Genomic DNA, 72089 nt, shown 5'->3' on the forward strand with positions numbered 1-72089 from the left:
AGAGGAAGGTGCGTGTGCATGCAACACACACAAATGGAGCTGTTCATGTGTGCCTGCCACTCACATGCCCCCCCCGTACCAGGCTGGGCTGCCAAGCTGGAAAGGTTGGGGACCGCTGCCCTATACCATTTCAGACAAATGACTGTCCAGTCTATTCTTAAAAGCAGTTTGTTGGTTTGCTTTTGCGTAGAGGTTTATAGAAGATGAATAGAGTGTTTTGTCCTATTCTTGCCTGGCAGAATTGGCATGAGTGTCTTTATAACCAGACTGCTGTCATGGCTAAATGAAATAAGGAAGTGCTGGGGAAGAGAAAAGAATGAAACTTGATTTCCACATTATGTGGGTTGGGAGTAGTAATGGATTAGGAGAGCATGGTTGCAATTTTGTTTGGCCTGGGAATATATATATATATAGCAGGAAGCACCATCTTCTGGAGGCAAGTTGTTCCACTGATTAATTGGTTTAACTGTCAGGAAATTACTCCTTAATTCCAGGTTGCTTCTCTCTTTGGTCAGTTTCCATCCATTGCTTCTTGTCCTGCTCTCAGGTGCTTTGGAGAATAGCTTGACTCCCTCTTCTTTGTGGCAATCCTTGAGACATTGGAACACTGCTATCATGTCACCCCTAGTCCTTCTTTTCATTAAACTAGACATACCCAATTCCAGCAGCCGTTCCTTATATGTTTTAGCCTCAGTCCCCTGATCATCTTTGTTGCTCTTCTCTGCAGTCTTTCTAGAGTCTCAACATCTTTTTTTACATTGTGGTGACCAAAACTGGATGCAATATTCCAAGTGTGGCCTTACCAAGGCTTTATAAAGTGGTATTAACACTTTAAGTGATCTTGATTCTATCCCTCTGTTAATGCAGCCTAGCACTGTGTTGGCTTTTTTGGCTGCTGAAGCACACTGCTGGCTCATATTTAAGTGATTGTGCACTAGGACTCCGAGATCCCTCTCACAGTAACTACTATTGAGCAAGGTACCACCTATACTATACCTGTGCATTTGGTTTTTCCTGCCTAAATGTAGAACCTTACTTTTTTCACAATTGAATTTCATTTTGTTAGATAGCGCCCAGTTTTCAAGTCTGTGAAGATCCTTCTGTATCTTAAGCCTATTTTCTGGAGTCTATCTTCATAAGCCTATATGCTGGACTTTATTTTTACCTCTGAACATGAAAAAGTATTACCATCTGCAATTCATCATATTCAGATTTCTCAGCCAGATATAATCAATTGCCACCTAATGCTCTGCATGGCCTGACACAATTGAATGGCTTGGTCTGGTTTCTTGTGGACAATGCGGTTGATGGCCTGGTTTAGCATTCACAAGAAGTGATATCTCAGGTCCTTGATGAAATCACCTTCAGCAACTTCTCTCTGCTGCCCAGTCCAGATAAATCCTTGATTTTCTGAGAACCTGCAAGAGATGAATTGGTAGAAATGACACCTTGAGCATAAGTGGAGAACCATTAAGGCTGAGGTTGACTAAGCACAAGTGGATACCGAAGTTCAGGCCAATTCCATAGCAATAAGAGGGTCAAAGCACATTGAATATTTCTCTCTTATTTCATTGTCATCCAACAATCCTCTCCCAGATGGCCAATTGTGTTTGGGTAGGAGCCACCTATTGATTTACCACCTGGCTGCTATGACCAGTTTGCTTGACACTTTGCCAGTAAATTTATTCCAAGTTTCTGTAATCTGGACTCCACTTGGGTGCTGACTTGTATGGGGATATCTTGTGACCAAGTTACCTGCTGGACTTATCCCTGGTCACTTTGATCATACCAAGAGAAACAGCTGGTTATCCCTTGTTTTCAGAAAGTTAAAAGGTCCAAAGTTCAGAAGTGAAGTACCAATCTGATAAATAAATAAGGGGTGGGTAACAGATGCTCATTAGAGTCAGTGGGTCTGCAGATATCTTACTTTATTTTGCTTCAATTTGGGGGGAAACTTTCGTTTTTAAAAAATAATCAGAAGCTGTAAAGTAGGCCACCAATTTCTGAAGTCTGGTTTATTTACTCTAAAACAGGGGTGTTAGACCCAATTTCATTGAGGGCCGCATCAGCATTGCGGTTGCCCTCAGGGGGCCGGGTGGGTGTGGCCTAGGTGGGGCCTGCTGGGTGGGCGTGGCTAGAGTGCATATGGCCTACTGGGTGGGCGTGGCCAGCTCTACATCGTTCACATCAAGGGTGCCTATGGGGGCCTGGGCAGGAGTGGGACAGAACTGGGGGTCTCTGGCAGAAGGAGATGGGACCGGGGCAAGTGCCAAGGCAGTGGGGGCCGTTCCCTCCCTGTTTCCAGGATGGCTTCACGGGCCGCATGAAACCACTTCGCAGGCCGGATCCGGGCCCCGGGCCTTGTGTTTGACATGTCTGCTCTAAAACTACCTAAGTATTATTTGAATTTTAAAATGTGCAAATGGTTGCAGCCCAGAGTTTGTCTCTTTAGTGGTCCTACGTTAATTGCCCTCTAGAAAGAACGTGGGAAACATCATTGTCAAAACTGAAGAACAGCTGGTTTCAGTGTGGAAGACAAGCCACTTAAAGTTCCAGTGGCCTGGAACAGCCCTATGTCTTACAAAATTGAAGACTCTGGATACTTGTAACAATAAATAAAGGTGCCTGAGAAAGGATATGACAGCAATTTTCAAGAATTTGAAGGAGTATCACATGATCAAGATAGGCTGAGATTGCAAGACATAAAATAGTGTTAATATCCAGGAAGACAGATACAAGCTGAGTGTTTGGAAAATCTTTATCCTATTATCCATTAACATTTATTCGTATCCCAGTTAGGAAACTTTTTACCCTAACAAAAATCATCACTGAAAAGAGAAATAGTGGGCAACGTTTCACTGAATGTGTTTAAGAAGGGGCAGAACAACTATCTGTTGGGAATGTTTTAATTTGGGTTTTTGTACTGTGTAGAGGATTTATAAAAAGCTTCTTTACTTATATAACAAGGCCTTCCTTCCTTCCTTCCTTCCTTCCTTCCTTCCTTCCTTCCTTCCTTCCTTCCTTCCTTCTTTCCTTCCTTCCCTTAATTATTTCCCCACTAGATGGCATCAGATTTCTAAAGAAGGATTATGTTTGCATTGGCCTGAACTGGAAAATTATTTCAGCTGCTCTAAAATCTTTGCCAAGAACTAGTACTTTTCCAAGTTTGTACTTAGGGAGCTGCAAATTAAATGTTTGCCAATTGTATCAGCTGAAATCACATAATGCTTCTTTTATTTCCTTTAATAATATGCTGTGCACTGATATCTCATAGTTTAAGACTGCTTTCCAAAACATACACAAATGTGGCCTTTTGTGAGTAAACATGTATTAGTTATATAGTTAAGCATATGACAATGTCACAGAAAAAACATATCTCACCATGCACTAACACATTAAAGGTAAAGGTAAAGGTTCCCCCGCACATGTGTGCTAGTCGTTTCCAACTCTAGGGGCCGGTGCTCATCTCCGTTTCAAAGCCGAAGAGCCAGCGCTTGTCCGAGGACGTCTCCGTGGTCATGTGGCCGGCATGACTAGATGCCAAAGGCGCACGGAACGCTGTTACCTTCCCACCACAGTGGTCCCTATGTTTCTACTTGCATTTTTACATGCTTTCGAACAAATGCATATGACTCACCTAAAGTGGACAAACGAGAGTTTGTTAAACTGTTTATTTAGTGACCAGTTTTTCTAATTGCTTTTAAATGTAAAACCTACATGAATTTCTTTTGAAGAATTGAAGAAAGAAAACACCCACTTAAATATCTCTGCATTTAATCTTCCTGGTGAAAAGTAAGCCTATTTATACTCTTCCCAAAACAGAACATTTATTTTAAGTTATCGACTTCTGTATTTCAATGAAGGATCCAAGAACGAAAAGCCAAGTGCTTCCTTAAAGATCTATATTTTTTAAATGTACAATCAGAATATACACACATCCCTACTTTCCCACATGAAAGTTCATACAAATTGTGGAACAAAGCATGCCACAAAAGAGTGGAGGATGAATGTTCTGAATTATGGACTACATTTAAAGATATAAATCTTTGGAGGAACTGCCTCTCGTGTCCTGAAATCCCCTCTGAAGCAGAATGATGCAGAACAGGACATGTGCAGCACAAATGGGGACTTGTTTATGCCTGTAAGGATCTGCCCCAGCTGAACCTCTCAGGAAAGCACGACTCTTGGCCCCATGGGAGTAATCAAAAGAATTTAAACTGAGAGAAAGTGGTTGCAGTAAAGACAGGCAGAATCTAACTGGACACAAAGCCATTCTTCCCACTTTGAAACCCAACCCCACCCCCCAACCAGTCCACTGGAAGCCAATACAGTGCCGCAAGGTTGTTTTGAGAGCACTGAGGTACAAGTTTGATAACGGGCCGTCCTTACTTGCCATTTGCCAACGTCACTTTTGGGGCAGAGGTCCCATCATTGTCTATTGAAAGCTTGATTTTTGTTTGCACTCAGGTGGTTACTTGGGCTGCCAGTTGATAGGATGGGAGCACTGAATTGATTACCTTTGCTTTGGAGCAACTGTATTGTGGCATGCATGACAGTGCATCAGCCAGAAGGTTCTTGTCCCCTGGGATATAACGCAGGGTGAAACCAAAATGGTTAAAATACTGCGCCCACCACACTTGTTTAGGAGAGAGCTTGTGAGGGGTTTTCAGGGTCTCCAGGTTCTGGCGATCAGTCCACACTTTGAAAGGTATTTTACTCCCTCCTAAGAAGTGCCTCCAGGAAAGGAGTGCCCATACCATCCATTGCTGTCTCAGACAGTTTCTTGGAGGTCTAAGCGGAATGTTGCAGCTGCCCACTTTCATTTTCCTGTAGTAACACAACTCCCACAGCCACATCGCTTGCATCAGCTAGTATAACAAATGGCTTTGTTGGGTCAGGGTGCTTTAGAACTGATTCAGCTGCAGAAAAACACTTAAGCTTTTTGAATACGGCTTGACATTCCATTGACCAGTTTTAATGGCTGACTGTGTTTAGGTTTGTCCACTCACCTTAGTTTTTAATAAGTTCGTAATGGAGATGGCTGTTTGAAGGAATGAACTGCCTGTAAAAATTGGTGAACCCTAGGAAGCTTTGTAGTTGCTTCCTAGTGTGGGGTGGCACCCATTCCAGCACTGCTCTGACTTTTTCAGGGTCCATTTCAGTCCCCCCCATGCAAGACACGGTAACCCAGTAAGTCTATATTGCTCTGGTGGGGTTCACATTTTGAGAGTTGGGCATACAATTTGGTGGCACGTAATTTCTGGAGGATTGCCCACACGAGCTTCACGTGTTCCGCCTCGGTCTCAGGATAGATCAAAATTTCATTCAAATACACCAGTACTCCTTTGTACAGGGGCTCATGCAGGATCTCATTAATGAATTAAAGACTGCAGGTGCTCCCTGTAATCCAAAAGGGAGCACTTTGAATTGGAAGCAACCCAGTGGGCAATTAAATGTGGTTTTCCCTTCCCTGATCCTCACATGGAAATAGGCTCCCCACAAGTCCAGTATGGTAAAAGTTTTGCCCTTAGCCAGGTGGGCTAGCATGTCCTTCATCAGGGGTAGAAGATACACATTCTCTACACACACCGCATTTAATCTATAGCCAAAGAGGGTTAGACAAAGAGTCCTGTTCTTCTTCTCCATGAACAGAACTGGGGCTGCCACCCAAGGTTATGCCAGTTGAATGAAGCCTCAGGCTAAATTCTTATCAATGAACAATCGCAATTCTTCAGAATGTGCCCCCATCTGCATCCCTATGGGTTCGGTGGTGAAAGTTGCTAGGATGCTCCCTGCAACAGACCCGTTTAATTGGCAGAATGTGACTGGGACTTTTCGCCTCCTCAGACAAATCCCCAGTTTATCCACCAGTGCTGGGTTCACCAAGAACCTGGTGCAGCCTAAGTCTAATAGGGCTCTTAGGTTGGCTTTGAACCCTGACCCAGGGAAGTTCAGTTCCATGGTAACAGCCACAGCATAACTGGGCCACTTACCAGGGGGTCATTGTTGGAGTCAGTGTCCGTCAACCCCTGGTTATTGTCTGCTGGGTTGGAGTTCCCTCAGCCTTCTTGGGCATTGGGGTGAACTCAACAACCTCTCGCCTTTCAGCACCATTTCTCTGGCCTCTGGTTGCATCTTGGTGGTTTTCCCTGTAGGGGTAGAGCTCACTTTCTTGGCTGGATGGCCAGTCTTACATTCTGCAGCTTGGTGTCTCTCTTGGCCACAGTTAAAAAAGGTGGTGGATCAGGCTTGAGATGCCTGGGGCTTAGTCACTTCCTTCTTCTCCAACGGCAACCTTTTCCATGACTTTGCTGTGTAGTACTTGTTCCAGGCTTGGTCTATTTCCACTTCCTCAGCCAGCACACACCAGTCATGGCGGGTTGCGGCAGGCCCCCTCACAACACAGGCATTGAACAGATCATCATTCAGCCCATCTTTAAAACAGCTCACAAGGATGTCCTCTGGCCAGTCAAGTTGGCATGCCAGATCGCAAAGCTCCTCAGTGTATTCTGCCATGGCTCTGTGGCCCTGTTGTATGGTCCTGATGTAGTCACTTGCTTTTCAGTCAGGTAGAGGGTCCTCAAACTGCTGACATAGTGCTGATAGTTTCTCAGTTCAGGCACGTTCATGTTGTGGAGTGTCACCATCCAACAACCTGCCACTCCCTCCATCCATAGCGTGACACACCTCATCTTGGTGCCCTCAGTGGGTATCTCCAGCCAATATTCCTGCATGTAGGTTAGGACATGGACCAGAAAGAATCCCAGTTGTTGGGGGTCCCCATCAAACTTCGCGCCCAGTGGTGGGGCTTTTCATCTTCATGGGGCCACACAGTACTCATACACCCTGAGATGCTGGCCCTAGTGGGCCCCCTCTGCACTGCTCCTGTGGCCACGGTGGCACGTGGCAGCAAGCTGGAGTTGCTGAAATTCCCACAGTACTACGTCCGGTTTAATTTAAAAAAATAAGATAAATTGATTTTAATTACGGTAATTTAAGAGTCCAGCAAAAGTCATCTGGAGAATCCAATATTAAATGAATCTGCAAGTGTCACATGACTGTTCTCTGGCTTATGAGATATTTCAAAAAAAATGTTGATCTATCATCCAAAGATTGGGAACTGGTTTTAGAGAACATTTGGTTTCCTGCTGCCACAATCATGAGCTAATATAACAGGAAAAGATTAAACATACTTACCCAGGAAACAGCTTAGGCAGAGCACATATCTAGAAATAACTTTATAGTGTGAATCAGGCATAACTACATTTTTCTGCGGAAGTACAGTTGCTGTGGATAGGAAATGTGTATCCCTAGCAATTGTATGTCAGTTCTAAGATATTATTCTCCATTTTTTGTGTTCTATAATTTAGTTTGGTGAAATAAAAATAGAAATTCTTTCAAATGAAAAACATAGTAAACTAGCTTTTATTTAGTGATGAGGCATCCTGTGGGCTTGTCTCTCATTGTATAATCATCTCTCCGATGATTTACAGCCTCCCTAGCTTCCTAAATTTTAAATAGAAATTATTGGAGAATTTCCCCTTCTCTTAAAGAAACTTGAACATCCATTAAATCTTTTCCCCATGAACTTGGTGGAGAATTGCAAAAGGCCATTTGTATTTAGCTTCATCTTTTTTCATTGTTATCACTTCCTCACCCAGCCTTTCCAATCTGACACTATTGAGATGTGTAAGGTCTCCTTCCAGAAATCTCAGTATTTGACAAGCTGATTAAGAATTCCAGAAAATATAGGCTCCTGTTCATGAATGTCAGCTGATAATCACATCAATATTACTAATATTGTAATGACTGCTATTGGTTGTTTTAGATTATATTCACCTTATGATTATTCATATTAGTAGCTGTAATAATGCTCCTATTGATAAACTACATTACTAAAGATCCTGTGCATAATTATGTGCTATTCAACAACTTCTCAGAATCTATAGAGAGTTGACAGATCTTTTGTGAGAAATTATTAATTTTTTGTTCTATGTCTCAAGGTTGGAAAGTGTGTCAAATGCTTCAATCAGATCCAGGCATCTTGAAAAGAAGATTAATGTCTTCTGTCCTATTTATTTGGAGATAAATCTCCGCTTTGCTTAGTAATAGCTTGCAGATGAGAATTCATCTGTAGCAAAGACTTGACCCAGATGTTCCTTCAGAGAAATACTGACAGGTTCCAGCAAGGTCCCAAAGTGGGAAAAATTGCATCATTAACTGCCTAATGGATATTTAATACTACGTTGTAATTTCTCAAGTGGTTTCTTCCTCTGTGAAAGAAGCTTCTGTCTTAACAAACTACAGTATGTAAGCTTTGTGAGGATGTTTGTTTTACATTTCTTTTTAATATTCTGATATTGTTTATAAATTTATTTTATGTTGCAAATAGTCACTATGAGTGTTCATCTTTTTGAATCTTTGCACAGCCCTGGTTAGAAGGTGGCAGAAAATGCTTGTGCGTGTTATTTTTTTTTTTAATGTCACACACTTCTCAATTGCATTACAGCCTTGTTTACTGCTTTGGAACTGGAGATGTATTCTAGAAACATCCAACCCCTTCCCAGGGCATGACTCAGACTATCTTACACAAGGGGTTGCCCAACTTTTCTCTGAACACCTCCAGTACCCCAGCTCCAGGATGCAGTTTATTCCACAGGTCCTTGAGTTTGTAACTCTTTATGTAACTTTTCCACCGGTTAGTTCTTGTTCTACTCTTGGGCACTATAGCAAATAAATCCATATTGTTTTCTCTGTGACAGGGCTTCAGATATTGGAATATTGCTATTAACCTTCTTTGGCCTTTTCTTCTTTAGGCTAAACATATCCAGTTCTTTTAACTGTTCTTCATAGTATTTAGCCTCCTATTTCTTCACTGTCTTACTTGGTCTTCTCTGTACCCTTCCGTTCCTTATATCGTGGCAAATGAAAGTTCTCTCCTTTGGTCATGCTCCAGGAAGAAGAAAAGATTCCTTTCTTTTCGTAACTAATTACAGGCATTGCATTTCCCATTACAGCATGTGACTTTATTAATAGATCTTACTTGTCAATTTGGACTTAACGATCTATCTTTAGATACTTTTAATAGTTTGGTTCAATTGCAGATAAATTCTGAGCTCACTGAATGAGTTGGACTCCAAGTCGAATTTCCTCAAAACATTTTCACAAGAGACATTTAATACAATCTAATTTTTGTCTGCTTAAAAGAGTCTAAAAAGTCAGGCATGTATTGCCACAGATCTACTCCTCATATAAGTGGTTTAAATAATAGTTAGATTATTTTCTCATGATACTCATGGTATTTCCTTTGTTAATCAGAGTTGATAAAGACTTTAGCTCAATCATATACTGTAAGGGTAGCATATTGTTCTAACATGTTAAAAAACGTTTTAGCAAATTAGGAGGGAGAAAGTTACTTGTGTGCTTTTCAAATGAAGTAATACATGATAGAATTCAGTCTGGTGATTTCTTAATTAACAGATATCTTTTCCATAATGCTAGAGAATTTAAAAGAAAAATGACATTCTGGGATATGGGAAGGCAGATGACTATATCAACTGATTAAACCTTTGAAATTCATATCTTGAAACCCAGTATATTTTCCAGAGAAGTAATTGACAACTTCACAGTCTCCAACTTCCACCCTTTTGTATTTCCTTTTTTAGTTATGCTTCCAACAATTAATCTCTTCCCCCATCTTCCCACTGGCATCTTAGCTTTGTGCATGCAGGGAGATTTAAAACACTCCTGCTTTGGAACAGGCAAACTCCTGTATTATGTTTGAAATGATCCAGGCTATATTAAATGCTCTGTTGATTCTCTGAATTATCAGTTTAAGAAATATATGGGTTGAAAGAGAACAAACAAATGTGCCTACCTAATAATTCATATCCTATTTCTAACTATAAATACTAGGTTAATTAGCAATTACTACAGATAAAACTAAAACTGACAACTACCTTCAGTTCAATTTTAAAAGGCCTAAGGGAAATAAGAAGATATTTACTTGATCCTGAAAACATATAAGACTTGCAACCAGGCATACTTTATAGAGACCATTTCATAGCTATGGGTCACTCTATATTTTGTTCACCATGAAATTTAGTTCCAAGGTTTATAAAGGAAGATTTATATCAAGGCTAAATAATGTTTTAAATAATTTATCTGTAATTTCTTTCCTTGAAAAGGCAAACAATGTAGTCAAGTGACAATGGGAAAAAGTGACAATGATAAAGATCTCCATTGTCAGGACCACTTTGGGTAGGACATAGATAGCAACATAATGGTACCAATATTTCCGGCAAGGGGATGCAGCTAGGGAGATAAGTTTTTTTTCCCATTTCCTTAACTGTCATACAGGAACTATATTTTATTTTGTTGCACAAAAACAATCCATGTCTGTTGCCATCGTAGACCTTGCTGGCTCAGAATTGTGGAGTGAAATTTCAAGTCTATTAAGGAGAAGAGAATGTGGTACTACAGCAATAGAAATAATTATTGGATATTTTATAGATAACAACAAGGATCAAGCAAACGAAAGAATCTTTTTAGGAAAAATCTGTATTATCTATTACCCACTCAATTTCTCTCTTCCACAAGGTTTTGTTTTTTTTTACAGCACTGTTTGCTTTTCAAAGAGCCTTGGTGGAGCAGTGGGCTAATGCCTCCTTAAGTAACACCAGCTGCCTGCAATTATTGCAGGTTCGCATCCCACCAGGCTCAAGGTTGACTCAGCCTTCCATCCTTCCGAGGTAGGTAAAATGAGGACCCAGATTGTTGGGGGCAATTAAGCTGACTTTGTAATAATGCCGCTTGGGGGGGGAAGCCCTAATAAGCAGGCATATACATAGAATGAAGGCTATTGCTAAGCACATTGATTTGTGCTTAGATTGTAAGCCGCCCTGAGTCTTCGGAGAAGGGTGGGATATAAATGGGATTAAAATAAAAATAAAAAATAAAAAAATACATTGATCTGTCCATGCATGATGAACCGATGTCCCCCCTCCCCTGAAACAAAACCTCAAGATACACTGGACCTAGATGAGATGTAGGAATATAAACTGAATAAACCCCTGGGTTTTTTTAAGTATTGACATAGTGTAAATTGGGACTTGGAAGGTACTCTGATTATAAAAAAAAGACCTACAATAATATAACTCTTTGTTTACCTCAAAACACAAATCAAACTAAATTATGCAAGAATGTTGAAGTGGAAAATTCTTTTTTTTCCTCCAATATGAAGCACATTCCAAGTAAGGAGACAGGCTGGCAGTTACAATGGCAGGCAGTGGGAAAACAGGACATGCGATGAAATGCATCTACCCTCCCTTCCTTTGCCTGTCTCTTTCTCTGAATGTCTTTCTTTTTCTGGATAAACCACTTCTTTTTAGTCCACTTATTTCTTATTTCTATTAATCCATAAAATATGGTCCATATAATTTCCTCTTTTTAATGGACTAACACTTCAGTGGTGTTTATGTGAGTTGAACCAAGCCCTTTTTTAGGCAGAAGATCAGCAAGCTTCCTATCTTTTTACCATATTATTTTTAAATTTTTGATCGATAGAAATCCTACAGTATTTAACAAAGTGTAGGTCTTTAGATTTTATCCACCCCTTCAGAAATATGGGTCAATACACATGCAAAGACCCAAAGTACTCAGTTATGGGAGTTATTAATTCATTTATCTTAGTCTCTTCTCAGATTTATGAATCCTTGTTACATATAACAGATGTCTCCAGCTATGCAAGACAAAATTAGATCTGATGAATTATGGCCGAACAAGCATTCTTTATGGGGAATGTTATAAAGAAAATAGTGTTGTAGAATAAGGAATGTGGTCTCTGTGTGAAAATGGATTGCATTTTTTATAAATACACTTCTGTGCATGGAATTATTTTATACGCCTAATCCTAAAGAAGAAAGAAGAGACAGCCTTCAAATGCCTGACACAAACAAATTAATAAAAAAACAGCTGTCATACATACACACACAGAGACACACACACACAAACACACCACGATGGCTCAGCAGTTAAAGACACTGAGCTTGTCAGCTGGAGACCTGACAGCCCAGGTTCAAGACCTGAGCTCTGTGCAAAAGGGTGAGCTCTCAGTGGAATCACTTGCCTTCAGAAATTGTGGGTGCCCCATCACTGGATGCTGTCAAAAAGAGACTGGACAGCCATTTGTATGAAGTGGTACAGACTCTCTTGATCGACCAAGAGGTTGGAAGGTCCCTTCCAACTCTATTATTCCATGTTCTATGTTCTACTTGCCCCACCTCCTGCCCACCTAGCAGTTCAAAAGCATGCAAACGCAAGTATGTTAATAGGGACCACTTCAGTGGGAAGGTAACAGTGTTCTGTTCACCTTTGCTGTATAGCCATGCTGGCCACATGACCCCAGAAATTGCCTTCGGACTACACTGGCTCCCTCGGCCAAGAAACAGATAAGCACTGTGCCCTAGAGGCAGACATGATTGACAGGAAAACCTTTACCTTCTTACACACAGAGACACATGCATACACGGAGCATACATATTTATACACACAGAGAGAGAGAAAGAGAGAGAGTGTGTATATGCACATGTGTGTGTATTGCTTTGGTGCAATAGTTAAAGCAGTAGGCTAGAAACTGGGAGTCTGTGAGTTCTAGTGCCACCTAAGGATACAGCCATATGGTTGACCTTGGGCTAGCTACTCTCTCTCAATGCTAGGAAACAGGCAATGGCAAACCACTTGTGAACTCTTGCCAAGAAAACTGCAGGAAGTCCAGGCAGTCACCAAGAGTCAACAATGACTCAGAATCACACATTGCACTTTTTATTGCTTATCTATTTGATTCAATGACAGGTTTGTGTCAGCTGATGTTTTCACAAAATGTGGGTGAAAAGCATCATTGTACCATTTACAAAATATATGCAACTGTATCGAGGAAAACTGTATCACAGAAAATGAGAAACAAAATCAACTGAGATATTTTGTTAGATAAATTTATTATATTGTAAAATATTTTTATTATATTTTATTATTATATTTATTATATTTTATTATTATTATTTATTATATTGTAAAATATTTACATATATACTGTATATCACTGGGTTTTTTTTTCTTTACTGTATTTCTTTGTGAGCTTTCCACAGATCTGAGAGTCAGGTGCATACAAATTAAATGGCAGCTTAAGCTAATATGTAATGCAATACTCCAGAACATGGTTTTGTTCTGTTTTGTTTTGTTTTGTTTTGTTTGCTTAATTGCTTGCTTGCTTGCTTGCAATGGCTTATAATAAGACATTTAGCCACTTTGAGCTTTGAGTTGAATAGAAAGTAGAATACAAACTGAATGAATGAAAAATGAACATTAGTAAGAGAATTATTATTTTGGTAAACACAAGGCACAGCTTTTTTTATCAAAGCTATTAGTCATACAATTAGATTAGCTAAACGCATTTTGTATTTCTGCAGAAATCTTGATATCATCTCTTTGCATGAATTGATACCTTTCCTTTGCATGAATAGTCCCATTTTGGACATATAAACAATGGTATTCATCACCCAAACATCAGAAATAAAACAAATAGTATATTCATTAAAAGGCCCAAAAACCACTGTGAATATCACTGCAGGTTATTTGCTTTAGAAAAAAAATTATTTCATAGCAATACTATTGACAAGGAAGCCCTAGCATTTTAATTCTCTCTACCACTATTACCATCAAATGCTATTATTAGTAAGTATAAGTACAGGGTGAAAAAAAGTAAGTAGTCATTATGACTAAAAAAAACCAGAACAAATTTGTTCCATTATTCCATTTGCCAACAATATCCAGATTTTCCTTCCTGCCTTGTTTTGCACATATTTTTCTGGTATGCTGTTAGGTTCTTCATAAATTATTTCCATCAACATATTTCAAATAAGGCAGTCTAGTTTGTTCTGTGCTGTGTTAATAAGAGTAGAGATTGCTCAATTCCCCCATAGACCTGAGGTGTAGCCATTGGTAACCTCATGGAATGTTATAATACAGGTACTGGGTAAGTTAAAAGAAATTCAATCACAAGTACTTGTATACATTATAAGAAGACCAAGTTTATAAGGTCTTCTAAATGAGCAAGGAATGGGAGTCCTAGCAATGACTATGTCAACACTGCTAACATCGAATGTTATTGCTTGACAAGAGATGAAGGAGTAGCTATTTCATATGTTAATCTTGTGTATTGCTTTAAGATTTGTGTATTGTTTTAGTTTAAAATTGGTGGGAGGGAAGAGTGGGAATGCACTTTGAAGGCCATTTGTCTCTCTAAAGAAGATAAGACTTTGGCGGTTTTTCTAACTGAAGGGAAACTGATTCTTTAAATTAATTAGAGAATATGATTAATGACAAAATTAGAAAGGTGGAGAATTGTGTTTAATTATATTGTTCAAGGGGTTTACTTCTTCAGCAATAAACAGAAAACTTTGTAGCTGTTCAGAATATAAAATATGTTCTGCTAGAAATTTCAGAAACATAAAACACCAGTAATGTAAAAAGCGTACTGATCCTTTAGGACTCCTAGGAAATGAAATTAAGATGGGCATAGTGTATCTTATCAGGTTGTGTCTTGATTTTAATTCCAAGACAGCATATTCCTTCAAAGCTGCTCCTTCTGCTAGGCCATCAGACACTAGGAGGTAGGAATGATAGTATCTACTCTAAATGTTATCCTAGACTTTTTTATATTTAGTTTTATTTTTGTCCATAGCCCAGTAACAGCAATAATGACTTGGTGTAACCTTTTTCTAACTCAATGTCTTGCATAATTACTTTTTCTGCACACATCACAGACAGCACTATTGGACTGCTTACTGAGGAAGATACAACAGGCAAGTTGACTAAGCAGCAGGCAGCCCAGCTGTAATTTGAATAGGCATCATGTGCCCTTGTGTGGTTTTTGTCTTATGACACTATATGCCATTTGGAGCCAATGACTAAGTTGCCACAAAACACTGAAAAATAGAGTTGTTCCAACCAAGAAACCCTTTTGTAACTTTTGAAACTTTCTAGGTCACTTAATGTAAGGAAAAGATTTTCTCATTCCTTACGCTGTAGCTTAATCCTATTCATGAGCTGGTGAATGCCAGCACAGAAGTATAAAATATGGACCAGGGCCCAGATTTAGAGAATATGCATCATTGTCTGTTTCACATATAAATAAATGACGCCACATTAATATAAAGTACTTGTTCCATATTAGCAACTGAAATGTTTATAATAAGGTATTTGCAATCTCCTTCTGAAAACCTTTTGTATCCCTTGTTTCAGCATTTGCTTCTCACTCAGGAGAACAACTAGAAGTAATTGCTTTCTTACTGAAATTAGTTAGGCTCATTCCATGCTGAGCTATTTGTTCCCTTGCAGTTCAATATCAGGAAATAACCAGCAGTAGTTTTGCAAGGACAAAAATAGCTGATTGGGAATAACGTATGTACAACATGTATGGGAAATTCAAGAGACACATAGTGGAAAATTAATGTAAGAAATAAGAAGTAGAACTATGGAGTTCTCAAAATGAGGATTCATCAGATAAACTGCTTTTTGAATATAGGCCAGAAAAGCAATCTTTACAATTTCATTATTACCCAATTCAAATAATGCACCTCATCCTGCTGTGAATATAGAAATATAGAAATATAAAAATGCCTTCTGTAGCAAAAGACTAAAATCTATCATTTTCAGGGCAGAGCTGGTTTAGCAAATTAACAATTTGCATCAGTGGGACTTTTGGTGAGGACCTGGTGAAACAAAGACATCCCTGAAGAAACAGAGATGATATTACAGCTGAAATTGTTCGTCAGAAGTAAAATCCAAGCCAGTGAATTCCCTATGGATAAAGGAGAGATAGTGAGATTCTCCCACATATACTCTAGACCAGGGGTGTTAAACTGCTGGCCCACGGGCCGGTTGCATCATACAGAGGCTGCTCTGGCAATGCAAAAATAGTCACAATACATCACGACATGTCACATGACACAGCGAGTTTGACAACCATGCTCTAGACTAGGGCTTTTCAACCTTTTCACCCATTGTACCACTTTTAGGATATGGCAATGTCCGAGTACCACCAGTCGCCTAGAAAGGTGTCAAAAACTTGATGACCAAAAAAAAAGTAAAAAAGTGATGAAGTACAGGTAGTCCTCGACTTACAACAGTTCGCTTGGTGACTGTTCAAAGTTACAATGGCACTGGAAAAAGTGTCCCCGAAGCCACAGCCGAGCAAGACACCTGCCTGCCCACCCAGCAACACTCTTCCTCCTGTCCGAGGTTTTCATTGTTGTGAGCATTTCTGTTGAGGATTGGCAGCAGGGGGGTGGGGGGGTGTTTGGTTTTTATTCCACACACTCCCTCTGCTGGGTGATTGCAGCAGGTTTTGGTCACTTCACATGACCCTGGGACACTGTGACCATCATAAATATGAATCAGTTGCCAAGCATCTGAATGTAAATCACAAGACCCTGGGGATGCTGCAACATTCCAGCTGATTGGCGCTTCTTCTGGGCTCAGCAGAAGCACTGGGATCAGTGCCGAGCTCCAGTTGGAGCCTAGCACTGATCCTGGCACTTCCTCTCAACCCTGACAGCCCTGCAGCTCCAACCATCACTTGCTCTGGCTTGTGCAGTGCTGCCACCGGTTCAGCTCATTTCCCCTCCCCTGCTACCACTTTTCTAGGATGGTCGTGCACCACCTGCCAGGTGCCAATGTACCACAGGTGGTACCCGTACCACTGGTTGAAAAGCCCTGCTCTAGACAGTGGCTTCTCATGAATAGGTGGCTGAAGCTGATGTTTTTGCAATCTGCTTGTTAGTTGAGTGTCTGGGAGTTAGGGATTCCTTCAAAGCTCATAGCATAATGTAGCCATTAAGGGCATAAAATTTTTCTGATCCTCATTTCCTATTCATTTTGGAATTAATAGTTTATTGCTTTTTAAAAATTGAGAGCCTCCAGAACAACAGGTTTCATGGTATTCACTGGGTAAGGTTTTTTCAGAACTTTTCAGAAGAATTTTTCTTTTCTTTTAAGGATTTAAAAATTCAGAATTAAAACAAAACAGTGTTGATTTTAGAAATTTATAAATGGATTAAAGGTCCAGATGATTTTAATAACATTCTGAAATTAAGTATAAGAATTTTTCCTATGAGAAAACTATCCATGTTTTTGCATTCAAAATTAAAGCAATGTGATAAATTGGGATTTTAAACATTGGAAAGTACAAATCATCAGAAGCAAATAAAGATTATAATTAAAGGGAAGGCATATAAAACTCAATCTAATAATGCAGACTCGAACAAAGTCTTTATCACTGGATAACTAAGACGTATTTGTGAAAAATAGACTCATAAGTTAGTTTTAGAGATCTCTGTCATTATTGATAGATGTGATGCCATGGAGGAGAAAAAGGTTTTATTGGGCGCTTTTAAAAAGAAAGAAAAAAAGTGAATATTATAATTTTTTTAAAAAATGTATCTTAATAAACAGCAAATTAAATGTCCTTTAGTAGTTTGTGAGTATGATCAAAGATTTGGCTTTACTTCCTATTTTCCAGTCTTATGGGCATCACAGTGTTTTTATTCAGTAACAAACAAAACAGTCCTCTTTATAAAGTGCAAGAAGGAAGAAAAGTTTGAGAACCCAAATTCATTCTCTATGCAAAAAACACTGACATGACAAATAACATCAAAATGCCATACATGTGTATGAGTATGATAGTGTGTGCATGTATGTGGTGAAATTATAAATTTTATACAAGCTAAGTATATTGAGTATGTATGTTGTTGATGATGGTGCTAATCAAAGGAGTTGTGGTGTTGTAACGGAGCCAATTTTCATAAAGAAGAAATGTTGGGTCAATGGCAACTGAAAGCTCTACTGTTTCTTAGTTCCTTTTGAGCTCTGCTGTAATCTCAGTAGAAAAAGGAAGGACTGTATATTGTTGAGTAATTTTAATATAATTACAACTGTTATAATAGAAATTCTTTCTAGAGGCATATTGTGAAAGCCAAAAAGAGCCATTCATATTGTTAAATATCTCTTTAGCTTAGAAGAAATGAACACTGTTCCAACTCCTTGGGAATACTGTATGGCTATGGAGGTCTCCTAATTAGAATATGAATGTCCAAACATTTCATAAATCATTATTGTTTTTTTATACTAGGATAAATTTATACTAGGATAAAATGCACATGAATGTTTCAGGTTATCGATTCATACATTTCAGTGTGCAATTAACTTTCCTATGAATTCAGTAATTTTTGAAAACCTTATTCTATGATTGCTTTAACAGCCACAATGGTTGGAATAATAAATATAGTAAATAATAACTCAGCAACAGCAGGATTATCAATGTTTTGCGAACTCATTTATTGCAATTTCTTACTATCACACCCACACCTCAAGAGGTGAATATATATACTCTGCCTCTTTAGCAAGATGTCTTACCTGATTGCCATAACAATGTAGAAGTAGTCACTATTCTGCAGTTTGGCCTAATAATACTTTTGTCTAGGTAAAGAATTCATAGGGCAGAATGAAGGATGTAATTATTGATCCATAAAGATTGGGAGATGTTTTTAAGTTTGCATGCAGAATGCTCCTGGTTTCAATTTCTGGCGATTCCAGAGAAGACTTTCAGGCAACTTGTCCCTGAAATTCTGGCATGCTACTATCCATGTGAGAAATACTTGTCAAATTGATCAATGGTCTGAATCAGTGTAAGGCAGCTTTCCATGTTTCTAAATGTACCATTTACTCCTCTCACGTGGCTTGTTCCCTTCCAAAAATACCAGATGTTTAGAGTAGTTCAGAGAAAAGCAGCCTTCAGCAATTTCTAACAGTAAATTGCCAAACATCTTTGAGTCTTTTGTACTGTATGTCTGCATTGCATTCACACTTAACTGTTTCTGAAGTCTGAGCCTTTTTCAGAATTGTTTTGAAATCTTTGAGGAACACAGAAGAAAAGCAGCTGGACTATTAATATATAATTTGATAATCCCCTCTGTATTTGAGAGCTTTTTTGGGGAGAAGTGTTTTTTAGTTAAAACTGCTAGGATTTTATAAAATAAAATTGTAAATAATAATATGTCCCTCAATATGGATTAATTCATCATACTTTAGTGCTTTCTAATGAAAGTAAATTACTACAACTTGCTTAGAAGACATTGCCTTGTCACAACACAAACTCCTCCCTTATGTATTTGTGTATAATGTTGCAATAAAAGATCTTTCATATTTTGATGTCATCAAAGCTAACTCTGGATGCCTGTGCAATCATGCCAGCTGTGTTTGGCTCAGTGAAATCAAATTTGTCTTAATTTGTATGTATTCAGAAGACCCAGTTCAGTGCCTCTTATGTGTGCTTCGGGAGTTTATTGCAGAGACTGAGCTTCTTCCAGTAAAATACTTCCCAAATTATTGCAGTACAAGGAAACATTCATGATATTAACCATTCCATTTTATTATATCACTAAACTTATTTCAGGATTGTCAACTTTAATCTTGGATGGGAGGATGCCTATTCCAAACCCCCAGACAAAATAATGAGGCCATTGAATTAACAAACAGTTGAGCTGCATTGTAATAATGCTGCATAATTTTCTTCCTTGCAAGTGGAACTTAAAAAATATGTAAGTGTATTAATATTTAGGAATATGATGAAGATGTCTTGGAACTATATTGGTTTCTTATTCCTCCCTCAGCATTTTAATTACAAAATATTACTTCATTAAAATGATAGCTGATGTTGCGAAAGAAGGAATAAATATAAGAGCCTTGGTGGAGCAGTGGGCTAATGCCTCCTTAAGTAACACCAGCTGCCTGCAATTAGTGCAGGTTCGCGTCCCACCAGGCTCAAGGTTGACTCAGCCTTCCATCCTTCCGAGGTAGGTAAAATGAGGACCCAGATTGTTGGGGGCAATTAAGCTGACTTTGTAATAATGCCGCTTGGGGGGGGTGTGAAAGCCCTAATAAGCAGGCATATACATAGAATAAAGGCTACTGCTAAGCTTGTAAGCCGCCCTGAGTCTTCGGAGAAGGGCGGGATATAAATGGAATTAAAATAAAAAATAAAATAAAAATAGATACAGGAGAGGTAGAGGCAGAGAGAGAGAGAGAAAGAGATTAATACAAATACAGATCAACCTACTTCCTCACAAAATATATAATTGGTTAAAAGTAAATTCAGAAGATTGAACACAGGCATAAATGTGTGCATGCAAATAACTCATTCATATTGAGTGATCTGAGAATGGAAATGTCTATGTTTGAACATTTTGAAAGCTAAACATAACCCAAAAATAGGATGAAAAAACATGCTGCATTCATTTTGTTTGCTACATCTCTTTTTTTCTATCACAATTAAATTTCCTAATATGTATATTTTGTAAGTAGCTCTTATTCCTCAAGAAAAACTGTTTAACACTGTCCATCTAGTCATAGTGAATAAGAATCTGTGAATCAGAAGCAGGTTGTGGTAAAGAACAGAAAAAAATAAGATGGTACATCTACAGGTGTTTTTGGTATAACATTTATCTGAGTGGGCAGACAAGCCCTTCTTTGCCTTATAACGGATAATGGTACTGAGTTTACCAATAAGCGTTTTGTAGCTCTGTTACAGAAGGCTGGCATTGAACATAGGTGTTCAGCCCCTTACAGACCACAACACAATGCGTTTATTGAGCGACAAGGGCAAACCCTGCAGGCTATGGCTAGAACAATGTTGTCTGATTCTGGGTTACCCAAAAAACTTTGGGGAGAGGCGACAATGTGTGCTAACCACATCTTAAACATTGTGGTTAATTCCACAACCGGTGAATTACCATATACACGCTGGCATGGTAGGAAACCTGATTTGGGTTACTTACACACATTTGGAGTCCCAGCATGGGTTCATATTCCATCGCCACTGAGGCAAAAGGGACAACATAGAGCAAAGAAAATGTTTTTTGTTGGCTATGAGTCCAACCATAGGTCATTTAGGTTTGGGGAACAAGGTACCACTAGCGTGTACTGTAGTGCTAGTGCTAGTGCTAGTTTTCTAGAACACGTTGGTTGGAGCAAGCTGGAGCAGGAAAGTGTTGGTGTTGATCCTCTCGTTTTTAGTGATGCCCCTAATACTGAAAGCAGAAGTGAGGATAAGCCTTCTGTAACCGTAAAAGAGGAGGACTCGATAGGGGAGGTAGAGGAGGTAGAAGAGAAGAGTCCAACACCAAGTCCTGTACTACCTAGACCAGGGGTCGGCAACCTGAAAAAGGAAAAGAGCCACTGGGAACCGGTTCCATCACACATAAAAAAAGTGGGAGCCGCGTGCGTGCGTCCATGCACGCGCATGCACAAAAAAAGTTTTGTGCATGCGCAAAATGGGTTTTTCTTGCGCATGCACGGATGCGCACGGTTGCCATATTTTTTATATGTGATGGAACCGGTTCCCAGTTGCGCGACGGCGATGCCTCGTTTGCAGAGCTACGGCCTTCGGCAGCCTGCAAACGTGCCACAACAGCTTTCCCAAAGAGCGGCGCCGCTGCCCGTTCGCGCGGAGGTGCGCGTGCACCTCTCCAAAGGTTTTGGGAGGTGCGCGCGCACCTCTCAGAATGGGCAGCGGCGCCACTTGTTGGGAAAGCTGCCGCGGCCCGTTTGCAGAGCTGCAGCTTTCGGCAGCCTGCAAACGTGCCGCAACAGCTTTCCCAAAGAGTGGTGCCGCTGCCCATTCGCGCGGAGGTGCGCGTGCACCTCTCCAAAGGTTTGGGGAGGTGCGCGCGCACTTCTCGGAATGGACAGCGGCGCCACTTGTTGGGAAAGCTGCCGCGGCCCGTTGGCACAGCTGCCGCTTTTGGCAGCCTGCAAACGTGCCGCAACAGCTTTCCCAAAGAGTGGTGCCGCTGCCCATTCGCGCGGAGGTGCGCGTGCACCTCTCCAAAGGTTTGGGGAGGTGCGCGCGCACTTCTCGGAATGGACAGCGGCGCCACTTGTTGGGAAAGCTGCCGCGGCCCGTTGGCACAGCTGCCGCTTTTGGCAGCCTGTAAACGTGCCGCAGCAGCTTTCTCAAAGAGCGGCGCCGCTGCCCATTCGCGCGGAGGTGCGCGCGCACCTCTCCAAAGGTTTGGGGAGGTGCGCGCGCACCTCCACTCGTTCGGAGAGGTGCGCGCGCACCTCTCAGAATGGGCAGCGGCGCCGCTTGTTGGGAAAGCTGCCGCGGCCCGTTTGCAGAGCTGCAGCTTTTGGCAACCTGCAAACGTGCCGCGGCAGCTTTCCCAAACAGCGGTGCCGCTGCCCGTTCGTGCGGAGGTGCGCGCGCACCTCTTCAAAGGTTTGGGGAGGTGCGCGCGCACCTCCGCCCATTCGGAGAGGTGCGCGCGCACCTCTCCAAACGGGCGGTGCCACTCTCCATTTGGAGAGGTGCGCGCGCACCACTGCCCGTTCGAAGAGGTCCGCGTGCACCGGGCGGCTGGGAGCCGCAGGAGACGGCTCAAAGAGCCGCATGCAGCTCCGGAGCCGCAGGTTGCCGACCCGTGGCCTAGACGCTCGACTCGTGATAGGCATCCACCTGATAGATACGAGGCTAGTATTGTGTGTCAGGTGAATATAGAGCCTTCTAACTTTGATGACATTAAACTGTATCCTGCAAAGGATCAGAGTGCATGGAAGGCAGCAATGGATAAAGAGTTGAAATCCTTGCAGATATATATGAAAATGTTAGACTTCCACCAGGAGAGCGTGCAATTGGTTGCAAGTAGGTCTACAAACTGAAGAGGGGTGTAGATGGGACTGTTACCCATAAGGCACGTTTAGTTGCTCAAGGATTTGTTCAGTCAGACAAGGACTATGATGAAGTGTTTGCACCTAGTCTGAGACCTACTACGTTGAGAGCAGCATTAGTTTGGGCAGCTAAAAATCGGTACAAAATAAACCATGTAGATGTAGAAACAGCATATCTGCATGTGCCTTTACAACACACTATCTATATAACAAAACCACTAGGTGTAAAAACAGACCAGAAAACTGATTGTTGGAAACTAAAGAAGAGTCTTTATGGCTTGAAACAATCAGGATATGAATGGAACAAGTGTAATGTAAATGAGTTAGCTGCAATGGGCTTTGTTGCCAGCATCGCAGATCCATGTTTGTTTAAGAAGGAAGATAATGGTGTAATTTCTTTGTTGTTGCTATTTACTGACGACATAGCAATTATTACTAAGGCTGAACAGGATGCAACTAACATCGTTTCTCAATTGCAAAAGAAGTTCAGGATTAGAAATCTAGGTGAAATCAATCACTATTTGGGTCTGGATATTGTGAAGACCGATAAAGGTTACAAGATATCGCAAGCTGGAAAGATAAGCCAACTGCTGAAGCGATACAACATGGAACTCTGTAAGCCTGCCTCTGTAAACGTGCCGCAGCAGCTTTCTCAAAGAGAGGCATCGCTGCCCGTTCGCGCGGAGGTGCGTGTGCACCTTTCCAAAGGTTTGGGGAGGTGCGCGCGCACCTCCACTCGTTCGGAGAGGTGCGCGCGCACCTCTCAGAATGGGCAGCGGCGCCGCTTGTTGGGAAAGCTGCCGCGGCCCGTTTGCAGAGCTGCAGCTTTCGGCAGCCTGCAAACATGCCGCGGCAGCTTTCCCAAAGAGCGGCACCGCTGCCCGTTCGTGCGGAGGTGCGCGCGCACCTCTTCAAAGGTTTGGGGAGGTGAGCGCGCACCTCCGCCCATTCGGAGAGGTGCGTGCGCACCTCTCCAAACGGGTGGTGCCACTCTCCATTTGGAGAGGTGCGCGCGCACCACTGCCCGTTCGAAGAGGTCCGCGTGCACCGGGTGGCTGGGAGTTCTTTTCATGTCGGTCATGAATACATAGGAATATTCTTTTTAGTGCAAGTCAATGTTATTATTGTTTTCAAATAATGGGAGTTAATATAGTATAATACTTTTGTTCACCCAGAAATGCATGCAAAAGAAGAAAAAATAAATATATAGAGAAACTAGTCTGGTGTCAGTAACTGCTCAGAAATATATGCTTGAAACACAGACTTCCATTTATAGACAAGGGGACAAAACATTTTATTTCAGAAAGAAATATCATACTTTTTACATGAATTATTTAATATTTACATTCAGCGTAACTCTCCTGATGGTGTATGATTAAAGATAGCAATTGGTATACTTTAACATACTAAAAGGACAAGGCAAATGAAGATACTCAGAACATTATGATAAAGCAGTATAAAAAGGTTGGTTTTATGCTGTCTTGCTGATTCAATCCATTTCTTTTTTTGTGTAGGTGTTCTCACTCATTCCAGCTGATTCATTAAATCAGTGAAATTCCATAGATGCTAAAAAGGATCAACCATTTGCAAACATATATGAGTACTTTACCATATTATATCATGCAAACTACTGTTTTTTCTGTAAGACAGGAATCTATAATAGAAAATTCTTACTGCTAAGCAGTAAATATATTTCAAAATTTCTTGGTAACCACTTTTATTTTGTAAAAGTTGTTAATTAATATAACATATTAACGTGAAACTTGCCTACAGAGTTATACAATTACTACACCTGGGCCAGTCAGACCATATGTCCCTGCTTTTAGTACCAGCATATACTCCTCTTAGGAAACAGGCTCTGGCCACTATAAAGACTGTGAAATTCTGGCCTGAAGGCACCTCTCAACAGCTGCAGGACTGTTTTGAGAGGACAAACTGGGACATCTTCAATCACCCAGACAGGAGGAGTACACTGCAGCTGTTCTGGGCTATATTAAATACTGCACAGACACTGGATAAATGCATCCAGATTTATCCCAACCAGAAGTCTTTGTTGACTAAGGAAGTCCAGCGCCTCCTGCATGAAAGAAACAATGCCTTTAGGTCTGATGATGGGGCAAAATATAGTGCCACCAGAGCCAGCCTGACGAGAGGCATTTGGCAGGCCAAGGCAGATTATAAGAGGAAGATTGAAGATCATTTTCATAACAATGACGCAAGGCAGGTGTGACAGGGGATCCAACCAATCACCAACTATAGACTCAATAACATCACTCCTGTTGACTGGGCAAAGGAGCTGAATCATTTCTTTGCCTGCTTTGAAGTGAAGCCATCAGAGGCAGCTGTACCACAGCCACTAGTCCACCACAGCCCTCCCCTCACCATGGAGGAGCATGAGATAAGGAGTACCTTAAGAGCTGTAGACTCAAGGAAGGCTGCTGGACCTGAGAGCATTTCTGGCCAAATGCTTAAAGATTGCATAGATCAGTTGGCTGAGATCTTTACCGAGATTTTTAATTGGTCTCTATCCCAGTCCACTATTCCATCCTGTCTGAAGGCCTCCATCATTATTCCACTGCCAAAGAAGTCCTATATTAATAGTCTCAGTGATTATAGACTAGTAGCACTCATCCCTATTATCATGCAGACACATTGTGTCCTGCCTCCCTTACACACTCGACAGTCACCAGTTTGCAAACAGAGCAAAAAGATCAACAGAGGAGGAGGCCATAGCCATCACTTTCAATACTGCTCTAACTCATCTGGAACAGCAGAGGACCTATGTAAGAATGCTCTTTGTGGATTTTAGCTCTGCATTTAACACCTTCCATACACACAACCTCAGACTTTCACATTTAATCTGCCTTTGGATTATGAAATTCCTGTCTGGCTGCTCTCAGAGGGTTAGATTAGGCAATTATATCTCTTCAGCCCTTATTCTTAATATGGGCTCCCCACAGGACTGTGTGTTGAACTGCCTACTTTACACCCTCTACACTTATGACTGCACCCCCACTCATCCTAGCAATATTATTGTTAAATTGGCAGATGATACAACAGTGGTGGGGCTTATTTCCAAGGGGATGAGTCTGCCTACCAGGATGAGCTGGAGCGATTGCTCCGGTTACATACACACACCTTAACGTGAATTCACTGAATGAGCGAAACGGGAAAAATGTAACATTGCTATTAAATCCCAACATGACTCCCATGGAAGATGCATAATGGAGGGGCGGGCAGCAGCAGGGATCCAGCCTCCCTCTTCCTCCTCCCAAACTCATTTGTGATGAGCGCGCATACCCACCAGCTGCCAAATGAATCTTGGTCTTCCTCTGCAGAGACATCTTCAGCGCCTTGTTGAGGCTGTGGGGGTTTGTCATGTTGCAAGTCTGCTCTCTGCTCGGTACCTGCTAAGGGCTGGTCAATGGCAGAGAGAGTGGTAGCCTCACCATGTACTCATCACTGGCCTGCTCCCACGCAAACCCTCCCGCTGACAGTGCCGAAGCGGCAATCACCATCGCCACTGCAGCTGGTGTCTTTGGCTTCCCCACTCGTTGCAGCAGGAGCCGAGCAGCTCGGGGGGCCCGTGTTGAGTGTACTTAGATGCTCAGCTGCGAAACTTCAGGATTTTATCTGCAGAACGCAGTGCAAATTGGAGTTGATAGGCCCTGCTGAGAAGGAAGATTGTCTGGGTACTTGGCGCATCTTGTCCTGTAGGCTGGGCTAAGCACTTGCTTTGGCAATCCTAGACCAACCCTGTTCCCGCTGGTTCCCACAATCCACGAACTGGCCAGGCCGTGTTTAAAGGCAGCTCTTTAAACATGGCCTGCAATTCCCAACCTGGTCTGGGAGTTGTGGGAGCTGTAGTCTAATACAAACCAGGAAGGTTTCCACAATTGTTTTTTGCATTTTGGGAATATAATCTCTATTCCCACAGAGTAATCCTCAAGAGGAGGACAGATCTATGGCTGCTGTGGAGAAGTGGTGGGACATAAGTCACCAAAAGTGAGTGTGCGATAAATTGTACAATCATTTGATTGGCATTATGCAGTGGTGCCTTCAAGATGTCTAAGATGGCTAACCTCTTTGGAAGACTGTTTAAATCCAAAGTCTATAATTAACTAAAAACATGACCTGTTTTAGTACCAGTGGTCTTCAAAAAGAATCTGTTTGTTGGCCCATGGACTGTTGCTTGTGCAATTTCTTATTGCCTTCTATTTTCAAAAAGTGATAAAGGAGCAGGAATTAATTGTGTTCTGTTCAAGCAGATCCAACCTGTTCGTACAAAATCAAGAGTAGCACTTCCTGAGCTCAGTTTTTGGCTGCATCCTTAGAAATATGTTAATCTTTTCTGCTGGAAGATCAGTACTACCACATAGCAATGGGACATGGGCAGCCCAAGAGCCAAATAGGAACAGTAAATTCAAGAGTAGGTGCTTGGCAAGATTCCCGAGACCAGCAAAGGGGTCAGTGTCCCATTACCTTGCACACACTGTTTAAAAAACCAGATGCCACTTAAGAGAGCCTTATATGTACAAGTTTATCCATATTGTTATTTACTTTATTGCAGAACATAAACGAATGATCGAGCCAGTACTGAAGGACCAATAGAGATAGATTTTTCTTTAATTTAAAATTAATATCCATCTCCATTGGCCCTACAGTACAGGCCAAATTAAATTCAATACAAATGAATTAATTATCAATAAGTAAAGCAAAGTAGCTTCCTATAATGAATCTACATTCTAATTTCCTATTCATTCAATTAATCAAACTTTCATATTTACATCACTACACTTGGAGATGGAAAAGATGAATTTCCATACAGATGAGCATTTGGAATCTCTGTCTCTCTCTGTCTCTCTGTCTCTGTCTCTGTCTCTCTCTCTCTCATATCTTTTGCAAAGTGGAGCCTTCTGAACGTATCTCATATTATCTTCTAGCCAACCTGCTGCTTACTTTGGATTGGTTTCCCTACATGGAAACCCTCCCTGGAAAATCAGTACAGGTCCTGAAATCCAGTATTTATTTATTTATTTAATTTTATTTTTATTTATATCTCTCCTATACTATTTTTACAAATAGCTCAAAGGAGCGAACATATCCAACATACCTTTCTCCTCCTATTTTCCTTACAACACACCTGGGAGGTGGATTGGGCTGAGAGAGAATGACTGGCCCAAAATCACCCAGTTGTTTAATCCTCTATCACAGAGCCCGTTCTGTGGGCATGCATGTCGTGAGCAGGGTGAGCGATGGAAGTACCAAACATGTTTTTGTACTTTGGAGAAAGGGGGAGAAAGGGAGAGAGAGAGAGAGGAGAGGGAGAGAGGAGGGGACAGAGGGAGGGAGGGAGGGAGGGAGGGAGGAAGGAAGAAGGGAGGGAGGGAGATTTGGAATGAGAGGGAGGAAGGGCCTGTGGGAAGTCCTGCCTTAGCACTTGGCCACCAGAAACCCTGTTGCCCTTTCACCATACCCTGGTGGTCTCCCATCCTATTGCTGAGAATGCTTTGGTTACAAAGCCAGGTCTCCTCGCATGGAGAGAGAGTGGGCCTCCCTCTGACCCATGCACTTTGCCCTCCTGCACCCACCATGAGCAACCTGGCCAAGGAGAGTGACCATAACAGCAGCAGCCTCGAGGAGATAAGCGCAGCTGCGCACCCCCACGGGGAAGTGCGGCTGGGCTAGGCAGGACTGTGGGGTCCTGATGATGTGGGAGCTCAAGGGCCAGGCTGGGCATTTGACCTCTGCTGCCCAGGGCTCCAGGCATTCTGTGTCACCATCCAGGGGACCCCCTGCATGGCCTGAGAGGGACGGTGAGGCTCCTCCTGTGGACCATGCCCTGGCCTTTGCCCCAATCCCACCCCCCTCTGCCAAAGACCCTCAGATCAGCACCAGGCCCACACAGCTGCTCCTGACGTGAGTGACATTGAGCTGACTATGCCCACCCAGTAGGCCACACCCATCATGGCCACGCCCACCCAGTGGGCCATGCCCCTGAGCGCACCATAATGCTGATGCGGCCCTGGCACTTTGCGATAAATAAGTGAGTTTTTGGGTTGCGGTTTGGGCACTCAGGCTCTAAAAGGTTCGCCATCACTGGTAAATATTTAATTTAATAATTTAATTTAATAATTTGATTTCTATACCGCCCTTCTCCCGAAGGACTCAGGGCGGTGAACAGGGCAATACACAATAAAAATCGAATACAAAAATTAAAAAGCCATTAAACATCATGCCCATAAAATCAATACATATTAAAATTAAAACTAGTTTTAAAAACCCAACCCCATCCCGTCAGACCAGGCCAGCTTGTTCAAAAAAGAATGTTTTGAGATCGCGCCGGAAGGAGCGAAGGTCGGGGGCCATCCGGAGCTCGACCGGTAAGCGGTTCCAAAGGTCTGGCGCGCCCACAGAGAACGCTCTCCCCCTGGGGGTCACCAATCGGCATTCTTGGATCGGCGGCACCCTGAGGAGGCCCTCTCTCTGGGAGCGCACTGGACGGAGGGAAGTTGATTCTGGATGACTGACATTATGATGGGACTACAAATGTGTCAAGATCTTTCCAGAGGTCTGCAACTTTGCTTCTGAAACTGTAGTTAAGGAAAGATATGCAGAATGTTCTTTTATGGCACTTTTTTCCTATTTTAATAATAATAATACCAGTTTAAAAAAAGAAATTGAAACTACCAGAGAACAAGATAAGAAAGGGCAGAGGAAGAATTTTTTTATTCATTTTTTATTTGGTCTGCACAGAACTCAGAATGGTCTAAATGATATCAGGGGAATTCTGCCAGTAATCCCACTGGCACTGCAATATTCTGACAACTGTAATGCAAGGATGCATTTTTTTGGCTTGGTGATGTATAATGGGAAAATGTGAGCCCAGAAGGAATGTATGGTAGCAAAGGAGCTATATTTCATACATCAGTCTGAGCCAACCAATGAATATTTTGGATATCTGCTATGATCACATACTTATTCAAACATTCAAACAATTTTTTAACATTTGCATTAGATATATACTTAGTTGTATGACATATATGTGTCAAGAGTGAAAATTTGACAGCTACATGCCTCTATGTTTTCATCTTGCCATTAGAGTAAGGGGGGAAGTGTTGCTTTCAAATGGCTTAGTTAGAGAAACGAAACCTCTCCAGTTCTACAGAAGCTTGCTGAGAGTTGGCAGTATGGAAACCTTTCAAGGACATTCTAGCAGGTGTGAAGAAGATAGCAGAGAGGTCCCATAAGAAAGAGAACTTGTTTACATGAGCCACATGGACATCAGGAGGGGTTGGCTGGGAAAGTCATTGTTATATGCTATGGTCTCATGACTTGGGACTTTAGAGTTAGTTTTTCCTCGCCTTTACCAGGACATGTATTCAATAAATAGTAAGCTTTTCAGAGATGAAAATAATCCTGGACTTTTATTTGGATACTCGAGCTGGAGTTTGACAATATGTTTATAAATTTAACAACATTTTTGTAATTACAAGAAAGAATTTAGTGAGTTTACTAAACAATATTAGAGCTGAATTTAAATGTCAGCACTAATTGAGGTCAATTATTTTCACTGAGAAAAAGCAAAAGCCCTACTAGATTTGCATTTTAACTAAGCAAGTATTTGCAACTATTATAAGAACCATTTCAGAACAATTTCAGTGAAATTAATAGAGAGTTGCAATTTTTGTCATAAGTGTAATGTTCTCTCCGATTGTTTTATTTTATTCCCAATAAAATCAAACAAGCAGAGGAAAATCTTTAGGGATTTTTAGGGATCATCCCTGTTCCCATATTAAAACTCATCCTATTCAGCAGGATCCTGCAAAGTTTATGTACCATTTTCAGGTAACTGGAGATTAGCATAGGAGGAATAGGCAAAACTAGTCTTCTTTGCACCAATGTCTGAATACAAATATCTGAATACATACAACCATGGAGATAAGGATGCTTTTATAAAACAAAAACACCTTGGGATTCCATTAACAACATCTATTTTAAAAAAAATATGAAGAGCAACATGTATTTTTAAAATATGAAATCTTATAATTAATTCCTGTATGTTTGATGTTTGTCAGAATAAATGTATAAATAAACTCATAAACTTCATTGAATTTGCATTCAGCCAAGTATATAGAATTACAACATAAATATATCAAGAAATTTTTCATCAGTCTCTCTCTTTAATGATTTCAGACTCATTCTTTCATTGGATATACTTTTGCTCCATGAGCATTAATGTAGGTGAGAAGTATTTTGGCTCTCTGCTCAACAACATCAATCAACTTTTCAATGCCTTGGCGCCCTCCTTGACTATCCCAAAAAATTCTGTCCAGGAACAATGACTGAAGCAGTTTTTCCCGCAAATGGTGACTTTTCAGCACAGAAATGGCAGATTCAGGGAACCTGAAATTGAATAAACCCATGCAATTTAATTTAAGTACCGCATTGCTATTTCATTTGCAGTAGCGAAATTATGACCATACATAAATGAGGCAAGTTTTGGGCAGTCTACATAATGCAGGTAAATCTAATGGGGAATTGAGAAGCCAGTAGTAAAATAATAAATTTCGCGAAAGAGTTCCCTATTTTTAAAAAACAAAGTAAAATGAATACAGGCAAAGAAGCACTTTGTAGAAAAATCTGCCATCAGATGGTCAACAGCAAAGGGCAGGGACTAAATATAATACACAGAGACACCTCAGGAAAAAGATCTGGCAAGGGTATCTATGTCTTCTTATATCTGTGAATTTTCAAGACACTCAGTCTCTCTTCATGTATTAAATGTTACACAGCTCTTTAATTTTATCCCCTGCTGCCCATTTATATTTAAAAACTCTTTTTCATGTATGCTCAAATATTAATTATTCTGAATATCTGATATCTGAATAGATATTGGGAATCAAGCAGGTCCATATCACAACCAGCATTAAGGGGCATACTGCACCATCCCTGCTACAGGAACAGCTCATATATTTTATAAATCGTGGGGGTTTTTTCCATTGTAAAGCAACTGTGGAAGTGCCATGGTAAGAATGCAGTATTGCAGGCTGACCCTGCACATTACCAAGAGTTCAATCCTGATTCAGCCCTCCATCTTTCAGAGGTCAGTAAAATGAGGACAATAGTTGGGGACAATATGCTAACATTTGTAAACCATTGAGAGAATGCTGTAAAGCACTACGAAGTGGCATATAAGTCTAAGTCCGTGGTGGTGAACCTATGGCACACGTACCACAGGTGGCATGCAGAGCCGTTTCTGTGGGCATGCGTGCAGCTGCTGCTGCCAGCATCTCATGCAGGTCCATTAGGCTACCACCGCCCAGAGCAGCAGCCCCACCCAGCACAAAGGAGGCAAAGCAGCCGGAGAGCAAGCCCCGCGTAGAGGTGCACGCCCATGCCCAGCAGGCAAAAGGCCACCCCAAGTGGGGAAAGCTGGATCCCCATTGGCGTCATGGCCCCCCAGGCCCAGCAGAGACAGGGAGGAAACACGCAATCCTGGCTGGGACTGGGGGGCCATGGCGCCTATGGGGATCTAGCTTTTCTTGATCTGGGTGGCCTTTGGCTTGCTGGACGTGGGCGTGCTCTACCACCTCTACCCGGGCTTGCTAGCTGGCCATTTTGCCTCCTTTGTGCTGGGAGGGCCAGGCCTCCAGGTGGCAGTGGCAACCTAATGATCCTGTGGCCCCCGGCCCGAATCTGCCTCGCGCATGCCTTGCCTAGCACTCCTCTCCTTCCACACCCGCCCACCCAGAACCCGACCAGGGGGACCACAGCCGCCCATGCTGTGCTGCCCCACCCCTGCCAGCGCATGCCCCACCAGCAGCCACTGCTGCCAGCACAGCAGCAGCAGCAGTAGGAGCAGGAGCAGCCACCTCTTGCGACCCAGCTGGTAGCTTGCCCACTGCAGTGGCGTAGCGTTGGGGGTGCAGGGGGGGCCGGCCGCACCGGGCGCAACATCTGGGGGGGCGCGCTCGACGGCGCCGGGATCCGGCAGGGCGGAGGCACCGGAGCCCCAGCCGGGAAGGGCCTGACGCCCCACGGCGCGCCACACACACACACACACAAACACACAACCACACAGCGTGACTCCTCCTTCGGGCCGCTCCGCCTTCGCTCCGGCGCTGGACGGAAGCCTTCTCTCCCTCCTCCCCCCCCACAAAGGAGAAGGCGGCTCCTGGGCATGCACAGAGCGCGGCCCTCCTGCAAGCCCGGGGCTCCGCTGCGGAGGCTCTCCCAAGGCGCTCCCGGGGTTGCCAAAGGCGGGGGGGGCGCGGCGGGGCTTGAAAGAGGGTGGATTTCCTGCGGGGGGAGGATCGCTGCAGCGTCTCTCCGGGGGTCCCTGGCTGCTCTGGAACGAAAGCTGCGTCGGCAGGTTGCCGATCCAACCGTGCATCGGCGATCGGGACCGGCCCCCCCCCGACACACGTCGCCAGCAGCGAGAGTTTCCAGCCAGGCCGGCGAATCTTTGGGGTGAGGTGCCAAAGAGAAGGAGGCGGCTTGGCTTGGATAAGCAGCGTCTGGGCAGAAAATAGGTCGGGCGCCGCAGCAAGTATGAATTCCTGGGGTTCAGCCTAAGCAGGCAAAGCTGCAGGGTGGGTTGGTTGGCTTTTCCGGCTTTGGAATAACCTTGGGAAGCTGAGGCATTGTAAGTTGGAAGTCATTGTTTGTCGCCTAACATGTTGGGTCAACCCCACGCCACATGCTAAGCCATAAACCGTGGTTGGTATCCAGGGTTTAGGACAAGATGGAGAAAACTAGCCAATTGTGGGATCATAAATCTTGATGAAGCCCATCATCGCTCCATGTGATGTATGCACTCAATCTACAAACGTAGTCCAAGCCTATTCACATCTGTTGTAAGGTCATTCTCTCGTGGGGTTTATCCTGACGTCCACTAAGAGTGGAACAAACATGCCCCATTAACCATTTTCAACGCCATGTCCTCTCTTTGTCTCATCCTAAATCACAGCTGAGGCACCTTAAAGTTGCCTTGTTTCAGTTTTAAACTAGCATTTTCCCTCTTCTCCAGAGACCCTTTTTTGCCTTGAACCTAACTCAGGGGTAGGCAACCTTGGCTCTTTTATGACTCATGGACTTCAACTCCCAGAATTCCTGAGCTAGTGGAAGAGACTCGAGTGCTAAAATCCACAGGTTAGGGGGCGCAAATTACTTGCCTTGCCCCGGGTGCTGACAACCCACGCTACGCCACTGGCCCACTGCCTGGCCCGCCTGCCAGCATGGAGTCCCAGTGCGACTACTTCATGTATTTCCTGACTGTGCCCTTCCCGGCCCACGAGGTACTCCTGGGTGAGCCAGGCTAGTATGGGGCCTTGCCCCAAAGGAACCATCTCTATCTGGGCAAGATGGTCTGCTTCCTGCTGGTCCTGCAGTGGCTCTTATGAGCCGGTGGCACTCCGCCCTGGAGAGAAGTGGCAGGCTCCCTCTCAGCCCTGGCTAGCATCAGCCTGGCTGGCAGAGGCAGTGTTGGAGACAAGGCCGTCCTTGGTGAAGCAGCAGAGGACGGCGTGGCTGGAGCCAGAGAGGCGGCCACCAATGAAGCATCTTCCAGGAATGCCGGGTACTCCTGACCACAGCCACAGCACCCCGGGAACAACTGCAGTGGCCATCCCCCCCAAGGAGCCTATCATGTCCACCGACGAAGTCATCTTTCCACTGATCATTTATCTGGACAGGCTGCCCCAAAGCACCGTCAAAGCAGCACGCCATGAAGAGCCTGACTGATACAGACAAGGCAGGAGTGCACACAGACTCCGTTTTTTTCCTTTGACAGCAATGGGGTTAGGGTTGCTGTAGATGATCAGAAGTGCCACCGAAAACAGCAGAGTCTGTGTGCACATCTGCTATGTGCTCACCCATCAGCCGTGCTCTCCCTGCCTCAGATCAGCTGCAGCATGCTGTGGAGAGCAAGGCTGATGCGGGCTAGGCAGGCTCACAAAGACACTCCGCTTTTTTTGGTGGGGCTTCAGTGCCTGACTGGCTCAGCCAATTTCCCTCTTTCTTCTCCCTGTTCCTCCTCCTCCTTTGACAGTGATGGGATTTGGGGGATGATCAATCCCCATTTGTGGCATGGCTGCCAACCAATCACCACGCCCTCCTCTCAGGAGGGCAACATCAGCAGCCAATGCCACAGCAGGAAAAGCAGAAGGCAACACCACTCACCAGACCTGCCTGGCAGCTCAGTAACTGCACTTCTCCGCAGCTCCAGGAAGCTTGTGCAATGGAAACTTGACGTTGAGGGCCGTGGGGTGCTCACTGAGGGAGCTGCTACCAGTAACAGAGCTGGGGAAATGGGCCAGATGGGGGGAGCTGCCAATGCCGCTGCCCTGAGGCTTGGCATATTCACCCCCAAGCAGCCATGATTCCCCCTCCCCAGCCGGCCAGCCACCATCCCCTGAACTACTCCTTGCCTAGCTGGCTGGCTGGCACAAAACCTCACCACTCTTCTCCTTGGCAGTGGCAGCCTAATGGACCTGAGCAAGCTGCCCAAGGTACAGGGGGAGGGGGAGGCAGGCAATGCAGCGGCTTGGGTATCTCAGCTCCGTCCAAGTTGAAAGTGGAGGCACAGCAGCGGAATTGCTCTCAAACAATAAGAGCCATGTGTGTTGCTCACTCATGTGTGCCGGCCTTATTGAGAGCAATCCCACTGCTGTGCCTCTGCTTTCTTCAACTTGGATGGAGCTGAGGAGCCACTGGTGGCCACTTGAGTGGGGAGGACAAGCTTTCCTACTGCTGTTGGGCCACATATGGGCTATGCCCTGCTGCTGCCTCCACATTTGCCACTGGGTGTGAACAGCAGCGGGGCACTCCATCCTGGGGGGAAAGCAGCAGCAGCCTAACCTTAACCCCCATCCTACCCCCTCCCTCAACTCGTCTCACTCTGAAGGATGAGCCTCCTGCCCACCGCCCCACCCGCCAGAGACCCCCTGGATCTCCCCCAATCCTGCCCGGCCCCCACAGGCATCCCTCCCCTGGAGCAACATCGAGGTGGCCACTCCCACCCTGGCCATGCTCACCCAGTCTGCCGTGACCACCATAGCCATGTCTACCCAGTGGACCCTGCTCACCTGGCACCCGACAATACATAAGTGGGTTTTGGGTTGCAGTTTGGGCACTCGGTCTCTAAAAGGTTCGCCATCATTGGTCTAAGTTCTATTGATATTGTGTGGACCATATTTTAAATCTGAAATGCCTTTACTAGAAAATGAACTTACTCTTTAATGCCTTGTAATATTTTGAAATCCAGATTATCTTCACTTCTGTCAAAGAAACCTTTATTATGTATAAAAACCAAATGCCTTGGGTCATTCTTTCTCTGAATAATGTGAGTCAAAGCTATGTTGTCTTGGTCATCACATTGCCGATTTAGCCCTTTCTGGACACAGGAATCCTCTTTACGTGGTTTGAATCCACAACAGTTCTTATCCAAGCGATGATAGATCTGAAATTGAATAAAGTTTCATTACCATCATGAATTATGGACTCCTATAAACAGTTACTTTTTAGGTTTATGGGGCGCCACAAAAATGCATATAAACATGGACCATCACAACTGCAGATCTATGAAAAAGTATTAAGATGAAACTCATAATCACTAATCATATTGGCCACAGCAGAGGTAGCTTAAATCTGTATTCATCCCTCCCAGTTTTATAATGATTTGCCTGTTGGCCCCACGCTTCTTTTCCTCATGGACACAGTCTATAACGCTTCCACAACAATGTGAATACAGGTAGTCCTTGACTTATGACCCCAACTGAGCCCAACATTTCTGTTGCTAAGTGAGACATTTGTTAAGTGAATTTTGCCCCATTTTACAAACTTTCTTGCCACAGTTGTTAAGTGAATCCCTGCAGTTGTTAAGTTAGTAACACAGTTGTTAAGTGAATCTGGCTTCTCCATTGATTTGCTTGTCAGAAGGTTGCGAAAGGGGATCACTGCAACCATCATAAATATGAGTCAGTTGCTAAGCATTGAGAATTTTGATCACGTGACTACACAACAGTCATGTGAAAAATGGTCATAAGTCACTTTTTCGGTGCCGCTGTAACTTCAAACAGTCACTAAATGAACTCTTGTAAGTCGAGGATTATCTGTAATGAGGTGGTCAATAGCCGGGGTCTGCCCAAATATTATTGGCCCCTTCAGGCCACTGAGAAACATGTACTATACTCTGGTCACTTCTACACCTCCTGACTTCATGAAGGATCAATCAGGCATTACATAAATTACCTTATACTGTATATATCAATTTAGGTTTTTTGTTTTTTTTTAAAGGTAGTAGACCAGTTTTTAAACACAAGCACTTTTTCTACGCTACACAGACTGTCAGTTTAAATGGGAAAAAAGAAGCTACAGTATTTCTTCCAGATATATGCTTCTGCTTCTGTCTCAAATGAATGAAGTACAGATTTTCTATTAGATTTTATGTAGCCATGCTATTTTCCGTGCTCTGTGGAGTACTTATTAAGGACAGAACTGGACTCCTTGGACACTTCTCTCCACTACTGCCACTTGCAACAAATCACAGAAGAAACACATGCTATTAATCTGTTCAATTACACTTGCAAGTACTGAATTCCAGATGGAGATAGCCTAATTAACAGATCACATGACAGAAGGGTACCAGTAAGGAAGGATGGAGTAATTTGACCTGTTACTTAGACAACTTGAGTAATGGCTAAAATGTTCATCTCAGATACCTCGTACAGTTTTTGAATAAGAAATAGCTCCACCAAATGTCAGAAATGCACTTAAACATAGATGTGTGGCATTATAAAATAAAAATATGTAGGTCAATGGAACTTTAGGTCACAGATTGTTCACCACTGTTTTAACATCTCTTCTAAAACGTAATCCAACACCTCATTACCATTTTTCTTGCAACAACCACAAGAATTTCTAATAAAATTACTGTGTGAGTTGGTCATATAAATTAAAAAATGGTTTACTTCTTTTAAAAAAATGTGCTGCTGAACAACTTATATACTATCAACAGATCTCTTTGGACATAATTTTCTCACCTGTAAAAGAAAATCAAGAAGTGCCATCTTGGACCATTCATGGTAATGAATATCTGTACATTCCCATTCTGCTTTGGGTACTTTGTTATTTTGCCAGCACTTTTCTTTTAGTTGCTTCTTGTAAGATCCCCAGGTGAGTCTCAGTGAAGAGTGTGTCTCATTGTCTGTCTGAGCCAAGGAGGGATCCCAAAGAATGACAGGGCGTGGTCCATCATCTCAAGTAAAAACATTTAAAACACCAACGTGAACTGTTAAGTGAAATTTAGACTGTACCTAAGACTTATAATCCTTGGTTATTCTTTTGATATTGTCTGAAACTGAAATAGTTTAAAACATATGTTAGTAAAGGGGACTACTATAGATGTGGTAAGAAGAAAACAAACTGCCAATCATTTTATTTCCCTTGGTTAATATGGTTATATTCCACATCTAAAGAAGCCATTCAAGTCAAGGAAGAACCCCAGACATTTTAATTGTTTCCAATACCAGCTGGCTTCTACCTACAAAAGTGCTCTGCTTCAAAAGAGTTCTGATGCTTGAGAAGATTTATTAATGAAATTAGAAGTACCGGTAGTTTGGCCAATTTGTTCCTGATATATATCTGGGTAGCTTATTCACATATTGCAAAACAATATTTATTTATGAGAATGAAACTATGTATGACCAGGCAGTGAATATCAACCTATACCAAATAAGTCTACATTAGTGTCTTGAATGTTTTAGTTTTTAAATGGATAGAATTCTAGCAAAAACATATGCATAAAATATGTGTGGCTGTACTACTTTCAAAGAGGAACCAACAGTGAGAATACAAAAAAATCAAAACAGTTCAAAACTGCATAATTAGTGTACAGAATGGTCATGCATAATTTCAGTCACATTATTTTAAAGATGTTGCTTGAAGTGGCATCGGTGTAAAGCAGCTATGCCTTCTCCTGGTATCAAAATTCTTTTACGTTCCTGTACAACTCAAAGCACCCTTTGGAGAGCAGATCCAATCTACTGCAAAGCCCTATCTCTGTATGTCATGTACAGGTCAATATGATGATCATCTGCATGCCATTGCAGAATATAATAATAATAATAATATTTGCAAGAAATATCATTTGCCTGCAAGCTAGAACTGGGACCACAAAATAGAAAAGTAATTTAAAAAATGGAGAAGTTAAAGTGCTCTGGGACTTTAGAGTTCAAACAGATAAGCATCTGCCACATAAGATCCGAGACTTAACAATTATAAGAAAGACAAAAAACACGGACAGTGGACATTGCAGTACCTGGAAACCATAGCAGAGAATACAAATTACAAAGACTTACAAATAGAATGAGAAAGATTGTGGCAAAAAAACCCAAAGATAGTACCAATAGTAATAAGTACCTTGGATGCAAACCCCAAACACCTGGAGCACTACTTGGCATTGACAATTTAATTGACAATTGACAATTTAAATTGAACACCTTACATCCTGGAATAATGTCTTTTACACCATCACACAACATATTGCTTTTTTTGTATCCACTATACAAACTGTAAATTCAATTACCCTATATTGTCAATTCTCTGAGTTCACTGTGTACAAATGCATATATTTAAAAAGAGGGAATATCTCAAATTTGGATGGGAATGGGACAACCAAATCTAGAAATTGAAATATATTAAGCCATACTAATAAATTCCAAAACATGAGAAACTGAGAGGAATAAAAATGGCTAGATTTGCTCATCTCTAATGGTAAGAAGAGATGCGGGTTTTGCTCATCTCATATTTCAGAAGCTAAATAAATAGATACCTCTGTTTTATGCTTTTTTTAAACTAGTGATCACATATTCACACACCCTTTCTGATTGTTTCACCCTTACAGTTCTTTTTCCCTCCTGCAAATCAAATACAAGTGGTTTTCTCAACACATATATCCATTCTTGCTTTGCAAAAGCTGATTTATCCTGTGCAGCCCTTCCTGTTTTCCTATGCATTCTAGATAAAAGGAAAGGGGAGGAAGAATGGATAATTAATGTGTTATTTTTATCCCTTAAAATGTCATTTGAAAAATGGAGTGAAGGTGAAGTACGGGAAATGAGTGTTATTCATGGGGAACAGACTTTGTAAATTCAGTCCACCACAACAATGCACATTTCAAAAGCTTTACTAAAACAGGCTTCCCATTGCTACTATGGAATCCTTCCCCTTCCCCCATCCAATCTTATTATTTAACATACATAGAAAGGGCCTAAAAAGAACCAATTCCAACCCCCTGCTCTAATGCTGGTTAGTTTCAGATGAACTTATAACTAAAAGAATTAACACATGCAAAACTACTGGCTAAATTCCCATCTCAAAGAATATTTAAATTCTAATGAAATAAACCCAGAGCTTGAGGCAAGCATTTTAAATCCTGAATTGATAAACATTTTGCAGCCAAGAACCTCATCTTTTTATTTCTTTTATTTTCTGGGGGATAAAAGCATGACAGCCACATAGTGACTTCACTGGAGGATTAGAATCAATATTTTAAATCCTTCTTTGGCTTAGGGATAGGGTCCCCTCCTCCAAATGTTTAGTACATTTTTATTTCTATAAAAGAAGTTGCTGTCCTAATTTGTCAGAAAAATCTGGGGCTAGGCTCAGACAAAAAAATACATAGGGCTACACATACAATCAGGAAATCCTGAATTGCCCACTCTTACTTTAGAGATCCTCTACTCCAGGGCTTTTCAACCTTTTCACCCATTGTACCACTTTTAGGATATGGCAACATCCGAGTACCACCAGTCGCCTAGCAAGGTGTCAAAAACTTGATGACCAAAAAAAAAGGGGAAAAAGTGATGAAGTACAGGTAGTCCTCGACTTACAAGAGTTCGCTTAGTGACTGTTCGAAGTTACAATGGCACTGGAAAAAGTGCCCCCCAAGCCACAGCCAAGCAAGACACCTGCCTGCCCGCCCGGTGGTGCTCTTCCTCCTGTCCGAGGTTTTCATTGTTGTGAGCATTTCTGTTGAGGATTGGCAGCGGGGGTGGGGTGGGGTGGGTTGTTTGGTTTTTATTCCACACACCCCTCTGCTGGGTGATTGCAGCAGGTTTTGGTCACTTCACATGACCCTGGGACACTGTGACCGTCATAAATATGAATCAGTTGCCAAGCACCTGAATGTAAATCACAAGACCCTGGAGATGCTGCAACATTCCAGCTGATCGGCACTTCTTCTGGGCTCAGCAGAAGCACCGGGATTAATGCCGAGCTCCAGCTGGAGCCTAGCACTGATCCTGGCACTTCCGCTGAGCCCTGACAGCCCTGCAGTTCCAGCCATCTCTTGCTCTGGCTTGTGCAGTGCTGCCACCGGTTCAGCTCATTTCCCCTCCCCTGCTACCACTTTTCTAGGATGGTCGCGCACCACCTGCCAGGTGCCAATGTACCACAGGTGGTACCCATACCACTGGTTGAAAAGCCCTGCTCTAGTTTAGTCTTCTAACTGGGCATCAATCACACCTGTCAGCCATGCTATAAGAAAGTCAAGAAATCTGTTGTTTGAGAGTCCCTGGAACTAAGAAGAAATGCTGCTTTTATTGCATTGATGGAAACAGTAAAAGGGGAAGTCTATCCTATCCTAAACATCTTCCACCTTTCAATATATAAAATACATCTTTTTATCCTATGGAAGCCTGTCCTAGGTTTTATCTTCTAAATTGCTGAGCAGCAATAGTATCTTACATGACTGTAGCCAGTGATGGGATTCAAATGTGTGAACAACTGGTTCTCTGTGTGGATGCTGCTTCCAGAAGTCCATTCTGGGCCTGGGCAACAAAAAATTAGCTACCAGTTCTGCTGGCTGAATCCCATCACTTATTTTAGCCAACAATGGAGCCAAAAAGTCCTGACCCAGGCTTTGAGAACCTGGTGGGTAATGCAAAGTTAGCAGCAAATGTTTTGGAGTGACTAGTTTGGAAATGAAATACCAGCTATTTTTGCTTTTGCGGGTTTCTGTCTCCATAGCAACTTAGTACCTTGCCTACACTTTCTAATATTAGAACTGCAAATTTGGTATATTCTGGCACACAGTTATAGTTTGTTGGAGGAGAATGGCTTTCGGAGCACTCCCATCTGTTTTTTATTGAAGTGCCAGAAAGATTCCCCAAACTGACTTTTGCTTTATTGGTTTAATGGTTCATTATATACAGATCTCATTTAAACATGATTAGGAAATTGCAATAGAATCCAAAAGTTAAATTTTTCTATCCAAGTCCAAAATGTACATCAACAAGTAGCAATGCTGGACAAAACAAGTTGTTTTGTTTTGCACAACTTTAACCTTTTGGAAGTGTCTTAGGGCTTGTTTTGATGAACAATCCGTACATTTTTATATGCAGTTTTTCCTAGTAATGTATTTTGTATGCAGTTAAAGTGTTGCACAAAAGCAAATGCACTCTGAGCTATGGAAATTGAATTCTCTCACATTCCAATCTGCTTTTAGCCTCCGGAGAAAATGTGATATAAATTTAACAAACCAATTTAACCAAGAAATCCTGGATACACTGTTTAAAATCAGAAAATTATATTATGAAAAATAAAGTGGCAAAAGTTAATTACCTTTTGGTTGTGCTTTAATTTGGGCCAGTTCATATTAAATTATGAAATGAACAAATGTATCTTTTATTCTAACAGAATAACACAGAATTAGAGACTTGGGTAGCAACATAAGTAAAATAAAAATGCAAAATGAACTAAAAAGCAATTGCCTAATTTCTGACCCAGACAGATAAGAAATTGTAAATGTGATATAGGCAGGCCAATTTCTCTGAAACTGATAGAGAATGTGTTATGATTTTCAAAAAAATACTAACATTCCAAATTATTATAATAATAAAAGCCAAATTTCATCCAATGGATTATTTGACTTTTTTTAAAACTGGAAAGAGAGAGTATGAATTTCTGTGAAGTCAAGTACTATATTCTGATGAAGTCCCTCTCATTTTTGCCAGAGTGAATAGTGAAAATAGTCCCAGGTGAGCTCCATTCAGGCTTATCCCATTGTTCCCTTCCAGGCTATCAATAAGAAATCAATACAGTCAGCACAACTGAAGTGAGAGAAAGTGCCTTTTGCAACAGGGAGCCAATGGGAGCAAGATGATGAATATGGCCATGGATCAAACCCTGCCTCTTTGTATAACATTGACCCAAAGGAGTGGTACTTTAATCTTATGGTCTTCTTGCCCCTGCCTATTGTAGATGCCCCTCATTCTGGCATGATTCTAAGAGGCATTGGTGTGGGCATGCCAGTGCATTAAACTAAACAAGTGGAAAAATTACAGAGAAAACTAATTAATGAATATAACAGTGCCAACCAGGAAAAATATCCCTTGTGGCATCTGTTCCCACCCACAATGACAAAATACGTATCACAGTGCATAGTACATTTATACATGAAATGACATTGCAAGAAATATGTAAAAAGTAGAATTTACATAATAAAATTACAATGCACATTTCATCATTTGTGCCCCCTACAAATTCCTGTGACTATCTTCTGAATTTTTTCTCATCAATTATCAGTTTGATGACTAAAAAGTTGCTTTCAATTTTTCTTTCAAAGAAGAAGAGAATTAGGTGAAATTCTCAAAGTAAGAATGTGGTTTTTGTTGTGTCCATAGTTAATGGGAGCGGTTTTCCTTAGGCGAGAAACCCTGGTGCAGTTATTGGATGTTGCATTCTCGGCGGGAGATTCTGGGCCGGGGATTGGTTATGTTTAAAGGCACCTTAGTATATAAGATAGGGTTCAACGGCTGTTAGCTAGTTGACCCATGTGCATTCAATAAACGTTCTCGTGTTCAACCTAGCTGTCTACGCTCGTCATTCCGGACTTAACAGTGGCGACGAAGGTGGGATCGACGGCGGAACAGCGAAGGAGCCGCGGAAGCCAGCTGCGCGGAAAGCGGGAAATTTGAATCGCAGTCAACCGAAACTACCACCGCGACAGAAAACACAGAATGGCACAAGTCGGATCCCTGAAGGAGTTCGACCCGAATTACCCCGAAGACTGGGAGGAGTACGTCGGCCAAGTCGAGGGGTTCATGCTGGTCAACGGAATAACGGAGGACCGGAAGAAAGCGGCGGCTCTTCTCACCATTAGCGGCACACCGGTTTACCGGGTTGCCGTCGGCCTGTGCCAGCCCTTGCCGGTCTCCAGTGTATCGTACGCCGACCTGTTGGCCAAGCTAAAGGTCCATTTTACTCCAAAGAGGTCCGAACTGTTTTGGCGGAGAATATTCGAAAAACGGAACCAACGACCAGGCGAGTCAATTACACAGTTTGTGGCGGCAGTCAGAGAAGCGGCCCTGCGCTGCAAATACGATAACCTTGAAATTCGAATCCGGGACCGAGTAGTTTTGGGGCTGCGAGATGAACACTTACAAAACCGGATTATCGCAAAGCCCACGGGAACCCTGCAAGAAGTCTTAGACGAGCTACTCATGTACGAGTCGACAGGCAGGCGCGACCCCCCCTACAACAGCATGGCTGCCTCGGCTGAAATCAACCTCGAGAGCCATGCGGACGGTGGGGAGGTGGACTACCAGTGGGAAGCCGACGTTGCTGAAATTGTCCGAAGGTTTGGGAAGATGGCGGTGAGACCCTCACGCTCCGACGGACCCGACCAAGGGAGAAGACAGCAGCCTCCAGCACTACAACGATCCCAGAGGGACAACCAAACCAGGCCTCACGACCCAGAAGCGAGGTGCGGCAGCTGCGGCGGAAACCATCTCCGAGCAACTTGCAGGTTCCAAACCGCGAAATGCCGAGGGTGCGGAAAAACGGGCCACATCCAGGCCATTTGCCGAAGCCGACCGCGCGACAACCATCTCCACGAGCTCGACGCATGGGCCTCAGGTGAGTTAACCCCCGAAGTGAGTGGAGGAGAGACCCCAAGACCTAAGGCACGCACTTCCAACCGCGGGGCAGGGTGGGGGTCAACCACGTGGGAACCCCTAGAATTAATCACATTCTGAGGCCTAAATTAAACATTGGAGTCCAACTGCAGGGAATTCCCTGCAAGATGGAAGTGGACTCGGGGGCCTCAGTATCTATAATTTCCAGTGACACCCTTAGATACATTGAGAACAAAAGTGGCCGTAGAATTCCCCTAAAACCCACTAAACTGCAGTTAGCCGATTTTCAAAAAAACCCCATAGAACTAAAAGGCGAGGCCACAATTAAAGTAAAATACAAGGGGTTCAGTGGATTTTTAGACCTCTTAGTTACCGAGGGCCAGAGAACCAGCCTAGTAGGCCTCAATTGGTTCCCGGCCCTGGGAATCTGGGTAGGGGGAATTAATACAATTAATAGTAAGACCCTTAAGTCTGTCTGCGATAACTTCGCAGACGTGTTCGATGGGTCGTTAGGGAGATACAAAGGACCCCCCATTACTTTTAATTTAGACCCCGCTGTTAGGCCCATTAGGCTTAAGGCCCGGAGGGTGCCTTTTGCCCTTAAACAAAAAATCGAGGCCGAACTAGATAAGCTAGTAGGCCAGGGCGTACTAGAACCCGTAGAGGGAGGCCTCTGGGAGACACCAATCGTCACACCCCTTAAACCGAACGGGGATGTGAGGATTTGTGCTGACTATAAGGCCACCCTAAATTTAGCAATGAAAAAACACGCTTACCCGGTCCCGACGGTGAAGCAGGTCCTCGCGACGATCCAGGACGGCGCCATTTTCGCCAAGCTCGACTTGGCGCAGGCGTACTTGCAACTCACTGTGTCTAAGGAAGCCGCCGAGGCTCAAACGATAGTTACCCACAAGGGGGCGTTCCGCGTTCACAGACTTCAATTTGGCATAGCAGCAGCTCCAGGCATCTTCCAGGAGGTGATGGAGAGGACCTTGAAGGGCATTCCAGGTGTATGCCCTTACTTCGATGATGTCTTAATCGCTGGAAAAACTGAGGACATCTTAGCAGACAGGCTGGAACAGGTACTGGGGAAATTCAGGGATGCAGGGCTTAAACTAAAAAAGGACAAGTGTTGTATAGGTGTAAAATCAACTGAATTTTTAGGATTCAAAATTGATGCGCAGGGTATACACCCTACAGAAGGAAAAATTAAGGCAATCAAATTAGCACCTGAACCCAAAAATAAGGCGGAACTACAAGCTTTCCTAGGATTAATAAATTTCTACCATACCTTCTTGCCTCACAAAGCAGCTATTGCTGAACCCTTACACAGGCTGTTAGATAGGAAGACCCCTTGGCAATGGCAGGAAAAGCACAGAATCAGTTTCCAAACATTAAAGGACATTTTGTCCAGCAACTCCACAGTCACCCACTTCATTGAAAACAAACCAATCTTCCTAGCATGCGACGCCTCTCCTTATGGAGTAGGGGCAGTCATAAGCCACATGGACGACCAGGGTCAACAGAGGCCTATAGCATACTATTCCAGGACCTTAACTAAAGCAGAACGGAATTATGCACAAATAGACAGGGAAGCGTTGGCCATCGTGGCAGGCGTAAAAAAGTTCCATGATTATCTGTATGGTAGGGACTTTACAATATACACAGACCATAAACCCTGCTGGGGTTATTCACCACAGACAAACAGACACCCCAAATCATGTCCCCTAGGATGCTTAGATGGTCAATTTTCCTTTCAGCATACACGTTCTCTATCAAACACAGACCTGGCAAAGAGATGGGGCATGCAGATGCCCTTAGCAGATTACCCCTAGCAGATACTGGCATCGACCCAGCACCTGTGGGCCAAATCCTGTCTCTACAGGAACTCTCAGAATGCCCACTGACAGCCAAGGACATTGCAGCAGCTACCAAAAAAGATCACATCCTTAGCAGAATAGCAGCGTGGGTACAAGGGGGGTGGCCTAACAAAAATCCTGACCCCAAATTCACACCTAACTTCAGAAGGAAGGATGAATTGTCATCACACCTGGGATGTATACTGTGGGGAAATAGGGTTGTCATTCCAGAGGGTCATAGGAACGCAGTGATTGGGGAACTACATGAGGGGCACCCAGGGATTGTTCGTATGAAAGCCCTGTATGGTAGGGCGAGGAGTCACTTATGGTGGCCGGGGTTAGACACAGCAATCGAGGACAGAGTAGCCGGGTGCTATCAGTGTCAACGGTCTAGGCCAGAACAAGCACACACACCTGTACACAAGTGGGAAGTGGCTAGGAACCCGTGGTCTCGCATCCATATTGATTTTGCAGGCCCATTCCAGGGCCTCACATTCCTAGTTGTTGTGGATAGCTACTCCCGGTGGTTGGAGGTCGTGCCTGTAAAGTCCATGACTTCAGCCAAAACCATACAGGTCTTGCGGGGACTCTTTGCCACCCATGGGTTACCTGACGTAATTGTTTCTGACAACGGGCCCCAATTCACATCCAATGAATTTCAGGACTTCCTCAAGGCCAACTGGATTAGACACGCGACATCGGCACCCTTCCACCCCTCCTCCAACGGATTGGCTGAACGAAACGTCAGGACAACCAAAGATGCCCTAAGAAGGATCATCCATGGCAATTGGCATCAGAGACTGGCTCAGTTCCTGTTGGCCCAACATACGACACCTTGCACGGCCACAGGGAAAAGCCCAGCGGAAATAAGGTGGGGCAGACGTTTAACTACCAAATTGGACAGACTACACCCTGACAGGTTACCTGTGGAACCTGAACTGGACATTCCGACCCGGTCTCTTAATATTGGTGACTCAGTCTGGGCAAGGAACTATGGTCAGGGGGACAAATGGTCACAAGGGGTAGTCATTGACAAAACCAGACCGTTATCTTACTTAATTGAGGGGGAAGGGAATCAGCTGATCAGGAGACACATCGATTAGCTAAGGAAAAGGTCCCCTGAAATTGTACAGGCCAACAATGATAGGAGCATCACTACACCAGACAATGCATTCAGTCATGACCAGTTAGGCGCAGCACCAGGGGGTGAGGGGATTGGAATACAAATCAGGGCAGCAGAAGCAATTCCCCATAGTAGCACAGCAGAAATCGAACTATTTTCCCCAGGCAGCCCATCAGAGTCCCCTGGACAGTCCATTGAACCCCAACAACCCACAAGTGAGGCATTGCCTGAGTCAGTGCCACAAACAACAGGCCCTGAGGCAGAAACAAATAGCGGTGCAGTAGGCACCCCAGTTGTCAGCACGACTAGCAGATACCCAGCCAGGAATCATAAGCCACCAAGTTATCTAAAAGACTATGTCAAGTAAATAACATTTATCTGGGGGGGAAGGGGTGTTGTGTCCATAGTTAATGGGAGCGGTTTTCCTTAGGCGGGAAACCCTGGTGCAGTTATTGGATGTTGCATTCTCGGCGGGAGATTCTGGGCCGGGGATTGGTTATGTTTAAAGGCACCTTAGTATATAAGATAGGGTTCAACGGCTGTTAGCTAGTTGACCCATGTGCATTCAATAAACGTTCTCGTGTTCAACCTCGCTGTCTACGCTCGTCATTCCGGACTTAACAGTTTTGCTCTTATTTAGTACAAAGTAAAGGATGCTTGTAAATATTCTCACCTAATATTAAACCAGAAAATCAAAAACTTCTTTCACAGAGGAAGAACTTTTTTGAAAATTTGCAAGGTGGGTTTTGATACAGCTTTAGAACACCATGACAATATTGTAAACTAGGCCTGAAGATTGAGGCTCATCAAACAAAACTCTTGTTTATCATCACTGAACAAAGCAATTATATTAAAGCTGTGGCTAAGCAAATGATACTTCACTAACATTAAGACATGTGAGAAGAAAAACTCAAAAGATTACACTAAGGCATAACAAATAAAAAGGCTTTTCAAACACATTTATCAATACTAGCATTTCATTGGCAAACTGAACAAAATTATTGGTTCTGATGAATGGCACAAAATAATATTGGAGACATAATAAAGTTTTTCATTACCCCTAACCCTAACCCTTATATTAATTAAACTGATGTAACCTTTCAAGGGTGCAGGCTGGAACACTATAAGCACGTTTCTTGTTCTTGCTGCTGCTTACCCAGCACATAGGGAACAGGATAATTAGTTGAGTTTCTACATCTGTCTGTGTCAAGTTCTCATACTCCATTGGTATAAAACCAATTACAGAGCAAGCAAATACATTGAAAATTAGAGTAAGATAGTCATTTACAGTTTCAAAAGAAGGTTGTTCTGAATATGAGCTCATTAAATAACCAGCCTTTCAATTACCTCAATTGTGTATATATGCATTCGTTCAAGGCTTATACATATGTATATGGGATTATAGAGCTTATACACAAATGTATACTTTACATAGACACACACACACACACACATGTGCATGTAGGGGTGCAAGACCTGCTCACAGGAAGGAAAGTGATTGCCAAGGTCAGAGAAACAAAGGATCTGATAGCCTGCAGTTCAGAATACTTTGCATACTCTTGGCATTCTCTGATTTAGAGCTATATAATCTGCCACAAACACAGTATGGGAGCATCTTAAAGATTAAGTGTGGATATGCGTTATGCCTCATCTGAGAATACTGAAACTGGATTTCAGTATTCTTGCCAAGCATCTCTATATAAAACAACAGAAATATTGTGAGATTTAAATATTTAACAACATTTTAAGAGTTTGTTTTTAATTAAATTGGGACAATCATGCCCCAACAACCATGTTCTCTATTCCCATTTTGCTTGCTACAACTAGTTTATTAAAGCCTGATTTGTTCTGTTTGGCCTTTTTTGAAAAGGAAGATCTTCATTCAGCCAAAACCAGATGTTAGCCTAAGGACACAATTCTCAAGTTTGAAATAAATATTATAAATGGCTTTGAAAGTCGGAACTGCAGTATACTTCCTCCCCTTCTCATCTCCAAGCCTTTCTAAATTTTGGTCTGCCAACAATAATGAATCTTAGAAAAAAAACATTGTTGGGACTTAGCTTTTCTTTGTGATAAAGCAGCTATGTCACAGGACAAAGTGAAATAATTTGGTGATTTAAGAGGTTCACTATTCATTTAGTCAGTGACTAACCAAAACATTTTATTAGCAGATCAAACATGATGAGAAATTCAGACAGGAAACAAAAGGTGTAAGCTCAAGTTATCTTAAGGGAGGCTTCCACAAAATGAGTGATACCTTTAAGATGCTTACTGTGTGAAAGGGTAATTTGGCAGCACGTTTATCTTTCTGTGTCCTTTCTATATAGAGATAGGTTAATAGTACATTGAGGTGTTAGTTCCAAGCTTTATTTGTATTGGCTGCTGCTGTTTTAAAGATGCTGGATTTTAATATGGCTTTCTTGTTTATTACTTTATATAATGGTAATTGCTTTATTTTGATTTTTGTCATTTTGAAGTTGATCATGTGAATAAGAGAGGTTTATAAAGTAAATTAATAAACCACATTTATTCTGATATAGAAAATCACAACATTTTAAGGAAAATAAAAGAGATCCATGGAACACTGGGCAAATGTGGATTTATTTATTAAAGCCACTAATATTCTCATTCAGTCTGGCTTTCTGAATAAATTTTTATCTTAGAGATATAAGGTAGAAATACCTAGATAAATAAATAGCACATTCCTAAATAAAAGTGTACAAAATTAATCCCATTAATAGATTTATCTCTAACTTGTCACATGAATAACCACACTGGCATAAGATTGACAAATTAGAGATAGACTATAAAACCCTAAACAGATTGGGAGATTTGCCCATACTCATTGTAAGAAATGAAATCTTCCAAGAGTTGTCATTAATTTGTGCTGACATATTTTGCCATTATTTTTCCCAGTTCCTGCCTACCTAGCAGTTGGAAAGCATGCAAATGGAAGTAGATAACTAGGTACCACTTCAGCGGGAAGGTAATGGTGTTCTGAGCGCCTTGGCGTATAGTCAGGCTGGCCACATGACCACAGAAGGATCTTCAGACAATACTGGCTCCCTCAGCTAAGAAACAGAGATGAAGACCGCCTCCTAGTGTCAGACACGGGGAAAACTTTACCTTTATTTTGCATAGCATAACTAGCTCAGATTGGATTTTAAGATCCAAAACACTAAATTGGGTTTCCCATTTTAATGTTATTTGCAGTTAAGAAACATTGTAACAAGAAATTTATGGATTTTTATTTATAAACCACCCAAAATCACTTTACATACAGTAAGATGGACAGTATAGAAATTTGATAAATATATAAATAATAAATGAAATAACAAAAAGGAAAACAGCCGCTTTTCCTCTTGAACATCATCACCTAGCAACAGTTCTCTATCTCTGTAGAGAATGAAAAAGGCTGAACTGTCCTTTTTGCTTCTTGACAATCACAAATGCTAATGCAGCCTAAAAACAACTGTTAATATGATTGCTCAAAGAGCAATTTACAAAGGGCCTCAGACCATGATTCTCTATCCTGCACCCTGAAGTCCGAACTACTTCATTCTCTTCACCAGCTTTGCACCAGTAAAACCCTTCCCTAAAAATAACAGATGTATAATGTGACTTCTGTACTTTTAGAGTCTGGATATTTTTTTAAAGCTATTAAGAAATCACTCAGACTATTGACATTTTCAGTGCAGAGACCCATAAAGTGACATTAAAACATAGACTACTTTTATATTTGCTTATATAGGAATGTTTTCCTAGTCAATTTCTCCTAGTTTTCTTTGCCTTTAATAAAACACACACTGGTTAGAAATTTTACATAAAATAGCACTGTGACCACATTAGGAAAGAATCAGTACAGAAATGGAGAACTATTTTCGGACTCTTTCAAGCAAATGTACTGCAGCCTTCTCTGATATAATTATATTATGACTGTTGCTCCAGTTGAAGTCATAGTTCAGCAATAAAGTGGAATATGAAAAGGGGCATTCATTTTGAGATTTAAAAATTAAATGTGCACAAGTTAGGTCAGTTATAAGTTTAGTGCTTATTAGGCAATGCATGTTATATTATCTTAGTGAAACATAAGTTTAAAAGGTGAGAAACAAATGCATAATTACATTATAAAATCTTATTGAAACTATTCTTTTCTAGAAATAAATTCATTGGTACAGTCAGAATCCACCAAAAATTATGGTTCATAATATTTCAGTCTGACTATGATAGAAAATTCCAACACTGTACATTCATGGTTGTTTTTTAAAATAAAAAAATAAAAGTATAAAGGCACTGAAAAAGAACAAGTGTTTCATTATATTCTTTACTTTGTCAAATCACGATGGGCTGTTTGAAATAGAATTGCACTGTATTATTGCAATTAAATTTAGCATACAAATCACTAGGTAAAGTTGTTTGGCAATCTCTGTTAAGAGCACTGATTTATTCTGCACTTTTGCAAAAATCTCACATGTGATAGAGACTACATAGCTAAAATATTAGATGACATATATGCCGTGGCAGCAATATCTGGCCCATACTTTTCTTGCTAAACCAAATTTTGCATCCAGAATGTTAATGTAATCTGAGAACTTCATTCTCTCCTGAACAATTTTCCTTTCTTATAATACATGAATTTTCATATCTGATATGGATAAAACATATCACCTACCCACTCAACACTGCAATCATAGTGTGACATTTGATAAACTAAGAAAATTAATTTAGTTGAATATTTGAAATTTTGATTACTCAAGCAATTTATATTGTGATTTGACTGGGCAGTAGATACAGGCAATCTGAATCCTTCCAGATGTTTTGGACAGTAACTCCCACAGCTCTTGCCATTCGATATACTCATTGAGGTTGAATAGAATCAGTCAAAACTCTGGAAGGCATCAAATTACCAACTTCTGCTGTTCAGTATTTAAAAACATTTATTTCTTGATGCTACTGAAAGATAAAAGCTTACTCTAAGAGAGAATGTTCCTTTTTTCCAATGCAGAGAGTAAATTAATTACCTTGTACAAATTCCAACTTTCTGCTTATGGTGGGCAAAGTCCGATTCAGCCTCAGGATCCTGTCCAAATGGAAAGCAAACACTTCGCTCATGTCAAGTGGTCTCTTGATGATGCCACAGTGACCTTGGCTACATATGTCTTCTTTGACTGACTTATTATCAAGCTCTGTTCTCCCAAATTCCAGAAGTATTCCATGATGAGAAGGCACTTCTTGGATACTATTTATTTTGGAATCTGCCATATAACGCATACTTAGGATGTCCTCTTTACTCAGCCAAGATGGTGGACTCTCACTGTACATCCTGATATTGCTGTCCTGAACATTAGTTTGAACATTTAGGCCTCTTATAATTATGTCAGGTCTCCAATGCTTTATATTTTGAGCCATTTGTTTTTCTTTCTGCTGTTGTTTCTGCCTAGCTTTCTCTGGAACTACTGCTCCTTTCCTCTTGTTCATAGATTTGCCATAAAATGACTTACGTTGGATTGTGCCATCCCATGAGTTCTTATTCCCATACTGCAAAGGCAATACTTGCTTCTTTCTTTGCTTGGGCTTCACGGTGCCTCGAATCTTAGCAGGTTTCCGTTTCTTGGACCGCAAAGTGATGTATACCACATTAGGCAATATTGATGTGTTCTTTGTCCCCCTCTGAGAGTTTTCACGGTCAGAAAATGACCAGGTGCCATCCATTGGGATTTCAGAAAAATAAGGCTGAGCATCATCTTGAAGATTCCAAGATTTTGCTCTTGATAGTCCTTTTCTGTTTTGTGGTACCACACGACCTACTTGACTGACAAAGAAGCCCAAATATATCACAAAAGCAGTGCCCAATAGCAAATTCCTTCTGGTCCTTGAGCATTTGCAACTCCAAAGCAGCCGAAGTGAGCGCAGAGGACAAAAAAGCCAGTTGATAATTTGGCATGTCTGAACCAGGAAGCTCATTTCTCCAGTGAATCAACATGATGAAAGTAGTTTAAGAATCCACTGGTCGCCAGCTAGGATGCTGCTGCATGCCTTCTAAATGACCAGATGTCTCCACCTCTTTTTACAGCTGTTGTGTGTGTGTGTCTCTCTGCATATACACATTGAAAATGCCAAACAATTGTAAGTGTTCAGTTCTAATGAATCTGACAGCGTACTCTGACAAGCTGTTAAAATCTTTCAGCCACCTCAAAGGGTGTGATTGGGTTCAGTGAATGAATGGAGTCGGCTGTATAAACAGAGTTAACTGAGTCACAGTCTGGGGGTCCCTTCTGGGCTGCTGAACTGTTAAGAGGGGAAAGAATGACAAATATCATTTTACAGCCATCATTACCCACATGGTTATTTTTAAACCATGTATATCTCTTCATTTAAAGACTACAGCCAGTAATTACATTCCCCAAAGGAAGAAAAGGTTGGAACTTCATGTTATGTATGTCAAATTAATATAAAACTATAAAAATAACCCTCAAACATAGTTGAAATTTCTGTTCATATTAGTTCATATTACTAACAACATTCAGAAAAGGGCTTTTTTTTTACAACTTGATAGTTGGTATATCTTTTTCCTATGCTCGTGGCAAGAAAGATATACAGAAATCAACTCACTGTATTGCTTCTAGTTAACCTGAAAATATATTTCATTAATCAGCGAAGGACTATGTAGGAAAATTAACTTTATAATTATATAAGATTTAACTAAAGGAGAACCTCCTAGTCAGGTAAAAAGATGTACATTCTTGAGTTGACATTCATTTAGGCATTCGTTTTTTTATAAAGCAAAAATTCTTCCTTTTTTCAATGGCTAGATTTTTTTTAATACAACAATATTACATTGCAAACAAAAAATATAAACAATTGCATGAGTAAATTATATACGTGTATATTCTATTCTGAATGCATCCTCCTAATTCTAAAAATATTATACTGATGTGTTCACATAGCACATCTGCAAAAATTTATAAATCTTATAAATGAACATAATTTTCTGGTGCTACAAAAACTCAGCATATGAAACAAATCTTTTACTTATAACAACTATTATTAAAATAAAGCTTAGAATAATCTTACCGACACAGTTGGCCCAAATCTTAGCTCAAAAATTTCTAGCAGTAATGAATATTAGCAAAACCTTTAAAATGTAAAGGAAGCCATTTTTTCCCAAGGAAAAAAATATCCACTAATTGGACAATACTTTTATTAAAATTGAATAAAATATTACAAAACAATAAACAAGTTTTTGATATTTTCCTGTGTTTTATTTCAAAATCCTGATGCGTGCAGTTCATTTATCAAGAAAGTTCTGTTTGAGAAACCTCAGTCCAGTTCCACATTCCTTCTACATATTTTGATCATCCCAGATGGGTGTTCCTAGTTGACTGCCACAAACTTATATGAACTTTTCATTTCTTTTGAGCTATTTTAATTTCTGGAATGGAAAAGCCTAGCCTGATGTCTTGCTCCTAAAACAAAACACTAAATCTATGTAAGTTTTGAGGGCCCCCTAGTGAACAAAATCAGAATGGTTTAACACCATCATCTTTACTACAAAAGAAAAACAACTGATATATGTGGCTACAAAATTGAGCATATTTCTTGAGACACATCAGATTAACTTTAATGAATTTATTGAATATCAGTGTCCCAAAATACTTACAATTTTAAAATTGTCAATAGAGAGAAGCAGTAGAGAGAGGAACAGAACAGAGGCAAGGATAACTAGAAAACAATGTGATATTTAATTAAATGAGAAATAAATAATCGGGAGAAGAGGAGGCAATGGGCAAATGGGAAATTTGAGGAGAAAAATGCCAGAGGAAATTGTACCTGACCATAAATGTCTGCTCTGCCGAAGGTAGCTATTCACAAGGCAACCATTTACCAGAATGAAAACTGATGAGAGTTGCAGATCATCTGCTTGTCCATCTCGCGACTCTCTTTCTTTTTCCAGGACATGTAGATATTTTTAACAAGATTTAACAAATATATTTGGAGTGTAGCCATGCATCATTTTTACTGAACTTATTCTTGTAAACAAAATTGATGTTGAAAGCACAAATCCCAGTAAATTCCCAGCATATACAGTAGAATATCAAGGCCAATGGGCAAACTTAGTGAGATAACAGCATTCCAAGAATAAAGGTGAACACAGAAACATATGGTACAGTTTTGGTAGAGTTTCCTATATTGTCTAGAAAATGGGGAACGTGTGTTAACTTCCATATCAAGAGTGTCTGTGGACCCTATACTATGACTTTACTGCAAAAAATAATATTTAGAATGTATTGGATTCTACTACATTTGAATTGAAAAAATCTAAGACATCATCTTGTTACAGATGTATTAAGGATAATACTTCTTTAAAGCACATGATTTTACAATCTCCTATTCTTACTAAATATTGTGAGAAGGTAATAGATTAATTAAATATGACAGTTCAACAAACATTAATTTTTTCAGAGGATAATATTCTCTTAAATTACATACCTATTGCATAGAATTTGACATCTGGACACCATAAATGGATTCTCTGTGCCCTTACTATGGCCAAAAGACTAATACTGCAGCATTAGAAAGATGTATGGCTCTGTTCACTGAATGGATTGATAACCTGATTTCAGTGCCACCTATGAACGCTATAGATGTAGATTTTGGACAATAATAATAAAATTGGAACATTTATACAAAATATAGTTAGCTGAAGATGAATAATAGTCATAAAATGTATTAGAAATAAATATATATGTATCTGAATAATATTTACATTAGATAGGAGGGAGGGAGGGAGGGGGCAGGCACATGCCCCTTCCCCAATCCAGCTACCCCCTTCATGCCCTTTCTGACTTGCAAAGCACCTCCCATGCACCTGTAGGCACCCTTCTCAACCTACATTGCCCACCCATGCATCTGCATGGCATCTCTGGCATACACCCACCATCTTTCCCAACATATAATTCTCAAATCGTTGCTTGATAAATGAGTGGGAGAGCAAATATGATTAAAAGATAGAAATGGAAACAAAAGAATAACAGAGTTGGAAGGGACCTTAGAGGTCTTCTAGTCCAACCCCCTGCTCAAGGAGGAGACCCTACACCAGGGATGTCAAACTGCTGGCCAGCGGGCCAGATGCATCACGCCGAAGCCGCACCCACCCCATTGCCGGCAATGGCAAAACAGTCTCGATACGTTGCGTGACGTCACATGATATCGCAAGTTTGACATGTCTGCCCTACACCATTTCAGAGAAAAGATTGTCCAATCTCTCATGAAAAACTTCCAGTGTTGGAGAATCCACAAGGCAAGTTGTTCCACTGGTTAACTGTTCTGACTGTCAGAAAATTTCTCCTTAATTCCTAGTTGCTTCTCTCCTTGATTGGTTTCCATCCGTTGTTTCTTGTCCTGCCTTCTGGTGCTTTGGAGAACAGCTTGACTCACTCTTCTTTGTGGCAACCCCTGAGATATTGGGAAATTGCTATCATGTCAGTGATATACTAGACTCTTCAGGGGAATTTAGCTAACATACAAAGATTCCTACTTTTTCATTTGAATGAACAGATTTGAATCCTCACAAATGTTGGTTCGCAGACAATGTGTCCAGTCAGTAACACTGATAAACTTTGTTAACATGATATTTCTTAACTGGGTTATAGTAACTAAAAACCCTTTTTTCCTCTTCTCTCTCATTTCAAAAGGAGAAGGCATCAAGTATCAGTAGATCATACGTACTTTGGCATAGGAGCACATAAGTATCAAAATTTGCATTTTAAACATTCAGAAACAAATAGGTAGCCAGTAGCAGTGGCTCAGTGGGTTAGGATGCTGAGCTTGTTGATCAGAAGGTCGGCAGTTTGGCAGGTCGAATCCTGAGTGCTGCGTAACAGAGTGAGCACCTGTTACTCGTCCCAGCTTCTGCCAACCCAGCAGTTTGAAAGCACGTAAAAATGCAAGTAGAAAAACAGGGACCTCTACCGTGGGAAGGTAACAGCGTTCCGTGCGCCTTTGGCGTCTGGTCATGCTGGCCACATGACCATGGAGACGTCCTCGGACAAGCGCTGGCTCTTCGGCTTTGAAACGGAGATGAGCACCGGCCCCTAGAGTCGGAAACAACTAGCACACATGTGTGGGGGAACCTTTACCTTTACCTTTTTAGCATCTTAAAAATGGCAATACCGTACAAACATGTATTGTACAAATACAAATATCTTGCAGCTCCTCTGCACAGGACCTTGAGGGAGCCCTCTGCACGCTTCCCTCGATGTAGGAGGAGCCCCATTGAGGACTAGCCACTGAATGCAGTTGGTCACCCCATTGTGAATCCATCTGGTGCTGGTAGTAACTATCCCACACTGCTCTGTCTTACCAAGAAGTAGGCTGTGGTCTGCTTTCTCAACTGCCTTACTCAGGTCTAAGTAAATGATGTCCATAGCATTTGTCAGGCACAAATAACCAGGAACAGGAGTTGACTTCAATGCACTAAAAGTTTAATATGTGTTACTTATACATCCAAGTATCTGTGTTTTGTTGAAGGAGGCCATAGTCTGCAGCACCACAGCTCTTTCCCAGTCCTCTGGTGGTCTCACTGTACTCCAAGGATGGTGAAATATTATGTTCCAGGGCTCCAAGATCAATCCTGCGAGCTCCTTCAGGACCCTGGGAAGTAACCCATTTACTTCCACTGATTTGAACTGGTCTGAAGCAGATAGCCGTCTTCAGATCATCTCCTGGCCTATCTTGAGTTGCATTGCTCTTCTGTGTCCTGTGGTGGTGGTGCCTTTCGTAAGCTCTGCAGACGTTGACAGACCTGCACATTAAGGGGACTAAACAACCATTTCAGGAATGCATGACACAACACCAAAGAACAAACTCCGCAGGACAAGATTCGGCTGCTCGTTTGCATCTGCAAGAGGAGAGTCAACTCTGCTCAGGACAGTAAGGTTGACATTCTGGAAAGATGACCACTGGTTTGAAAGAGGAGTCAAAGAGGTGATCTGGATTAAAACTGAACAGTGCTCTCTCTAATTCTATTCTATTCTATTCTATTCTATTCTATTCTATTCTATTCTATTCTATTCTATTCTATTCTATTCTATTCTATTCTATTCTATTCTAATTCCATTCCATTCCATTCCATTCTTTCTCCTGCTCTATTCTATTCTGTTCTGTTCTATTCTATTCTATTATCCCTCTTTCCATTTTTTTTCTCAATGTATCACAGTACCTTATGCCAGGACTTCTCAACCAGTGGTACGGGTACCACCTGTGGTACATTGGCACCTAGCAGGTGGTACACGACCATCCTAGAAAAGTGGTAGTGGGGGAGGGGAATGAGCTGAACCAGTGGCAGATGGCTAGAGCTGCAGAGCTGTCAGGGCTCAGCAGAAGCGCCAGGATCAGCACCAGGCCCCAGCTGGTGCTTGGCGCTGATCCCGGCACATCTGCTGAGCCCAGAAGAAGCGCCAATCAGCTGGAATGTTGCAGCATCCCCAGGGTCTTGTGATTTACATTCAGATGCTTGGCATCTGTTTTTGACACCTTGCTAGGCGACTGGTGGTACTCAGATGTTGCCATATCCTAAAAGTGGTACAATGGGTGAAAAGGTTGAAAAGCCCTGCCTTATGCAATCATGCTGGCTTTGTCTGGGGTCTCTTGTTTCTCATTCTCTGTGATAACTGTGTTAAATTGCTCTTTTCTAATTTCATTTTTCAGTTTCACAAGCATTTTGAGTTCTTTTCCCCTTTAGATTTCCATGCATGGAATCCTTCCTGAACTATCTCTTAGTTTGCTGACAACGCAGTCCTTCCAGCTGTCCTGGGAGATCCCATACCTGTATGCCCCCTGATTCAGGTGACTCTGAACATACAGAGAACCCTCCCTAAATGGCCCCCAGGACTCTCTGAATGCTAAGAACAGACCCTCAAAGTGCCAATGACTGGATGGCTGCAAATAATAGAACTCCTTCAATTTCCCACTAATTGATTAGAACTGGGGAAGCTTCTTGGATGAGAAGTGAAAAGTTTTCAAAGGCAAAAACCAAGAAAGTCCAGTTGCCTTTTGAAGAAAAAAAAATCACATTTGGGACAACCATGAGTTGGATGATTGAGAATCTCCAGAGACTCTGAGCCTTAGCTTTCCTATTCTATTCTGTTTTACTTATATGTCCCTCTTTCTGTTTTGTATACATTTCCATTTTTTCCCCCACGCTGTTTGTCACAGTGCTTTATGAAACTGTGCTGGCTTTGTCTGGGGTCTCTTGTTTCTCTTTTCTCTGTGGTATTGTGTTAAATTGCCCTTTTGTAATCTCATCTTTCAGTTTCCCAAGCATTTTGAGTTCTTTTTCCCCTTTAGGATTTCCATCCATGGAACGCCTTCCTAAATTATATATTAATTTGTTGAAATCATCTCTCTTAAAGTTTCAGACAGTAGTTTGACATTGTTCAGTTACTGGTGCCTGCATTATGTAGAATTCCAGTGTGACCTGATCCCTCTCCCCCAAAATTCTTGCAATTTTAATCCCCTCCCTCATTTCATCTCTATTAGTAAGATGTAAGTCCAGGATAGCCGGACCCTTTAGTTCCCTCCTCTATCTTTGGATGACAAAAGTCAGGGCCCTCTTTGATCTCTGACTTGGTCCAGAATTTGTCTCCCAATGGATCTCAGAGCAGTTAAAATCTCTGCTACGGTGGTGTGTTTCCTGAACACATTAGCTAACTCATTAGCAAAAGGTTCATCTAGGCGTGTGAGTCTTGGATGGCTGACTTTGTGTTTCCTTCCTTGCTACAGTAAAAATGGTACCTCCCTCAGCAGCAGTAACTGTGAGAGGGATCATGGAGTCCTAGTGGAAATCACTTAAACAGGAACCAGCCATGTGCTGCAGCTGCCAAAAAGGCCAATGCAGTTCCAGGCTACATTAACAGAGGAATAGAATCAAGATCAAGGTCGTAAAGTGTTAATACCACTCTATAATGCCTTGGTAAGAGCACACTTGGAATCCTGCATCCAGTTTTGGTCCCCACGATGTAAAAAAAGATGTTGAGATTCCAGAAAGAGTGCGAAGAAGAACAAGAAGGGTGATGAGGGGACTGGAGGCTAAAACATATAAAGAACTGCTGCTGCAATTGGGTATGCCTGGTTTAATGAAGAGAAGGATGAGGGAAGACATGATAGCAGTCTTCCAATATTTGAGGGATTGCCACACAGAAGTGGGGGGTCAATTTATTCTCCAAAGCACTGAAGGCAAGACAAGAAGCAATGGATGGAAACCTATCAGAGAGAGAAGCAACCTAGAACTAAGGACAAATTTCATGACAGTGAGAACAATCTATTCTATTCTATTCTATTCTATTCTATTCTATTCTATTCTATTCTATTCTATTCTATTCTATTCTATTCTATTCTATTCTATTCCTATTCTATTCCTATTCTATTCTATTCTATTCTATTCTTACAAACTGCTTTGTAAGCATGAAATAAGTGGCATTGCATCCTTCCCCCTCTGTGGAAGAAGGACTGTTCAGTTTTAATCCAGATAGCAAGAAGAGGAGAGGAGAGGAGAGGAGAGGAGAGGAGAGGAGAGGAGAGGAGAGGAGAGGAGAGGAGAGGAGAGCAGAGGAGAGGAGAGGAGAGGAGAGGAGAGGAGAGGAGAGGAGAGGAGAAGAGAAGAGAAGAGAAGAGAAGAGAAGAGAAGAGAAAAAGGAGAGAAAAGAAGGTAGAAGAGAAGAGAGTAGAAGAGAAGAAAGTAGTTTAGAGTAGAGTACAGTAGAGTAGAGTAGAAGAGAAGAGAGTAGAAGTCTTTGACTCGTCATTCAGACCTCTGTGTCCAGAAGGTCAATCTTGCTGTCCTGAGCAAGGTGACCCGTGTCTTTCAGGCGCAGATGAGCGGCCAAATCCACGCCCCAAGGGGTTCATCCTCCGGGGTGTGCCTGCATCCACTGAGAAGTTCCTCAGTTTCCCCAATGTGCAGGTTGCCCTCCTTCTGTGCGGATGGCAGTGGAACTTCTCCTGCAGGAGGAGGAGGAAGAGAAGCTGGACAAGTCTTCAGGATCCTGTCTATTGCTCTTGCCGGGTCACTCAGTGTGAACCTCTTGGAAATTTCAGGCAAGTGTTTAAAATCAGCTCCTTCTTCCTTTTGACCTGAAAGGAAAAAAAGTCAGTTTTATTAATGGCCCCATCGCCTCATCAGTTTTCATGAATAAAGTACAGGCATCAGGCCACAGAGACATTTACATCATGAACCCTAAAACCAAATTCCTCCAAGAAGTACGATGTCACCATCCATCCCATGTTACATCCAGGTTTACCTTCCAGGGGAGATTCGGAGCTGCATTGCAGATTCCTCTGATGCTGTAGAGTTGGATGAGGCTGTTGCAGTCATTAAGCAGGACCTTCAGGCCAAAGAAGATTCTTTTCATCAAAGCTTTCTCCTTCTTCTGGAAGGACCTGCCGATAAACTGAGGGGAACAAGAGAGCAGGATGACTTCCACTCTAAAGAAGTGGCTGTTGAACATCAAGACCGACACAAAGAGAGAACCTACGACCTGGATTTGAAATTCTGATGTTGGCCCCCCCTCCAGGGTCACATGACCGAACTTTGCATTGCTTCGCCAACCCTGACTGCCAAGGGCTCTTCAAAGGCTCTTAATAACACCACCGATGGACTCTACGCTCAAGCAGCTTCAGGTTTCTCCCAGTTGCACATAAACACATGGCTTCTCTTAGATTCCAATTCAGTAAATAAAGTCAAAATGGACAGAATGAACTGCTTCCATAAATTCCTTACTTGGATTATCTTCAACTATCACTATCATTTGATTTTACAAGTTAGATAGATTAGGCTTAGCAGCCTCAGTTATTGCATAGTTTGCACTGATTAGGGTTAGGATTCCAGGAACTGTAATTCAAGGCGAAAAGCTAGTGATGCACAGTTAACAATTCTACACTGTATCTCAATGTTTTACCCTGAGGAACATCAATATGTTTCTAAGAAAACTAGAATTCTCTCGTTCTTTTTTTGTGTGTGTGCACATCCCTCATGAGAAAATGGTTTATCCAAAATAAGTTGCCTGAGAGCAGATAAACGTGCACAGGCAAGTTAAACATCAACTCAATATTAAATCAATATTAACCAGCAACTCTGTTTCATGAATGTTGCACAGGTACATTATGTGAAGAATGCATTCAGAAATATCCTTGTATTCTAGGAAGGCAACCTGTGCATAAGATTAAAGAACACCTATTTTTAGGCTGCGTAGGGGGAAAGGAACGCTTCCCCACAGGACTCTTCAGCACTTTTGTTTCAAGGACTTTAAATATCATAGGAATCTCAATCTCTCTCTCTCTCTCTCTCTCTCTCTCTCTCTCTCTCTCTCTCTCTCTCTCTCTCTCTCTCTGTGTGTGTGTGAGTGTGTATGTGTGTGTGAATATTTCCACTGTGAAAACTCATCCCTTGCCTTTAAAGATTTTTCATAATTGTCCAGGAGCCTGAAGAAGAGGACGGAGCCAGCCTCTTCAACCAGGCTCTCCGGGGCTAGGAAGTGGTAGTCACGGACCAGCAAGCTCCTCAGATGGCCCTCCGACACCAGCACCTAAGAGGAGAAAGCAAACACGAAATACTTTTTGCCCCAGATATCAACTCCTTCTAGAATTAGGAGTGGAGGGGCTCTTCAGAGGAGCTCCAGAGCTGTGGGTGCACTCTACACACCCACGCTGGAAGTCCTGAAAAGCCCCTATTTCCCACCTAGACTTAAAGTAAATAACGCCCTTCTCACCTCTCTGCCCTCCACGTTGTAACCCTCAGTGGGGTGCTGATCGATCCACTAAGCAAACTCTTGTAAGTCGAGGACTACCTGTACTTCATCATTTTTTTTCCTTTTTTTTTTTTGGTCATCACGTTTTTGACACCTTGCTAGGCAACTAGTGATACTTGGATGTTGCCATATCCTAAAAATGGGTGAAAAGGTTGAGAAGCCCTGATCTAATCTATCTCCCTTCTACTTCTATCTAGCTGTGTATCTATCATTCTCTTTTATAAACTATTAGTAAAGCGACAATCCAGTCGAATAAAATTGCTCACCTTGCCACTGAAGGGAAGAAAGAGGGGAAAAAGGAAAAGAAGAAGAGAGGTGAACGTTTGCAATACGCAAGGGTTTCCTACACACTAGCAGGGATCCTGCTGCAAATCCTAAACCACGGGGAACCCAGAGGCTGACGGGAGTCTAAAAGAACCTCAAGCCAGCTACTCCTCTATGAAAGGCAACAGATGGACTTATGAAAGGTAGAATGTCTCCTACCCAGAGACAATAAAAAGGCTGTGGACCTTTGGACAGCCTGCCCGCTCTTCAAAAGGAAACCTTTGCTGAGCACTTTCTCAGCCCTCCGAAGTCCCCCTTTTTCCCCCACAATGGGGCAATCACTCCACTTCTAACTCAGGGCACCTATGGGATGCTAGCCCTTCCATGCTTCAAAGCCCAATTCCCCCCTCCAACTTACAGAATGCCGGATCCACAGAGCCTTTGCAAGGGGAAAGTGTCACTCACAACCTGCTCCACTTACTGCCAGACAGCTGTCAACGATCCACTGGGAGTGACTTGAGCTTCCCCCTCCAGTTCTCTGTGACATCAGGCAGGTGTCATAAAGCATCTGGATGACCTCATGATATCCCTGCAATGCAGCCAAGTGTCTGCTGGTCCCCAGTCTCAGGCTCTGAAATTAAGTCCCCTCCATGTAGATACCCACCGTTTAGTTGCTCTTAGTGGCCGGAATATATCTGAACATGGATCTCCTTGTGAGTCCTTCTCCTGGAGAAAAAAAGCTCTTTTTTCCAGCTGCTTTAGTCTACTTCCGGCTGCTTTATTTCCCCACATGAAATACATCCTTCCTTCCTTCCTTCTCTCCTACATGTGGACACCCCCTCCCTCTCTCCTATACACTGACACCCATCATCCCCAGACATCCATCAGCTTTTATAGCCAGCCTCACTTTGCTGGCTGGGGAGAGGACTTAGAGAGGCCGAACAACCACTGCACAAGTGCTGACCATTTTTTAGGCAACCCAAGTTCTGACAGAGATGAAATAGATCAGAGTCTCCCTCAAACCTTTGCAGCTCAAATAAAAGCGGATGGCATCTGCATGGAGAGGCATTGAAACTGGATTTAATTGGGAATCATAACAACCAGAGACATAAATGGCATTGGCAAACAAACTGTAGCTTCTTCCATTCCAATTTCAAAACAGTGATTTACATGCGTGTAAGAATCATTACCTGTAACAGTGTTTAGGCTAAACACGGTTAGTGTATCCTCCACAGCAGGGCTTTTTTTTGTCATAGAATGCACCGGAACCTTTTTCCAATGGATTTTCCAGAGTTGCGTTCCTTTCCTATTGTTTCCCTTCCTATCCTCTTTTGTTTTGAAAATGCCCCGCTGGCGGTATGGTGCACGAGGGGTTCCCTCCGGCACTGTCTGCCTCCTCTAGGAGGAGCCATGAGGTGCAGGAGCACCACAGCCAGAGCGTGGCTTGGTTGGCTGGGTTGGACCACGTGGTGTGGAAACCGTTGGTGGTGGTGGGAGACACATAAACATGGAGGCCATCTTTCACAAGGGGGTGAGCGAGCCTTTTGCCTTCCCTTACAGAAGGTGGGGTGTGAGGTTAAAAAGATGGAAGTTTGCCCAACAGCGAAACTTTGCTGTTTCATTTCCTTGGGTAGTTCAAAGGCTGGGATGTCTACGAAAATCTCTTTTTAGTCTTTTGTACTTTATATTCAAACTGCAGAGGGGAAGAATAAGAATAAAGCCAATGTCTTGTGATTTGGAGGCATTTTTACTAATAATAATATATATTAATCATGTATTGGTCAGATGTAAAGGTAGACCTACAGTATGAGGTTTAATCAGATCTATTTATTAAATTGGGTTTAAGTTAAAGGTAAATTAAAAGTAATCTGTTCACTGACAAAGTTTCAACTTTAATTTGTTTCAAGTCAATATCCATATTAAACTCCAAATGTAAATTTTTCCACCTTGTTTGACAACTTCTTAAAAATAATTCAATCTTTTACAAGCAACCAAATTTTGTTTTATTGGGCCAATTTCATTCCACATAGAAAGCTGACATTTCCACTCATTAAACTAAATGGGTATTCCAGTGGTAAATGTCCCAAAAGATTAATGCCTTTTTGTAATTTAAAGCCGCACGGTGCATGGTAACATTAATAGTATTAACTTACCTTGAACAAAATCCTAGTCTTTCAGATACACTAAAAATTGAAGGGTTTTTTTTCCCAACTACAAGGTAAACCTTGTAGAGTAGGCAAAGTGGTTTATATGATGTGTGTAAGTACAGACACCTTTTTTAAAAAAACAAAAAAAGCACTGCTCCACAGCAATTCTAAGCAGGCAAAGCAGCCTATTAAATATTATTTGGAAGTTTAGGCAATTTTCATGCCCTTAAACGAAAGATTATTTCTATACTGTATGCTGTATAATGTTTGAATGTTTGCAAATCGCTGCTGTGCATATTTTATATATCTGCAATATTTGAAAAAAATCTGTCACAACAGCTGCCTGGTTCTATCTAGACAATATCTGGGCAGGAAACCAAGACTAGGAATCACTGTCTGGATGCAGACAATTTCTGTCCTTGGATCTTCAAAGCCAGCCTACTGACAATTTAAACACAGAATTATTCAGAACCTTCAAATAAAGAAATATAAAGATATAAATTTACAAAAAAAGATTTGAAAATGAACACTACTTTATTTTTAATAGGAAAAGTACAAATTCAGTTTCTTGTAATGCAAAAATCAATTTTAAAAACCCCAAGCCCATAACTCATTGTCCAGTAAATGTTTTAGGATTCTAGGGGGGGGAAAATAGAAACAAAAAATAACAGTTAGTTGGAACACGAATGAACATACTATATATTATATATAACTCAGCTCATACAACTACTGTAAAATCCAAAAAAGGGTTGGCTTTAAGAAGGGTAGAAAGAAGGTGGTCATGCCAGATCCAAAACAACTCTTATTCATTTTGTATCAAAATAATACATTGTTGAAAGAAAAATCAGGTCCAGTTCCAAACTGGGATTAAGACAGTGGAAATAAAGTGGGGGCTAAGATGCTGAAAATAAACTAGAGGCTGCTTAGCCAAGGTTTCTGTTTATTGATGAGCAGGACCAGGGCTTTTTTTTGTCATAGAACGCTCAGAACGGACTTCCAGCACCTTTTTTGGATGAAACCTTGTAGGGTAGGCAAGGTGGGTTGTATGACATGTGTGAGTTCCGGCACCTTTTTCTTTTACAAAAAAAGCACTGAGCAGGACCAACAACAGCGTGTAGCTCTGGGACAGCTGACAAAATGGAGTTGACAGTAGGTTGGGTTTTTATACCTTCTTTGGGCTTTGCATTTGAGATGCCTGTTCCTGTGCAAGAACTAGGTCCTTTAATATTCTAATGGCTGTTGCCAGATTCCTATGGGGTCATGTAGGAGTCATGGCTGGCTCTATAGCCAAAAGGGGAAGTGCAAATCTTAGGTGTTTATCTGAGCTAATCTTGTCAACTTTTGCCTAATTGTGTTGCTTATCTGGAGTCTGTTTGCTCTTTGCTTATGAATAGAGTAACCCAATCTTTCTGAATGGATTTCCTAAAGACTGCTCTCTTCGTGTTTTTGCTTGAGGCTGGGTCTGCCTTCTGTCTTTCTTAAGATATTTTTCTCCATTTCTTCTTTAGGAGAAATATTCTATCCTGCCTTTTTTAATATTCTTCAAAATATTTCATTCTCTGGTGTGTGTCTGTGTGCTGACTTCCTACACATACTACTAATTCCCAATATTTAAGTGAAAGAGAATCAAAGACTGGTAATAGTTAGCATCAACAGATTGTCAAATTAAATGTAATCTTACATTTAATTTTTATACATTCATGGATTAGTGTAACTGTTTAGGGATCTCATAAATACAGTATACATAGATTTTTGAAGTGACTGGATTAACAATGAGTAGCTAATGAGGTATATTAATAGTATTACATCAATCTTCTTAGCTTAATATTCTTCCCTGTGTGACAAATAGTTTTGTTTTCAATTTAGGGCTGCTGCTGCAGACAAAACAGTAATTCCAAAATATAGCTTTTTTCCGGTTCACTCATCTATGGAGAAGAATTTCTCCAACTTTTCTGATGTGTGAAGTTAAAATTGGCTACTTGGACTTGGCTTCCAGATTCATAGCATATATTACTATCTCTCAACCTATGCCACAGTGTGTTAATATGAAGGTAAAATAAGAAGTGACTCTGAGTACTATCTTGAACCCCTAAGAGAAAAGGCAGGTTATACTGTATATCTGGTCTGCAAAAATTCAGATGGTGGCTGAGGGTGAAAATTTGAATTTTTTCCTTTTCCCTTGTGTCCAGAGTTTTGCACCACAGATCTAGTGATCTAATACAGATTAGAGCATCTCCCAAAAATGTTGTTCAGCGACCTACTGGGATGTATCCTTATGTCCTGCTAACCATGGCTTGAAGACACCTCAATAACTGGTTTTAGAGGAAATGCGGTCATGATCAGCTTTTGTCTCAGCCACAGCTGATGAGAGAGGAAACAGTTATCTTCTTTTTTTTTTGTGCATTGCCATGCAATTTTTTCAGTGCTAAAAAGCTGTAACGTATTGTTGTTGTTGTTGTTGTTAGCTGCGAAGTCGTGTCCGACCCATTGCGACCCTATGGACAACGTTCCTCCAGGCCTTCCTGTCCTCTACCATCTGCTGGAGTCCATTTAAACTCACGCCTACTGCTTCAGTGACTCCATCCAGCCACCTCATTCTCTGTCGTCCCCTTCCTCTCTTGCCCTCAATCTTTCCCAGCCTTAGGTTCTTCTCCAGTGAGTCCTTCCTTCTCATTAGGTGGCCAAAGTATTTGAGTTTTAGCTTCAGGATCTGGCCTTCTAAAGAGCAGTCAGGGTTGATCTCCTCTAGGACTGACCGGTTTGATCGCCTTGCAGTCCAAGGGACTCGCAGGAGTCTTCTCCAGCACCATAGTTCAAAGGCCTCAATTCTTTGGCGCTCAGCCTTTCTTATGGTCCAGCTTTCACGGCCATACATTGCAACTGGGAAGACCATAGCCTTGACTATACGCACTTTTGTTGACAGGGTGATGTCTCTGCTTTTTAGTGTGCTGTCTAGATTTGCCATGGCTTTCCTCCCCAGGAGCAAGCGTCTTTTAATTTCTTGGCTACAGTCCCCATCTGTAACGTATACAAAGCGGCTAATGTCTTCATTTCAATAGGCACCACACGGCTGCTGGTCATTTAAAATCCAGAACACAATCCTAGTGTTAGCAAGCAGATAGCACGGGCAGATTTCACACGACGCACTGTGCTAAAATGCGACCAGCTGGATTGTGCCACGATGTGCATTGCGAACATACATACTCGCAAACAACTTTGAAGTCTTTTATTTTTATTTTTAAGTTTTAAGTCTTTAAAAAATAGTACAGATTTCTACTTTTTCTTCCTGCAGCTGTCTAACGTGGCGTTCTCTTCTAGAAAAGCCACACAACTACTCCACCTTGGCAGCCTAAGCTTAATACCACTCCCTTTAACCAACCAGCAATATTAAGAAAAACGACGTTAAACACAAACTTCTTCTCTAATCATCTCGCGGGATCCTAGCTTTAAGAATTGACGCGAGAGTTTAGCTGTATGTGGGTGCGCCGCTGGGAGTGCGGAAGTCGTTTGTGTTCCGGGTCTCCTTTCCGCATATTATTTACGGTTTGAACGACATCGTTTGTAGGCAACGAGACCCAGGCAAAGAAAGCGATTTTTTAAAATACGCAGTGTTTCGCTACCTGCCTACTAGATCTGGCCTGCCAAAAATCCAAATGACCGCGAAATGGCAGCAAATAGTTAAAGCAAACCCTGAGCCATTTTCTGCCATGCCGTAGTCTTCTGAATTTCGGCAGCTGGGATCTGATCTGTAGAGATGCATCTTGTGAGAACTGGGCGGAGCTTCTTCTTGTTCCTTACAGCTGTTGACCCTTGAAATAATCGAAGCAGGAAGCAGGCGCCGAGAAGCTGGCTTGAGAGTAAATCGATGCACGAAAGGTAACATTTGCCTTTCTGCTAAAAGCAAAAGAAGAATTGCAGTAACAGGTGGTGCTCTTTGTGCCTTAAGTTTTGTAAATTGTCAGAAAACAGAAGGGAAGGGAAGATGAAACGAGTAAAGACAATGCAAAGTCGATTGTAATATTATTCAGATACCAAAGCTTTTGGATAGGCTAGTTCAGGGGTAGGCAACCTCGGCTCTTTTATGACTCATGGACTTCAACTCCCAGAATTCCTGAGCCAGCATAGCTGGCTCAGGAATTCTGGGAGTTGAAGTCCATGAGTCATAAAAGAGCCGAGGTTGCCTACCCCTGGGCTAGTTGGTTCCGACCTTGTGCTTTCCAAATGTGCTGGAATGATATATACCAGCATTGTCCACAGAGCAAGTTGGCTCTGCACGCTTCACTCTAGTCCTGTGGGTTAGGGTTAGGGTCCTGTGGGTTGAGGAAAGGTGGAATAAGTTCATCCTGTATTGTATTCAGTCACTAAAGTAGTTTTCGCCTACTTGTTTCTTTCCAGATTAGGTGTCTAGACACCTTGAAATTATAGCCCATCATCTGACAGGATTCAGTAGTGAACTGATTAGATGGCAGGAAAAAGAAGCCCATATAGTATCAAATTCACATTAGATCATCCCATTTTTAAAAAAAAAAGTTTTGAATTGCTTGGCTTAAGAATTAAACCGTCTGCTAGGAATGCTTCTACTGATGATGTCATTGCATGGTAGTGTAAAATGAAAACACCATAGCTATTTTCAGATATCATAACATAAAAGTCTGCAGTCTTGATTTCTAGATGGTGAACTTCAATTCCCAGCTGCCTTTGTCAATATCCTAATGATGAGGGATGCTGAGGTTTGTAGTTCAACCACAATTGTTCCTGGAGTCAAAATGAATTTCTGTGGGAGAGTCCTTTCCTTCCTAGGACTTGGGTACAATGCCTTCTGATGAATGACCAATGTCTTGTGCAGAATGCTTTAGAAGAAAGTAAGGGCAAAGAATTGTAGAAAATTAAATGGACAACTCATACTTTGAGATAATAGATTCAGGCCAATGTTTTGGATAAGATTCATATTCTTTTGAGTCTTGTTAGAAAACCCAGCCCTCTTTTCCTGAAAATGTATTTGCAGAGTTATGTTGAGAGTAATTATGAAAACTCAGAGTAACACTCAGAAGACTACTATTGTGTAAAAATCACAGTGGAGAAATAATTCACCTACCCCTAAGCCTTGTATTTGCCTGTTCTCTGCAATGGCATCTGCATTTGCTGCATTTGTTTATTTTTACAGTTTATTCTGGCTGTTTTGCTCAAGGGGCACTCAAGCTGGGTTACAAGAAATAAAGGAAAAGCTATTGGGTTCTTGGTGTTCTCTTGAGCTTGGTTGTTTTCCTGTAAATGTTTCATTAGCAGACTAGATAACATCTTTGGTACACTGGTCCCAAAACAGAAATCCATAATATAGGTAGTGCTGAACTTATAACCTCAATTGATCTCAAATTTTCTAAGCACAACATTTGTTAAGTGAATTTTGCTCCATTTTACGACCTTTCTTGCCATAGTTGCTAAGTGAATCACTGGTAGTCAGTCTGCCACATTTAGCAACAATTGAAACTTCCAGATGTTGTTTAAGTGGTCACATTAAATCTCAATACACTAGTCAGATAAGCAAGTTATATTCAGTCTGGCCAATGTAGGAATGGTCAAAGCAGCTATACTAGGTATAGGCCTTATTGCTGCATTCTGGGGCTGCATAGACAGCTGAAGATCAAGGAGACTAGATCTATACCAGAGGTCTTCAAACTTGGCCCTTTTATGACTTGTGGACTTCCACTCCCAGAATTCCTCAGCCAGGGATGCTGGCTGAGGAATTCTGGGAGTTGGAGTCCCCAAGTCATAAAAGGGCGAAGTCTGAAGACCCCTGATCTATACTATCAGAAAAGTGCAGCTGTCTTCGAGAATGAGATGAATATCATCAGAATCCGGTTTCGTATTTACCAGTACCATCACTCTCAATACATAACTGAGGAATTCACATTACTGGAATTTCTAGCCACAGGCAAAGCTTACCGGTACATATAAACAGCTGAATACAGATGGGCATCATTTTGCAATGATAACATCAGATGTGAACTTCAGTGTAAAGCCACTAAATGCACCAAAATCATGAACAGAACTCATGGGCCTGGTCCCATTTCCCCCTCTATAATGTGACATAGTCTTCAAGATTAGTTTTTTATTGCTTTTGTAAGTGTGTTTACTGGAGATGATCCATTTTTACAGATTATTACTTTACTGCTAATTTTATCTTATAT

At 41.8% G+C, this 72089-nt stretch overlaps 2 protein-coding genes and 1 long non-coding RNA gene across 5 annotated transcripts in view; 1 reads left to right on the plus strand and 2 right to left on the minus strand.

The window, feature by feature from the left end:
• Positions 1 to 30141: 30141 nt before the first annotated feature.
• GASK1B (golgi associated kinase 1B) lies at positions 30142 to 53807 on the minus strand. The gene is made up of 4 exons (XM_081332757.1): positions 52706 to 53807; positions 37827 to 38041; positions 36018 to 36244; positions 30142 to 31188 (listed from the first exon to the last, which is right to left on the minus strand). The coding sequence occupies exons 1-4, from the start codon at positions 53646 to 53648 to the stop codon at positions 30981 to 30983; spliced, it is 1593 nt and encodes a 530-aa protein (XP_081188883.1). The 5' UTR covers positions 53649 to 53807; the 3' UTR covers positions 30142 to 30980.
• An 8184-nt stretch (positions 53808 to 61991) lies between these two features.
• LOC308671265 lies at positions 61992 to 63686 on the minus strand. Its single transcript, XR_014027171.1, has 3 exons — positions 63452 to 63686; positions 63134 to 63268; positions 61992 to 62134 (listed from the first exon to the last, which is right to left on the minus strand). It is a non-coding gene; the product is annotated as an uncharacterized lncRNA (long non-coding RNA).
• Positions 63687 to 69409: 5723 nt separating this feature from the next.
• TMEM144 (transmembrane protein 144) overlaps positions 69410 to 72089 on the plus strand; it is a 19986-nt gene continuing 17306 nt past the window's right edge. For all 3 annotated transcript variants that reach the window (XM_081333127.1, XM_081333131.1, XM_081333129.1), the window contains exon 1: positions 69410 to 69777. The gene's annotated coding sequence lies outside the window, so the exon portion shown is untranslated. The remainder of the gene's footprint in view (positions 69778 to 72089) is intronic.

Source organism: Vipera berus (assembly GCF_964194415.1).
Source record: "Vipera berus genome assembly, chromosome: 7".
NCBI classification, from domain to species: domain Eukaryota; kingdom Metazoa; phylum Chordata; class Lepidosauria; order Squamata; family Viperidae; genus Vipera; species Vipera berus.

Bases quoted from the DNA above. Each gene is read 5' to 3' on its own strand.
- GASK1B (XM_081332757.1), bottom strand. From the start codon at position 53,648: ATGAGCTTCCTGGTTCAGACATGCCAAATTATCAACTGGCTTTTTTGT. The intron at 38,042-52,705 runs GTAATTAATTTA...TTTTTACTTGAG, and splicing joins AAAGTTGGAATTTGTACAAG to ATGATGGACCACGCCCTGTC. The intron at 36,245-37,826 runs GTGAGAAAATTA...ATTCAATTTCAG, and splicing joins TTCTTGATTTTCTTTTACAG to ATCTATCATCGCTTGGATAA.